Consider the following 72089-nt stretch of genomic DNA (forward strand, 5'->3'; position numbering starts at 1 on the left):
TTGGAAATATAAATTATCTATTTTTAGTATAAATTAAATTAAAAATTAAAATTTCGAGTTAATGAAATAAATTGAAATATAAATGTAATAAATTAAATTTTAATAATTTTATAATAGATATCTATCATCATTTCTATTATTATTTATAATGATTTATTTAAGGTATTATAATAATTGCTCTTCCAATTTCTCTCAATTTCTCCCATTTGCTAAGCTATGCATAGATTGTTAGTTAAACAATGCAGAGTGAAGCATAGTAAATTTGTATCACCACCATGTCATATCGTAACGATTTCGGTCATGTGGGTTATAAACTTGGTTAAACAATGGAAAGTGAAGCATAGTAACACCATTTCATATCGTAAAATGATCATATCGCAATGATCATTTTACGAGTAAATCTACAATATTCTAGACCTAGGGTACAAGGCATTGAATCTGCTATGGCTTCGCAAGCAGTTGTCTTAACAACGAAGGCATTCCAACCAAGAACAAACATAATTATAATTATTATTCATTGGGTGCCTCTTTTTATCCGGGACAAGAGTGAGGAAATTTGATTGCAGGGGCACGCAAGGAAGAAAAGCAAAAGAAAGAGAATGAACAGAGGCAGAGGCAGAGGTCGCAACAGAGGAATGTTATACCTGCTGGCAATGCAGGTCGCCTCTGAGTTTTATCAGATGGACTGGAAGCCCCCGGTCACAGCTGCCTTAATTGGAGCAAATACCTTGATTTATCTCAGGCCTGGTGTGCTCGATGATTTACTTCCCTCTCTCTCCGAGGTCTGTCTCAATCCCCATTTGGTTATCAAGGTAAGATACACACACCCAATTAATGAAACTTACGTACACTCAACTAGTTAAGTTTAAATATAAAATTTCTAATTTTATGTTTTTATAAAACCTTCTGCAGAAGAAATAAAATATGATATGGTGACGATGTTTTTAAGCCTAAATGGCACTTTTCCTACTAATGCCCAATTGAACTTGTTTTGGAATTTTATGAAATTTGTTGCGTTCTTAGGATATACAGTCGTTGTTTTTGTGTGGGGGATTCCTTCCATGTTCTGTTGTTCTGCTGTAGCTTGATCTGATTTGGGTGGGGTAGACCCTAGTTGCGAGAAATGGGACTTGACATCTGTTTTTCCCTATTTGCATTATTAAACTGGCTCGCAGAGACCAATTCTAGACATGTTTTCCTGTCTATCACTCTAGCAAATTAGAACACCCTTTGGGTTTCCGAACCATTGCCATTATGATCCCAGTTTTTTTTGACGTCTCTGATGTTTTAATTGTAAAAAATGTGCATGATTGGTTTCTGTGTATACATGTATTTGTGTATACGTATATGTAGCATCATGTTTTCTTTTCTTCCATTCATTCAGACTGGGGCAAATTTCGGGATGCTTTCTTCTGCTGGAGAGTTTCTCCACAATTGAGACCAGCATTCGAACCATGAGCCTAGCAAGCTCTTCTTTTCCCCCGCTAAATTTGGCACGCATGATCCTGGATGAGTCTAAAGATAGTTTGGCCCAGCTGTTTCTTGCAAAGATTGGATGGTTAGGTTGTAGTATTACTGTATTTGGCTGGTTAGGATGATAGTCAAATGCAGAATTGGTTAGCTTTAGTTAATCCTGGTAAGGGGGAGCTTGCTCTATTGCAGTGGTCTACTTTCGTTGCGATTCAGAGTATATCTCTTCAAAGTGGGGGAATGATAATATATTATCTTTTTTCTCTATTTTCTGTTGACATGTCAATTACTCACGGCCTAAGTTAAATTGGAGAACTTAAATTTTTAACATCTTATTAGAAATAGATGATTAATTAGGAACAAAAATTTGAGGCATGTGTCTTTTCATATACCCACCAAATAATGGAGGGGAGGTGTGGAAGTGACATTAGAACCAACATAAAAAAACACAAGGGAGAGAATTTTAGAAGAGAGGACTATAAGCTTTAAAATGTGAAAAGGAGGGAGTTAAGATATTGGGGAAAAGGTAAATCAAAGATTCCAGAATAAAAGAATTAAAAATGCAAAAATATATTTTAGAAAATCTGGGTCCACTTGAATAAAAGTGTATAGCTTTGTTTTAATATATTTGGAGACATGTTCATTCCCATGATATAATATATTCAAATAAAGCTATATATATTCAATATGTATAGGTTTATGGAATAGCAATGGATACGTTCTCTAATATATTTAAATAAAGTTATTCATTTAGATATATAATTATACTTACACATATATGAATATCAATTTTTTTTTTCAATTTTTTGTTTATGTACTTCTGTCCATATAGATTCAAATTGTCTATAATATACTTTTGCATTTCTTTCATCTTTCATCCTTTCGCTCTTGATTGTAGTTTTCCTTTTTCTTTACCAATTTCTTCACTTCTTTTCACATTTCAAGTTTTATTGTTATCTCTTCTAAACTTTTCCCACTTGTTTTTTTTTCTAGGTTTCTGTGTCATTTCCCCTCCATTCTTCTCTCCAATGTTAAAGTGGGTCTTGGTCTATTTTTCGCTTATATTTCTCCTCTAGCTCATTATCTTGACAATGGATTATAGAGCATGATCTCCATATTACTAGTAATGTATTCATTTTCTAATTTTTGAACGGGTAAATCTCACATTAATATTTGGCGCAAGGGATGGGGATTTTGACACTAGCAGTGTTAGTGAAATCTTTAAAACCACCAGAATGTCCATCAAATGAAGGATGTCAAAAGGTTTTATTTCTGCAAAATTGTTGATATAAAAGGGATGCATGCAGCCAAATCTAATGTATTTTGAAAACATCAAGTTTTTTAATGAAGGTTCTTTGTAAAAGATCTGAAGTTGAAATGAGGTTGCAAATGCCTTCCTGCTACGGCCCTTGGTTCTTTAGACTGCTTATCCTTGTGAACGTTATTAAAAACTTTTCATTCTATCATCAAAATTTACATAGATATGTGATTATCAGATCTTGGATTGTTGACTCAATCTCTTATGGATTTCTCAACCAAATATGCCCCTGCATGAAATTTTTGGATGACCCACTTTATGTATATCAACTATTGGACTTCAAATGACTATTCTTTATCCTGTGCATTGTGTATTTGTTAAACCTGTGAGGCTGTTAATCTTCTAACCACTCCGATATACTGATTACACCCTCCACAGTGAACAAATCTTCAAACTGTCATATTAACTGTTTTGCAGGTGTGGACCTTGAAACTGTATTTGGTTATTATATTCCCTGTTTTACATCTGAACCTCATTTGGTTTAGGGCTCTTGATGGTTGTCACTTTGACCTCAAATTTTGCACTTAGAGAGGGACCATTGAGAGACATCAAACATGGAGGGACATTGGCTACAAATGCACATCGGGGACAAAATGACTTTATAGTATTGTACCTAGAGGGATGTCTGCCGTGGAAGGCTGCCAACTATGGGGGAATGCCATTGACAGTGGATATTGGATGTTTGCATTTACGACGGCATCCCACTTGGGATTTGGATGCTGTTTATCTTGGCAGTCAACTTTATCACCGGCCAATTCTGATGTAGGCCAACTTATTAGTTTTCTGAATTGCAACCTTGTTCTCAAATGTAACTAATTCCAGCAAATTCTGAGAGTGCTTATTTCAAGCACATATTGATTGATTTTTTAGCTGTAGGAGCCCTATATGCCATGTACTCAAAGATTGCTCATTACATTGTCAAAACTTGAGCACTTGGTAAAAAAAAAACATCATGATCCATTTCATTTGCTTTATAACTTATAAGCATTAAGAGTAAATATTATGATTTATATGCACAACCATTTGCTAGAGACAATACCAAAATACTGCATTTTCCAGATGTCAGCTTATGCTTATATATTCTATTCCTGAAAATTTGGAAAGCAATTGCCTTGTTATTTCAGACAGAAACTGCAATAGTGCCATTGAACCAAGGTATTGGAGTAACAGTAGGGGCAAAGATGATTGTAAAATTGATTCAAGCTTCAAATTTTGGATTCAAATGGTTAGTTGATCCAGTTTTTGCTTGTACACAAAAGCAGGCTGATTGACCACATTAAGATTACCATCTGGGGAGGTTTGTTTAATATCTGAGAACTGCTCAGCAACAATTGGACAAGTAGGCAACATTAAATGGAAAAATAGAACTTTAAGTAAAGCTGGGTCAAAACGTTGGCAGAGTAAATGTCCTGAAGTAAGAGGAATAGTTATGAATGCTGTAGATAATCCTCATGGGGGTGGTGAAGGAAGAGCTCCAATTGGCAGAACAAAATCCCTGACCCCTTGGGGCTATAGTGCACTTGGAAGAAAGAGGCTATTGATGGCGGGGCCCTCTGCATGCATGCACCGGCCCACCCATAAAATTGCCCTCCATAATAGGAAATAGGGCGGGGGCACCAGCCCATAAAATTGTAGGGGCACGCACCGCCAACGGCCTGATATATATGTGGGCCTCTGCATGCACTGCAGAACCGGCTATTCACACCTACAGTATAGGAGAGAAGATTGAATGTGCCATTCTAGAGATGTAAATGCTTTTTAGGTGTTCTCGCTCAGGTGTGACTATGGCATACCATAGATGTTAGTTATGTATATTATGGTAGGAAGACAAAGTGGAATTCTTAAGGTATAAGAAACAGATTGCTTAAATTTTTAATGTTTATCAAATTCTCTAAACCTTTACCTTTCTTACAGGAATGTAATTGATTGTGAGAGCATAACTCCTGTAATGAGCAGTTTGATTTATGAGAAGAGAAGATGCTTGCAATTCAGTCACTGGGAGACATGGGATATAGGTATTGGGATTGGCATTTGGGTTGTCCAGGTTTGGATGAAAATGAATATGACTACGGCTTTATATGAAATTATATAGTGATATAGAGATATGAGTATGTGGATGCCCTGTCACTAAATCCAAGATCCTTGCCGGGGACGTAAGTTCATCCATATAGAAATTTTTCTTTAATGACACTGGCAGTTCTAACTACACTCAATATTGTCATGGAGAAAGGCACAAGACTAATATTGTAATATAAGTAAGCTGAAAGCTTTTTAAATGTGCAGTGATAATAGGGGACGATGCAAGCTTAAATACAAACATTTAAATTCTATTATGGCAATGCTCAAAAGGCATAAATAAATTTTTGGGTTCGAGAGATGGGTACAATTTTCTAGCATGGCTCCGTAGAAAATGTGGCATCACCTCTTGCACTAGATAACTTTCCTAAACTACAAAAGATTAGGGCAAGGCACGAAATATACCAATGATGCATGCAAATGAGATAAAATATTCTATTTCAAATGTCATGCCCCTGCCAAAGTAGGGTTAGCAGCTCTTAAGAGCAACAACAAAAAAAAAACAGAACAAATCTTATTAAAAAAAATTACGCATGGAATAATTTTTTCATACATAATAGCATTTTAATACGGGCAGATTGAAATTATTAGGCTGACCAAGGTTCATTGGCAATTTAGTATGTATACTAGAAATTCTCTTGGTATGTGTACTAGCATCAAGATCATGATGCCTACCAAAAGAATATGTTATATCCTAGAAGAATACGTGTTATCTGATCTCCAACACAATCCGGGACAACAACTGAATGTAGTCTACCAGATCACAATCATGATCTCAAGGACAACAACTTAATGTAGTCCCATCATGACAAGTATCATGATCTCCGACACATATTGGGACAACTACTTAATGTAGTCTATCATGATATGTTTGTTATCATGATCTCCGACACATTCCGAGACAACAACTTAATGTAGTCTTCATCATTATAACATGTCAAGCCATTGTTAAGATAAACATCGATGAAAGATTGCCACCTCTCATGATGTTTTCCAACGGAATCATGTAGCAAATCACATGATATCCAGCATGAATCAAGTTAGAGGTGGATCCACCGTAGCTGCTCCTAGAGGGTGGACCAAGGGTTTTCACCTCAAACTTCTCTCTCATAGAAATAATGTGTTACAAGGAATTTCACCTCAAACTTCTCCCTCTCAATTTGTTTTCTTTTTCAGTCCAAGGTTGCTTCTGATGTAATGTCAAACTCCCTTTGATATCAAACTTTTTGACCTCTTGGTACAAGGTTGCCTCTAATGAAGTGTCAAACTCCCTCCAAATTTGATATCATCCTTCTAACCTCCTGGCAGCAAGTCATGTCATGCTTCTCTAGTTCAACAAGTATCCTGATAGCATAAGGCCTTCGAGTCTACATACATGAACTTTATCCCATGAATCATATTCCTTTAACTGCTATAGTTTTTGAACACTCGAGAATCCATCTCGATATGGTCTACTCTGTCTGAATCAATATGATCAAGATCATCAAAAAGTTTTACTAAAGCATATCTTTTATCTGCTCCCTCTCAATCATCAAGGATATTCCTTTTAAGAGTCTCACTCTATCTAGCATGATCATTAGATGACTAATGAAATCTAGATCAAAACTTCGTAGAGTTCTGCACAATATTTGGTAGTATGTGTAAAGTACCAACCTTCTTTTCTTGCAAGAACATCCCTAGACATAAAGGAAAAGATCAAGGCAAATAACTCTTTATAGTATGTATAGAAATACTATTAAAATAACCTTCATGTTTCTTTTTAATGCTCACTATTATATCTTATTATATCTCTGTAAATATTAGAATGTTTCTAATATTTAGGTGTAGTCTAGAATAGAATGTTTCTATTCTATTCGACTCCCCTCTTTGTATATATAGATCAGTTTGATCTCTGATTAATTCATTGAAGTATTCCGCCATTTACATTTGTAACATGGTATCAGAGCTAGGGTTTAAACCCTCTGTGCAAATCGATTGAAAAATTGTGTCTTCAGCTATTGGCGTTCTTGGAAACCCGTGGCTTAGTTTGTAAGTCACAAATCTGAAGGTCGTTTTTTCAAATCTGGAGGTCGTTTTTTCAAATCTGTTCACATCCAGATCTCAAAAAGTGGGATTTTTTGGTTGTTTTTTTCAAAAACGGGTCTGTCTATCCCTGTTGGATATTCTGCTCGCGTTTCAGCTGCTGGGTTTTGTTGTTTTTTTTCACCTGCAAACATCTTTTTTCTGCCTTTTTGAACCTTTTGGCTGCCGACTGTTATTCTGCTCGAAACCCTAGTTTTTGACTTCGGAAAAATTTTCTGAGCACATATTCTTGGTGGGTTTTTTGAAATCTCAAATGGGTCTTCATCAGATTTTTGTGGGTGCCTCGTTTTTTGTGCCTCGATTTTCGAGCCAGCGGATCCGAATTTCGACAACATTTTATTTCTGGGTTTTTCGAGCTCTTTTCTGGGTACTTCTCCAATTTTTCTGGGTCTTTCATTTTCTCACCTCGAAGTTTGTGCCATTTGAAATATTCACATATTATAAGCATCTGTATCAGCAACATCAAAAGTTGGACTCAATTAAACAGCACGCCAATGCTGCCCAACACTCAGAGCAAAAAAAATCTATCTACCATGCCTTTATGGCCAGCATACCTGCAAATCATGTGAAATCTTCTGCTTGGTACATCGATTCTGGTGCCTCCCGACATTTCACTCATAGGCGTGATTGGTTTGTTGAATTCACTCCCTATTCTGACTCAGTAATCTTTGGAGGCGGTGAAGAATACAATATTGTCGGCAAGGGCAATGTTCAGATTCAGTCTGGAGGAAGAAAACTCATGTTTCTCAATGTATGTTATGTTCCTGGCATGAAACATAATCTTCTGTCTGTTAGTCAGATTATGAAGCACTCTCCTCAGTTGGATGTCGTTTTCAGTGGAAATAAGTGTTTGATTATTGATCGTGCTTCCCGCACTACCCTTGCTTTCGGTCTTGAGGATCATGGTATTTATAGGCTTGTAGATTCAGGCGATTCCCTTGAGCATGCCTTCATCGCCGAATCATCCGCTCTCAGTAGTCTCTGGCATCAGCGATACGGTCATCTGAACATTCAATATCTAGCACAACTTGCTCGAGATAATTTAGTCCATGACCTACCTAATATTCAGACCCAGAACCATCGCGTTTGCGGAGCTTGCCAAGCAGGGAAGCAACATAGGACATCATTTAAGAATGGTGAATCATGGCGGGCATACAGAGTACTCCAGCTAGTCCATGTTGATGTATGTGGTCCTATGAATACTCCTCCTATTACTGGGAACAGGTATTTTTTACTCTTTGTGGATGATTTCAGTCGCAAAATGTGGGTATATTTTCTTAAGCAAAAATCAGATGCCTTTCTTGTATTTCAGCAGTTTAAAGCTCTAGTAGAAAAAGAGTCTGGTTCCTCCATCCGTACTCTTAGGACCAATAATGGGGGGGAATTCTGTTCTTCTGCTTTCTCTGCCTTCTGTACTACTCATGGCATTAGACGTCAGTTCACCACACCTCACACCCCTCAGCAAAATGGTGTTGTAGAGCGTCGAAACCGTACCATCACAGAAATGGCTAGGACTATGCTAGAACATAGAAATGTTCCCAGAAAATATTGGGTAGAAGCAGTATCCACAACTGTCTACCTTCTTAACTAGTCACCCACCCTTGCAGTTAATCATAAGACTCCTGAGGAAGCCTGGTCTGGTCGCAAACCTAGGATCAACCATTTGAAAGTTTTTGGCTCTCTGGCATATGTATGGATTCCTGATGCCAAACGCACTAAGTTGGATTCCAAAAGCCAGAAACTTATGTTTACAGGATACAGTCACACACATAACGCCTACAGACTGATTGATGTAAATACTGATCGTTTAATCTTCAGTCGTGATGTTGTGTTTGATGAGGAATTTGGACCATTTCCGCTCTCTGACTCCCCACCACATTCCGAGATTCAGTCTTCAGCAATCTCTGACTTGGGTTCTTCTATTTTATATGAGTCATCTGATGCTACTGATACACCACCTCAGTCACTTCCAGATAATACAACTCCTGCTCCTGCTTCTCATCCAGCTATTCCGTCAGCATCTGATATTGGCTCCTCGACTCTTCGGCCAAAATGGTGGGCTCAAACGATTAGTGATCTTCGTCCTGATGAACTCATTGAAGGTAGAACCTCCAGAAATAAGAGCCTTCAGCACAACACAGTTAATATAGCTCTTATGGCCAACATCCACAGTATCCCCGAGCCCCAGATATATGCAGAGGCCAAAGGAATTCCAGAATGGGAACAAGTAATGGATTCTGAGCTTCAGAGTCTTCAAAAGAACCACACTTGGGTTCTTTCAGATCTCCCTCCTGGGAAGAAACCCATTAGCTGTAAATGGGTCTATAAGGTCAAGTACCATGCAGATGGTACCTTGGACAAATACAAAGCTAGACTTGTTGCTCGAGGATTCACCCAGCGCGAAGGCATTGATTATGAGGAGACATTTGCACCGACAACCAAGATGAGCACTATTCGCATTCTTCTTGCAATTGCAGCTCAGTATGGTTGGAAAGTTCATCAGATGGATGTGAAGAGCGCCTTTCTCAATGGAGAATTACAGGAAGAAGTCTACATGACGCAGCCCCCAGGTTTTAAGGTTGCCGGTTCAGAACACAAAGTATGTAGACTCCAGAAGGCCCTCTATGGTCTTAAACAGGCCCCTAGGGCTTGGTACATAAAGATTGATCATTACTTGGTTGCTCAAGGATTTCAGCGTAGTCCATCAGACAGTAATCTATATATTAAACACTCTGGTAATGATATTCTTTTTCTTGTTGTCTATGTGGATGATTTGATCATTACTGGAAATTCAGAACATTTGATTTCAGAAATCAAACAGGATCTATGCAAAACTTTTGATATGACAGATCTCGGATTGCTTCATTATTGTTTAGGTATTGAGGTTTGGCAGACTGACAATAGTATTTTTTTGTCTCAGTCCAAGTATGCCAGAAGTTTGCTTGATAGGTTTCGAATGCAGGATTGCAAATCTGCCTCCACTCCAATGGAGACTGGTCTGAAATTGTCCGCACAATCTGTTTCTCCTCCTGTAGATGAAACACTCTTCAGGCAGCTAGTAGGTAGTCTCATCTACCTTACTACTACTAGACCTGATCTCAGTTTTGCAGTCAGCTACATCTCATGGTTCATGACAAACCCCAAGACTGATCATTGGATTGCAGCGAAACGTGTGTTACGCTATGTACATGGTACTTTAGATTATGGTCTTCTTTACACAAGGAGTACTACTCCTCAGCTCAGTGGATTCACTGATTCCGATTGGGCCGGCTCAGTTGATGATAGGAAATCTACTTTTGGCTATGTGTTTAGTATCGGATCTGCAGCAGTTACTTGGACCAGTAAGAAGCAACAAGCACATGCACTCTCCTCTACAGAAGCAGAATATAGAGGAGCTGTCAAGGTAGCTTGTGAAGCAGTTTGGCTCCGGCAGATGCTTGTAGATATGCATATTCCTCAAGCAGGTTTGACTTCTTTGTTTTCAGACAATCAAGGCGTACTCAAACTTGCCAAGAACCCAGTGTTTCATGAACGAACCAAGCACATAGAGCTTCATTGCCATTACATCCGACAATTAGTAGAAGATGGATCTATTCAGTTACGCTATGTTCCTACCTCAGAGCAATCAGCAGATATTTTCACTAAACCCCTTGGTCCTGACAAGTTTGTTAAATTCAGGGGATCTATTGGTGTAGTAAATAGATTGAGCATTAAGGGGGGGTATTAAAATAACCTTCATGTTTCTTTTTAATGCTCACTATTATATCTTATTATATCTCTGTAAATATTAGAATGTTTCTAATATTTAGGTGTAGTCTAGAATAGAATGTTTCTATTCTATTCGACTCCCCTCTTTGTATATATAGATCAGTTTGATCTCTGATTAATTCATTGAAGTATTCTGCCATTTACATTTGTAACAAATACAAATAAGAGAGAGACTACAATAGGTAGATAAATTTAGTATTCAAGTATAAGAAATACTTGTCTACAGATGAAGGTCCATATACGTTAAATCGGAAGTTGCCTTCTTAGATTATTTGAGAATGGAACATCTCCCCTCTAAAGATGGTTCAAGTGGGAATGGAACATTGATTATTATTCCCCCCACAATGTAAAATTCCCATTCTTATATTGTTGACCCATAAGATCCACTTCAGTCTTGTGTCTCATCTGCACATATTCATGATAAGCTCATCAACATGCAACTTCAACTTTCCTTCCTTAAAGCTTGCAACATTATCTCCTCTAACTTTGTGCCAGGAAAGTATGCATCTTCAATATCCACAAAAAATGCACCATCATTCTTATATATGACTTTTTATTCTATAAGTTTTGTGCATGCATGACATATAGCTTATCCAAATATTCAGATAGATTGCAAAATAAGTTGTGTGCATGTATGACTTGTAACTTTATGGCTCAATTGGACCCATAACTTGATCAGAAAATTAAAATAAGTTCTTTACACTCCAATTACCACTGCCCAGGATTGCACTTTTCACTGAAAAGTATAGCATGCAGATGATGGACAACAATAAGTTCTTCATTTCTTCATTTTCCAATATAAGCCCAAATTTATGATATCCATAATATTGATTCAATTGACCTTGTTCGTAAGCTTAAAATTGATGACCCCATTATCATAGGAATATGGAGATTCAATCGTGATACATAGCAGCAATAGAATTCCTTCTGCAACAATTTAAGAACAACATGGCCCAAGTTTCCTTACCAATTGATATGAATAGTGATGATGTGTAGTATTCCTCGGTGCATGAGTATGGAATTCGCAACAGAAATGAATCATAAAATTACAACTGAAGATTCTATGAAAAGTTTCCAACAAAACTCATCTCTGAATTTTATTTACTATGATACTCCTTACACTGGACATGATAATCTTGTTTCTCCAAAAGTTTCAATACTAATAGTAACTTTTATACACCAAAGACTCCAAAATCCTTCTGCCATGCATGGACATCCTTTTTCAAATCAAGCCAATGCTTCATCACTTCATTTGGCTTCATTTTGTACTCATGGTGCATAGTATATTTTAATGTATCTTCTCTCATACTTGCCATGCTGGCAGTTGGTTGCTAAACCTGCAGGATGGAAATGCCAAGCATTACTATGTCCTTGTATAATCTTTAAATCTATCGGTGATGTAGCAGTACCACAGGTTATATATATGAGAATTACTTATTAAGTGGTGTCCCACACTCTCCGTACAAGTCTAGGCGCATCTGTTTCAGACCCTCGCTTTGGGGGTAATTATGTCTTTCTGCCACTTCTTAACTATTCCTTTCGTTCTATACCATATCTGTTGTTCATACTTGACTCTGGTAGCAGAGCAAGGTAATCCAACAACGGCTATGCAAACATCTTATTGAGAGTCTCATACTAATTTCACTCAAAGATTAAGAGGATGTTCAAACCCGCCAATGAAATGATGGAATGTTTAGAATTCTATCATGATAGAAATGTGCTTGGGACATTCAAAAAACATGTATGTGTGCTTCACCGATCTGCCATATCAATATACAAACTTATGTAAAATGCTCACTTTGATTCCCTCTGGGCTTTCTACCTTACCAGATACTTATCAGTTTCTGTGTGTTAATTATTAGCTAGTTTTGCTTGGCATGGCACATAATTATTGTTTAACTACAAATATTATCTAGCACATGGTGGCAAGGCAGTGAAATACCACTGAGATGTCCCCTACTGGATACTGCCATCTAACAAAACACACTTAGATGAATTATCTCTTTGTATAATAAGTAGATCATAATTACGTCTTCTAAAATATATTTTCTTCCGTATTCAATGAAATTTTAATCTTGATCACTCTATTTCATTTATGTGAACAAATTAATGCATGCTTCAATATAAATCCTATTTCCTTGTTCTGGTTACTATTTTAGATGTATTACAACTAGAATTGCTTTTACTAACACATCTTCTAGCTTATATAAATGCTTCTATTTATTATGGTCAGCCTGATTTAGGCAACGTTTGATAAATATTCAGTATTGGTATGTTACGTCGACCATAGTTTGGCAGAGGAGAATATTGTTGTGGCCATGAATTCACATGTTAATATTATTTAACTTATGATCAGACTGTAATGGCGATGGTTATTTGCAGATTTAGGGAACACTAATCTATATTTATCTTGAGAGGAATGTTTCTGGATTAGATTGTGTGTGTTTTTTGACCATCAACGTTTTGGATCATACTACATGATCCATCATCATAATTTCCATTCTGGCATTCTCTCATCCTGATGATGGATCATGTAGTATGAACCGAAACGTTGATGCTCAAAAAACACACACAATCTAATCCAGAAACATTGCTCTCATACTAAATGGATTGTGGAAATCTGATTATGTTCTATTTATCTTGCAAGTGATAATCAGAACAGAATGGATATGAATCAAATCAATATTAAAATCTGTGACTTAAGTCTGAATACAATTTGATGACTTGTCTTGATGTCCCAATCCACAGAGATAGAATCATTTGTCAATTTTGATGTCTTTACTCTTACAATCAGTCAATATAAATATAGTACTCAAGGGGCTTAATCATAAACAGACATGGCAGTTCAGTGAAGATTCTCATTGAAGAGGCACAATGTCTAAACTTAACTAATTCAAAATGACTCGATTATGATCGGGTGTGATCATACACTAAATGAAGTAGTAAGCCCTATGATTATCAGGCATGTTAATGTGCAATAAGATAATCATTTAGCCCCCCCAATCTGATGGGTAAATAGGATCAGTTGCTCCATCCATATAAATGCATTTAATATTGACATAATCAGGAATTTGGAATTTTAAGAGAAAGATAATCAAATATTGATACTTGATTTGATCAGATTAATCTCAAGGAAAAATCTCAGACAGTTTTTTAATAGAGTAGATCATATCAATGTGTATGTGTGTGAATGTATATAGTTCACCATGTGAATTATATACATTCACACACATACACATTGATATGATGCTAATTGATTTTCTTTGAATTCTGACCAAGGCTATTGTTTCTCAGCATCCCAACATGTGAACTATATACATTCACACACATATACATTGATATGATGCTAATTGATATTTCTTTGAATTCTGACCAACACTATTGTTTCTCAGCATCCCAACAAAAGTTCTGTCCATACGATAAGGTTAACACTACCTCTCATATGTAAAAGTCACTGGTTCATTCATTGGTCTCCATCAAATATTACAAGTCTGATTTGAATCCATATTATAAATGTTATACTTAGCCACAAGGTGAGTTTGTGGGTGTCTAATAATATTTACTGGACATTTCTGTGTATCACATCTGCCTTATTTAGTATTCCTGGTTGTATATGTAATGAAGATGGTGTATGTTACTAGCGGCCTGACAAGAATAATTCAAGATCTTCTTTAGAATTCTTCGCTGCTGTAATCTCTCTTGATGAGCATTGACTCAAGGATTGTATTGTGGCTGTTGTTGTCGCTGATAATACAATTGAGTCTGGCTTTTGGAGGGTTGGTTTTTCCCCGGAAGGGTTTTCCCATGTATATCTAGTTTTGTGAGTTCATTTGCTTAAATTTGATTTTGTATGTGTTTATCTAGTTTTCAATAGCTTAAGGGTTTGTAAGAAATTTCAGCATCCTCCTCCTATTAGATTTAGCATTTGGAAGTCCTATTCCACACTTGGCTTCCTTACAAAACAGGTCATTCCCATCCAATCAAATCAAAGGCCTTTGAGAATGCCTTCCTTTTTTCTATATATTTTTGGGAGATTAGGCTGTTCTCCATCATCATTAAGCTTTTAACAGGTACCTCTTTTTGCCTTCCATGTGTAACTCTTCTCGTGTGTCATGAACCCTAATTGGTATATGAACAATATAATATATGCTTTGAGTATGTATACTAAATTAAAGTATTGCTCCATTTGAGTCCCTATCATAATATATTGCTTAAACTATAAATTATGAATAATAATCAACATAGATATCAATAGTTTACTTCTAATCAATATTGATAAGTAGTACATTTATAATTAGTACAGACAACAACAAAATAGTTCATAGATAGATAAACAATATAGATTAATTATGTAACAACTAAAATTTCTAAACATTAAATACTCCTTATCAAATAAAGTAAGCTTGCTACCCATTTACATGAAAAGGAATAACAAATTATAATAGATTAAGTACATCCTCATGATAAGGCCTTAACTACCATCTGTTAGATTAACTAACTTTGGAAATCTGAAAAAATGATCAAAATAGACTAACCATTTATATCTCACATGATAAGTAAAAATATTATCTAACTGTATTATTATTCTAATTACCATTTCATATAAATAGAAAAGTAACTGCAATAAGATATTTATATGGAACTGAAATAAGATGCAACTAAAAGAGAAGAAAGACATACGAACAAGGTTCGGATCATGCCATGCCAAAGGAAGTAGTATCAGATCCGTTCTGTGCAAGTCTTGGCATTTGGAGGAGAGGAGAAGAATTTACAGTGGTTTAATCTCCCAACTCATTCTCTACTAAGAATGACCCAGCCCTGGTCGGGATAATGCACATGTACACCATCTTGTCCTGTCACCTGAGCATCCCAGTGTTAGAGTTGTCACCTACGTAGCTGGCTAGACTGCTAAACTCTCCTAACAGACTATCATCCGAGTACGAGTTATCCTGATCTCTGGTGATCATAGCAGCATCATTCGCCACTAAACCTACCATGGCCAGGGATTTCTCAAGGACATTGCATGCTTGATCACCCCACTGCTCTTGACAGACCAACTAATACTCGCTGACTAGCTTTAATAATTTTCAGTTATTCATTATTTCTTCATATTCTGATACAACTTCCTGACTTGCAGGTTTATCAAGCTGTTCATATCACATGGGCCACACCACTCATCTTAGCCATTCTTGGCTATCCTTGATGATCTTTGGTGTATCCGAAACTTTCAGCTTGCTTTATATGTATTCAGCTAGATGGGTAAATTTTTGCTATGTTCATATTATAAAGAAGGAAAAGAAATATAAAAATGACTGGTACCTTTCAGAATCTTGGGGACGTATTGCATTATTGTCACTGTATTTTGGAATACAAACTGTATGTTCCACCTATTTCCTTGTTATAGACATTGAAATATCAGAAGTAAACCATTGGAAAACAAAAGCCTTTATCAGCCTAAAATGCTTACGAAATAACTGATACAGCCTTCTAACTTAAATCATTTCTCATAGCAAAAGATACATGGCCCTATTGGAGTGCCCGATGAACTATGGCTATAAGCCTTTTGTCTGATTAGCTGGGAAATAACAGTAATCGATACAAGGAGAAAAGTTGAACTGATACAAGGTCTTCAAAATGTAAATCCTTTAGTGAAGTTGCTGATCAATAGCATAATTCAGAACTCTAATCTAGTATTTCAGTTCGGCATTTCTAGATAATATATGTTTCCAGACAACATGAAATTGTTGGCTGATATTAAAATTTGAAATGCTGCAATAGCAAGCAGAAAATGATCACTGTGATGGGAAGAACAAATAAAACGATGGTCAGCTATCGTAGGCAAGAAATGGCAAGGTAGAGTTACATTGCAAAAAGAAGAATAGGGTGGCATGAAATGTGTTAGCAATCTCGGCAACATATGAATAAGTGTAAAAGGCCGAAAATCAAAGGAAGTTATAATAGGCCGATAGACTTTCATGCATTAAGTTAATTTGACGTGAAAAAGAAAAATATAATCCTTTCCCTTAAATTATTATTAGTTAAGGTTCTATGAATGAAGTTACCATTGATGAGGACAGGACAACTACTGTAAGAGCATCATAGCAATCTTGAATTTCCTTAGGAGGTAAATCATCTCGAGTGAACACAATTTGAGGTGGGATAGGGGTAGCATTCATCCATTGTAAAAAGGCATTGATGTTGTATCTTGATTAGGAGTTGTAGTTAGAAGAGTGGTTAAAGCTTTTTGCAAGGCCGTACGATATGTAGGAGAGGTTTGAAGAAGTTCCCAAAGAGAAATCTTGGCTTGGGTATTACGTTATTGTGATAACAAATCATATTCCATCCCAAGATTTTGAGAAAGACGGGTTGGAGGAAGAACGGGTTCAGAAGGTTGGAGAGAAGTAGTAGTTGAAGATTATTTCTTGTACAATAGGTGTTAGGCACTGCATGATAATAGGAAGAATTGCTAGATTCCCCTTTAAGAGTTATTGAAGGACAACCTTTAAGGGTGGTAAGAGGTTTTGAGAGTGAGAATAGGTTGAGCAACATTAACTTGATTAAGACCTTGCTTCTCCACTGGAAGGGAGAGCATTAAGGAAATTGCCATTATCCTTTCCCCAAGGAATCCTTGGAATAGGGATTGTGGATTTCCTTTAATGCGTTATCTCTACTAGGTTCATAAAATGAAGGCAAGGTCACATTGATAAAATAATCTATAATGTTTTTCTTCTTACTCTTAAATATCACTAAGAGGAGGGTATGTGTTAGGAGATGAAGAAACATCAAGCTTGTCATGTTGAAGAGAAAAGTTATGAATCATCATGTTATCTTTTTCACGAGGAAGAGAATAGTCAACATCATTAGCTAGAGGTTCATTTCAAATAGTGACATTATCAATGGAAGGAACATCTCTATTAATAAAGCACACCATTGAAGAGGAATTGTCATGAGTTAAAATGAAGTCCATAATGGTAGGAGGATTGAAAGAAGATATAGCACTACCCTCAACCAATGTATCCCCATAGCCAAGACCTAAATTAAGAGAAAAGTCGATCCAACTTCTTTGGAAAGGTCTCGACGAGCATTTTCTAGATCTGTGTTTGCAATACCGATATCCTTTTGCTACACAAGAAAACTTGGTTTTTGTTTTGGCTTGATAAGGGCTTGCCTTTGTCAAGCCCTAGATTGATGAATCAATCTTTGAAATTGAGATGTAAAACTTGGAAGGAAGCAAGACAAATGTAAATATTGACCTTGCTTGAAAAATCCTTTGTCAATAAGGATTTTGCAATGCTTGTGTTGTAGATATTGAATTTGCAATGAAGGATGTAGGAAATCTCCACAACTGCAATGGATCTACCAAAATCACATCATGGAGCCATGGATGTAAATGTGCATCAATGAAGAAGAAGATGATAAATGCCACAATGTAGATCTCGTCTCTTGATGGATAGGAGGATCAAGAAGAGAACTTAGGTACATGTGAATAGAACATAAGCAGTATGGGTGAAAGAAGGGATCTAGGACAAGTGATTTCTGAACTTGTTGGATGCACTATTTCAAACACATCAAGAAGTACAACAAAGAGCTTAGCAACAAAACCAACAGTTAACTTTTTGACTTAGATAATGGCTCAACAAATGGGGTTGGTAGAATTGAAGGAAAGTTATTAAAGACAAAGTGAGAGTAGTCAAAATTATACAGTGTCGGGAAAATTCAAAGTCTTTTAATAAGCACATATGGTAGTTAAGATCCATTGTTAAAAAGAAAGTAGAAGTAATAAGAAAAATTCTTTTACTGCAGGAAACAATGAGAAACAAAAAAATTATAAAAGTTCATAACAGATCATTCGATTGGAGATAGTGCTTTGATACATAGAGCCCATTTTAGAGAGTTTCAAAAAGACCCTTAGGTCATGCATGCAACTATTGTTTGATGAGTTGTGCATGAAGGGAATGAAGAAACAACCTTGGAATTGAGTTCAGATAATTCCAGTGATGGCTCAAATGGATATAGGTTGGATGATTATACACAACCTTCGGAGAGGAGTGTTTATGAAGACAATACTAGTCATGAGGAGGACAACAAGCACTTTATTTCTTAACAAAGCAATCAACCTTTTGAAACATGGGATCCAAGTGTGTTGGCACGTAAGTATTATAGAAATCCTATACAAGATGACTTTCATTTTGATTGTGATGATGACCATAATGTAAGTATGGATGATAGCATAGTTGAAAAACTTAGACTTGGCAATAACTTAGCTGACACAGAATTTTCTAAAACCCAGGACTCCGAAAAACTTGGGGAAAAGAATTTGGCAAATAACTCAACAGATTTATTGGAAAATTTAAAAATATAATTCATTAAAAATATCCTAAAAAAATACACATGCACTGAAGTTGTAAATGAATTTAAGTTCTCAACCTTGTCTAGCTAATGTTTAAAATATAGACACATGCCAACCAAAAAAGAAACTATTTACAACCATAATATGAGTTTGTCATATTATTTTGTACTTTAGATTTCATGGTCTATAAACACAATGGTTAGTAAATATAAACAAAATTTGATGATATACTAGAAAAATGGATTTTATCAAAAAGAATATAAGAAATCAAAACACATTTGTATACTAGCTATTGTTCATGATATTGTCAATATACTTTCATTCCAAGTAATTATTTTTTCATGTGAGAGATGATAAGCTTCTGCATACTTCTTTTAGAAATGAAAGGTGCACCACTTATTGTTCATAAATTGTAAACTTTGGTTTAGTTTCATATCTTCCTTAATAATTATATTTTGTACTTCAGTTCAAGATGCTCATTTCTTAGTAATGCATTTTGCATATCAATAGTTCATTGAGAATTTTAAACTTGTTATAAGTGCCCTGCTTGTTTGAGAATTTTGTACTTGTTATGGAAACTTTCTTTTTCACTCAACAAGAATGTTTCTATTTCCTCTCTCGTGTTTGTTATAGAAATATTCTCGTATCTTGTATATAGAGATCATTCATGATCTTTTTTTAATAACACATTCATTATTTTACCATAATATGGTATTAGAGCAAATTCTTGGTCTCTTTGAAATTTTTTAATTTCTTATTGAAATTATTAGTTCAAATTTTTTGAAATATTTTCTCGAGTCTGAGTGTGTTCAAAATTTGCATCTTTTTTTTTCCTCCAGACCCAACTAGGGATTTGGTGTCCAATTTTGCAATTTTGTTAATGCTACATGGTCTAAAATCTACCTTTTTTTCAAATTTGTCCTTTGTTCAAGAACTTTGCAAAAAATTTCAAGTTTTTAAATCCAACTACGGTTTTTTTGAAAACCCTCGATTCCTTTGTTGGACTAACAAATATTTCACACAGTCTTGCTTGGTTTTTGTAGATCTCAATTGGGTTAGTCTCACTTTTTTTTTGGGTGTATTTTTTTTGTGCCTCGATTTTCAAGCCAGCAGATTCAAAATCTAATTTCAGATTCGTTGTGGGCTTTTCGAGCTCTTATCCGAGTGTCTTTCAATTTTTTTGGGTTTTCTGTCAATTTGTCTCGAAGTTCATTCCATCTCAGTTTGTAAAAAAATGTTTTTCATTGAAAAACGTGGAATGGCATCTCTCACTAGTCTCATGCTGGAAAGAACTCAACGTTTCAACGGAAATAACCACAGCACTTGGAAGCAGAGAATGATGACGATCTTTGAGTACCGTTGCCTTGAGGCACTTGTTCTGGGTACCAAGACTAGTCCTACCACAGTTGATGCTAGTCAAGAGAAGTTTGATGAGTTTAACTGTGAAGTGGTTATGCTTATTAAGCTTTCAATTATTGATGATCAACTGCCTCAAGTTCTGTATGGCAAGATAGTTGTAGAGATTTGGAAAATATTGAAGAATCTCCATGCAACATCAGATAAAAGCAGAGCTTTCTTTTTGAAGAATCAACTATTCTCTATTATTATGGATGGGCACATGTCCTTAAAGGAACATCTTCTAAAGATTAAGGACATTAGAGATCAGCTTGAGACCATTGGCCATACAATGGAGGAAGAGGACACGTGGTTATTACTCTAAAAAGCCTACCACCGTCCTATGAGCACTTTATTGAGATGCTCAACATTACTGCAACTAATGTTGACCTTCAGTTCTTAGATCTATCCACCAAACTTCTAAAGTAGGATCGTTGGAAACAACAGTTTGGTAGCAGTGCTCCTTCGTCCTCTAAACAAGCATTGTCAGTGCAATCCTTTCATAAGGATAAAGGTTCATCTTAGTCATCTACTCAATCTCATAATAGCTCCAAGAAGAAGCAAATCTGTGCAACTATTGCCACAAATTTGGTCACGTGATTGAAGATTGTAGGACTCACATTGCTTTTGACCAGCAGAAGTAGGGAGGGTCTCAGCCACAGGTCAGCATTGCAGAACATGTAGACCTCTCTGATCAACCCAAGGCTGCCTTTTACCTATTTTAAGGACATGCAAATTTCTGTTTTTTGAAGATAGATTGACCATTAAAGGAGGGTATTACGATATTAGATAGTTTCTATTTTCTCTCTGTCTTTTTCTAACGGTCACTCTTTTTGTAATCTTTCCATAAACTCTTTTTGTTTGTTACAAAAACTTTCTTTTTCACTCTACAAGTTTCTCTCTCGTGTTCGTTATAGAAACATTCTCTTGTATCTTGTATATATAGATTATTCATGATCTTTGTTTAATAACACATTCATTATTTTACCATAATATGATTGCTGCTATAATGAGGATTCATAGTGTATAAGAAGTAGCATAGGACTTCAATTTTATTTATTCAAATTCAGTGATTATTAAACTAAGTAAAAACTTGAAAGTAAAAGTCAAAAGTTAATGGTTGGTTAGGATGTGAGGAAGCAAGCCAAAAAAGATAAATTGTAAAGTTGAATCATTTTTTTTATTTTTTTGTTTTTTATTGTTTTTGATAGGCAATCGGCCGAAGCCTTGATTATTTATTATCCATTTATTATTATTGTTAAGATTAATTATTATTATGTGTTAATAGCGAGTAGATTCAAACCTAAGACCTCCTTGATGAGAGGCTCGCAATTTACCGATGCATTGTAGGCTCTTGCCTATGTTAATTTGAATCTTTACATTAAAATGACAATTTGCTATTTTCTACACTTTGGATTTGGATGATATTCTTAAATCTATAATTTAAGTATATTCATGCCTACATAATATGTATCATTCATATTCATGCCTATGTAATATATTATTCCCTTTGCATAGGATATTGGCATAGGAGCAAAAATCATTTGGGGAATTAACCAGCAAAACAGAAGTGTAAGATTTTTTGAAGAAATCAGGAAAATGGAAAAATTCAGATTTTCAAAAAGCAAAAACTATTATATAAAAAACTTATGGGCATTTTCATAGTAAAGAAATACAGAGAGCAAATAAAATAGAGTTTAACTCATGAATTGTAGAAAATAGATTATGTCATTTATATTCACGTTGCTGAATGCATAGGCAAATATTCAGTTAATATCTTAAGAGGTTAGCCACCAAATCGTTACCCAAGTTGATATCAAATATTAGCCTAGTCTATGAAGTAGGTGTGATCAATTGAGTAGTGGATATTGAGTTTTATAGCAGCGATAGAGATCTTTGCATCTGCGATTCTCTGGCATTGTCATTCAGCTCCTTCATGTCTACTTTTGTCCTCGTGCCTTTTCACTATGTCCTTTGGTGACTGGAACGGCTATGCTGACTAAGCATTGTGTGCCATTCCTTTGATGAGTTGGCATTGGGAGTTCATGTTTCGATTTGTTTGTGATGTGGTGTCAGTTACTCTTCATGCTTGTCGGTGATGTTTTATGGCTCACTGAAGGTTTTACTATTGTTGCTGCTTCATCTCCTTGTGATGGCTGTTACTTGAGTTGGTTGCATTGCCTCAGCCTTGCTCAAGGTTATGTGTTCTCTTGTGGCTTTGGATTATATCCTAGTGTGCTCCGTCTTTGTGTGGGGAATTCATCATGCTATATGAGGTGAGCTCGATTGCAGAGATAGAGTTAGTTCTGGACAGAGACTTATGTTTTGTGTTGAGCTCATTGCATTCATATGTTCGATCTGTATATGATCAATTCATAGAATTATATTTTGTAATTGGTTCTGCGAGAGAGTGTGTAATATCTGTGAGATGCCTAGAGCATTATGTGCTTTGTGTTCAAACTGTAATCACAGTATGTGTATGAATTGTGAATAAAGCTTATTGTTCAACCGTTAAAGAGTTACCAGTCATAAGCCTGATGTTGGCGTATTTTTTTTGAAGCATTCAATAAAGGAGGCTTTTTGGCATGGCTGGGTTTTTCCCTTGAGTGGGAGTGTTTTCCTAGGGTACCTCTGGTGTTGACTGTGTTTTGTTCTATATGTTATTTAATCATGCTATTTTGGTTCAAAACATTAACATGGTAGCAGACTGGGTCTAAGAAATGATCCAAACCAGATTAGAGCACTTGGATTCTTGAAGAGTTGTGATGTCTAATGGGTGTTGAATATGTTGTTCAAAATGAGGAATTCATATAAGAGGATGCTATCATGCTCACCCTTGCATACGTGTTTGGTATTCATGTCTATGAGGATATTAGATGTGCTGGTGTACGAATTTTTATTCTCTTCCTGCACTATAACTGTGTGATGGCGAAATATCTTTGCCGGATTGTGAGGAAGATTAGACAGTAAAGAGATAATTATTTTATGATTATACCTTTGAATGTTGATCACAAATTTTTGTGTACTTGATATGAATTCATGTTATAATGCTGTGAATAGTATATGATTCTATCATTGACCCGGATAATTTTCTTAAGGAATAGTTTGATTTTATGAACTATTGCTAATCTATCCAAAATGCTTCCTGGTCAGATCGAGAAACATCAGGATGATAAGAGATTACATAAGGAATTCAAGGAACTATGGGACTGAGTTGATGTCTCATAACTTCAGTTTCTTCGAATAGGAAAAAATGACATTTAGAGGGAGCTTGAGCGATAGAGGGAGAATGACAAAGTCTTTTGGTGAGAGTCAACAAGCTCATGTAGCAGTGTGATTGCTAAAGATCCTTGTTTGGTCAACACTAGAATCATATCTATTTTGTTATGATAATTAAAGCAATGAGAATGCTGCCCCTATTGAGAGGGAGTTTCCATTCAGAGGGTGTCTGTCTATTCATCACAGACAACCTTGGACAAGGAGGTTAGAAGGTTGATATTAGATTCAAAGGGAGTCTGATTTGGGAAGTCAAAAGTTTGATACCTGTTTTTGAGAAAGCCTTACCAACATGAAGACTTGTTAATCAGTTCTTCTTTGTGAGGGAGAAGAGTGAGGTGCAATCCCTTGTTAATGAGTTCTCTGTGAGAGAAGTTCGAGGTGCAATCCCTTTTGAATGAGTTCTTTGCGAGAGAAGTTCGAGGTGAAATCCCTTGTTAATGAGTTCTTCTCTGCGAGAGAAGTTCAAGGTGAAATCCCTTGTTCCACCCTTTGGGAGTAGCTACAGTGGATCCACCCTTGTTAGCATGAATGCTGATGACACTGCATTGGTGTAGTATCCTGAGCATTGGAGAACATTGATATGTTGCATTCATGACTGTGTTTGTCATTGATGACAACATAGTGTGGTTTTTGTGAAGATTGGAAGAATAGCAGTTAGAGATCTTATGTTGCTCAATAACTGAGGAAGGTTTAGGTAATGCGCAATTAAGGACATGTTCCAGAGGTTGCCCTGATGACGTGGTTAAATGCACAAAGTCTGAGTCGATGGCATACAAAAGTTACACCTGATTTACTGACAGCAATGCAGAAACAAAGTATTGGAAAACAGTGTTTTGATGAACAATTGTTATCTTTCATCTGAGATGTAATGAAGAGATGTGTAGTCACACAGTGATAGAGGACAGTCATGTGTCGACGTCAGAGATTGTGCAAGACTTGGTATCGTACATGTGAAGTTTTGTATAGACTGTGAGATGACAATGCTATTGTAATTGTGATTTAATTAATTATCTTATTTTAATTATTTGGGAAAGCCTCAAGGCCGACTCAAGAAATTATTATGAAGATGTGGTATAAAGAAAATATGTTTTCCTTGATTGCAAAGTGTAGAAGAATATCCAAGTGCGAATAAGTAGTGCAAAGTGCGAAAAAAAGCAGAGCATTTGGAGAATGCATGTAAGCGATCCAAGGGATCATTGGATGCGGCAGTATGAGATTTGGTTACAAGCTCTGAAGGAGCAGAAGTCTGGTTGACAAGATAGAGATAGAGGAAGAAAGTACATTTCAGTTATATTATTCTGCAAGGAATAATACAGAGATCATTTGGATAGTGGGTTCATTGATTTTAACCTTGAAGCTGTTTGGGCAGTGGGTCCAGCTGTCTTCCACAACTCTTAACAGGGTTGGCACAACTCCTAATAGGGATTCAAAGTCTCCTAACAGGGACTCATATGTACTGAATGTTGTAACAGACTCCTAATAGGGTCTATCCTCTAACAAGGAATATTTATATTAGTACATCATCTTGTGGGTACCATCCCCACTGGGGTTTTCCCTCTAATCAAGGGTTTCCCTAGTTAACATATCTGGTGTTAATTGTGCATGAGTATCTTGTTGTGGTTTCAGTTTATATTACTCACATGGTTAAGTTTGTTTAAGGTTAATGTTTGTGATAATAGTTGGATATCAGTGGGCTATATATTCTAACAACCCTGTGGGAGTAGCTATGGTGGAAGTCGTGTGCGACTTCATGACTTTATTTTCTGAGTTTTTGTTTTGCAATCTAGAATTGGCTACAGTGAATTTTGTTATGCTGAGATAATTATATTAAGAAAATCTGTGATGAGATTTCCATCAACATTTGTTTTGCAGCTATGTATATGTGTCATGTGATGGCACACTGAAGATCTCTATGTTGAGTTTTATTTTCTCTGGCATTGTCATTTAGCTCCATGTCTATTTTTGTCTGCATGCGACTTAAGTATTTCCTCTAGTGACTGGAGTGGCTATGCTGACTAAGCATTGCATGTCATTCCTTATGATGAGTTGGCATCAGGAGTTCATGTTTCTGTTTGATTGTGATGTGGAATCAGTTACTCTTCATGCCCGTCGGTGATTGTTTATGGCTCACTAAATATTTTATTATTGTTTCCGCTTCATCTCTTCTTGTAATGGCTGTCACTTGAGTTGGTTGCATTGCCTCAGCCTTGCTCAACGATATGCATTCTCTTGTGGCTTTGCGTTATATTCTAGTGCACTCTGTCTTCGTGTGGGGATTCATCATGCTATGTGAGGCAAGCCTGATTACAGAGATAGTTGTCTCAGGTCTGCATGTAGAGTTAGTTCTTGACAGAGCTTTATGTTTTGTGTTCAGCCCATTGCGTTAGTATGATCTATCTCTATATGATCTATTCATAGATATATATTTTGTAATTGATCCTGTGAGAGAGTGCGTAATATCTGTGTGATCCTTAGATAATTATATGCATTGTATTCAAATGTAAGCACAGTATGTGTATGAATTGTGAATAAGGCTTATTGTTCAACTGTTAACAGTCATAAGCCTGATGTCAGTGTAAGTTTTGTTGAAGCATTTGATAAAGGAGACTTTTTGGCGTGGCTGAGTTTTTCCTTCAAGTAGGAGGGTTTTCCCAGGGTCCTCTGGTGTTGACTGTGTTTGTTCTCTGTTATTTAATCATGCTATTTTGGTTCAAAAACTTGCAGTTCAACTATGAATTTCTTGTTTACATTAATATTACCAATTATATAGGCAAATATTCAGTTAATTTTCTAAGAGGGCAGTCACCAAATAACTGTCGAAGTCTTTGGTAAGATATTAGTTGTGTATGAAGTAACTGAAATCAAAATTATCAGATTTTTTAAGAGGGCAGTCACCAAATAATTGTCCAAGTCTGAGATCAAATGTTAGTGAAATCTATGGAGTTACTGAGATCTAAATTCATCAGACAGCAATCTAGCTTCTGTTAGGAATTTATTAAGAGTGGAAATCATTTTGAAGTGATCCAAGATTTGCATTGCAATTAAGATAAGGACCTTTATGTGAAAAAGCTTATCAAATCGTATTTGACAACTGCAGTGCTTTATATTCCATAATGGTAATTCATAAGTCCTTTATATGGGGTTGAATTCAGCAAGAGCCATTTGACACAGTTGATGTTAAAGATTAACAATCCACTAGTTTTGGCAACTACTATTTTAGGTAGAGCCCAATTTTGATGATAAAATTAAATATATAAATAATAATTTAAAAATCATGTATACATATTGCGTATATATTAAATGTTGAATATTCTAGTTATATGTTAAAAATAAATATAAACATTATAAACTTTACGTTATTTTTAATTTATAATCTATTATATGGGTTTTAATATATATTAATAGTTTCTGATAATTCAAATTTTGAAACTACTTCATAATATTAATAATAATTTATAAACAATAGCTAAAGGGCCATCTATAATAGTGCATAATAGATATAAGATTATAATAACATTAATTATATATTTGATGATTGATGGCATCAGAATCTATGGGGTGGGGTATGCAGAGAGCTGAGGTCATATTGAAATCAGGTGCTCGGGCACAATCTCACATGCCTCTCACAATTTAGGATGATTGAGGCCCTTTCAAATTTGGTTGATGACTGCCATTGCTCCTGCACCTCTATTTAGGGTTTTCTCAATGATTCCACAATTTTGTGAGTTCTCTCTCGGGTTTCCTATGTTTTTGCATCGATTTACTGTTTTTACCATTTCATAGGGATTTCGGTAATATTTTAATGTGCTTTAAATGAAAAATACTCATTGAAAATTGGGTCAATGATTTGCCAACAGTTTTTTCATGATTTGGGATTTCATAAACAAAAAAATGGCTGGCTCTAGGATTCAAGATTGATTCGGTATAATCAAATTGTTTTTGGCAGATGCTTACTTTTCTGAATTGGAAAATGCATGTTTACAGTATATTTTATTGCAGATCTCATAATATTTGCTAGTTTACTTGCCTCTTTACATATCATAGTAATTTCAAGAGTTTCTCATTGTCACCTTGGGGACTATAATTTGATGGAATTTTGAGTTGTAGCATGTGTCGACCTGGCAGGTTTACTCTAGTGGATTATCATTCGAAATTCTCTACCCTGTGTACGAATTTAATGAATAATATGGATTGTAGATAGTAGTTTTTTACAATCCATTAAAATTCTCTGCAACATTTTTGGATCACACTCTGATCCACATCAGGATGAGAGAGCTAAAGGAGAAATATGGTGAGATTGCAGACCAAGGGTGAATAGAAGGAGAAAGGAATGGGGTAGTAGGGGGGGGTGTGCACAACAATCAAGAAAAGTTTGAGGTCCAAGAAATTAGAAAAACATGAGATAAGGACCTCATGTTTTTCTAGTTTTTCCCCTCAAACTTTTCTTGATTTCTTTACTTGTTCCCCTTATGTCATGTTTTTCTCATTTCCTGGACCTCAAACTTATTTCGATTGTTGTGCCCCCCACAACACACACATATGTTCCTTTCCTTGTTTCCCTTTTCTCATGTTTTTCTAATTTCTTGAACCTCAAACTTTTCTTGATTGTTGTGCACCCACCCCATTCTTTTCTCCTTTTATTCACCCTTGGTCTGCAATCTTACCATATTTCTCCTTTAGCTCTCTCATTCTGACGATGGATCACACTCTGTGATCCGAAACATTGATGCAAAAATTAAAACACAATCTACCCAGATAATACAGCAAAGAATAATCTGGATACCAAATTTTATGAATTGCATTAACAATACTGTACATGCTATAAACTGAAGCATCTGACATGTTTTTATCTGCTGGATTTTTATGAAATCTGGACAGTAGATTCAGGGAAGTCTTCGAAATCATCACAAGCATGCATTTAAAGATGTCTTTAGTAAACATATTCTAGTTTACAAGTATTCTTGTGCTAAAATTTGTTTTGTGTAACAACAGCTTGCTGATCGAGTTGTTTTTTTTGGCATTTTGCAGAACAGGGATATTAAACGGCTATTTTTTTCAGCTTTTTATCATGTGGATGATTCTCATCTTGCATACAATATGCTCTCCTTGCTTTGGAAGGGAATTCAATTGGAAACGACGATGGGAAGCACAAAATTTGCTTCAGCAGTTGTTATGCTACTTGGTATGTCACACGGGATAGAGGTAGTCCTTGCAAAGATGCTTGCAACATTCTTCGATTACCCAGATTACTATTTGTCTGAATGCTCAGTTGGGTTTTCAGCCGTGCTGTTTGCTTTGAAAGTAATTCTCAGTTCAGATTCCCAGGGTTACACTAACGTGTATGGACTGGTTGTTCCAGCACGACATGCTGCATGGACAGAGTTAATACTTATACAAATGTTTGTTCCTGGTGTCTCTTTCCTAGGCCATCTCAGTGGTATCATTGCAGGACTTCTCTACCTCTGGGCAAGAAGATTCTCCTCTCGCAGTAATCCTTTTATTCCAATGCTGAGGAAATTTACTTGGTTTCTGGGTTTGCCCCGCAGAATGGTTCAACGTTACTTAAATCGTTACAGAAGGCAGACTTATGGTCAAGGCACTGTTGGTGGTGGTGTATATGCAGTTTGGCGATGCCCAGCTTGTACTTTTGACAACAATATACATTTAGAAGTGTGTGAAATTTGTGGTACAAGACGAGGAAATACCAATTTCAGTCCTTTGGCTCCACCATTGTCACAAGCAGAAACCAGAATCAGCTCTCGTGACTTGTCTTTAGATGAATTACGAAGACGGCGACTTGACCGTTTCAGTAGATGACAGGTGAAGACTGTTTTCAAGATTGTAATCTTTCTTATGTTGTAATTAGCAATAAAATGTGTATCAAGTAATATCTACCCATTCTTTTTGAATTAAGATCAAATACTTTTGAAGTGAGTTTGCACTGACATAATGTACAGTGGTGTGAGCTTTAATGATGCTTGAATCAAGCCATCTAGTTATTAGATTTTGTTTTCTCCATCTCTGATGAATACTGTGACTCGATGGAACTAAATTGGGGCTATGCTGATATTTGACTCCTCATTAGTAGGTGTTGTGTCCTTGAAGAGGTTGTCCATGCCCTCAATTTCTTTCTTGGACCGTTGAGGAACTTAATCCAATGCTTGACCTTCCAGTTGTTCTTGAGATTCGTGGGATTATGGATGACCAGGGTGCTGGAAGACAATATATGAGACCGGAACAATGTATACTGACACAAAGTAAGGATAGATAATTCCCTGGCAAGCCAAGAGGGAGAAACTATAGAAACTACTTTTGAAGCTTAAGATTGAAAACCAGCCGAAGGAATGTAAAATGATCTCTTTAACGAATACTATGAAAATGGCGTGACAAGACTACCATCTATTTTTTTTTAATATAATTGAAGTAATCTTACACTGCCGTAATGTTTATTTTCGTTTTTATTGGATGGTATCCCAGTTGTGGGGTTGGGAAATTAAACTAGTGATCTTGCGTTAAAGAATCTACAAGCTAATTGCCAAACCCCCTGGCATGGTTTGTTTGCTTAATTCCTAATCTAGGTAATTGAAAAATCATCTTTTCAAAGCAATTCTGAGTTTCCTGTAAGCTTCACTCTTGACCACCTTTAAATTTAGTTTACTTCACGGGTGACATTAACATTTAGAAGATCGTTGATTAATTCATTGTGATTACGTTTTGATATACTTTTATTTCTATGTTTTCATTAAATAGAGATGAAAGTGAATATGCGTGACTGAGTTAGTCGTAATGTAATAGTTTAGACTGGATGGTAGCTGATTTTTGTCTCTTTCGTGGCGATCTATTTGTTGCTCTTTTCTATGCTTCAATAATCGTAATTATTGTTTTAGTATATATTTTAAAAAACTCTACAAAATTATTATTAAGTTGAAGTTGTTAAATTAAGTCATTTCAATTTATCTACAATATTTCTGGTTATGAGATTCAAGCTGGTTATGAGATTAAGTCAGGAATTAAGTTAAATTTGCAAACGATTTAAAGTGTGGGTTAAGGGGACTTTGATTATAAAAAATGAAGGTGATTAAATTTGATTTAGGATTAATCAATTTGGTGTCTGAAGATTTAAAAAAAAAAAGTTTCTATATATGAAGGGGATGTATATCTATGAAAGTTATGAGGGGAATAATTTATTTGGTACTAATTGTACTAAGTAGACCTGTTTTCACTAAATTTATAATAGCTCTCAATCCATTACAATTATTGTTATTAATTTTACTTTATTATGCAAAATATTCTTGTCTATTTTCAATTTAGAAAATTGGATTTGTGTTAGTAAATATTATTAAAATAGTATTAAAATAATAATTTGAAGTGTGTTTTTTGGTAAAAGATATCTGATTATTAGTTTCAAAGTAATTTCTTATTAAAACAAAGGTAGAAATATAAAATCGTGTTCTAATTTAAAAGTTTGGATTGTAAATCATGTGAAAACAAGTTTAAAGGTCACAACAATAGTATAAAGAGGGAAGGAGGTGAACTTCAAGTGCTTGGTTTATCCCATACATTAGTGAGTTCCAAAATATAATTGGAAGAGTCTTAACTCTTGTCATCTTTTTATTTTTCTTTATTGACACACATTTATCAATTGGAAGGGCCATTCAAAGAAATTTGTTGGAATTAAATCAGCTAGAATTTATATTGTAAGGTCACTTAGAAGGAACTATTATGAGAGGTGAGAGTTATAGAGTGCCAATGAATTGTGCATTGCTTTTTGTTTGTCCTTTCTAGCAATTTTAGAAGTTATGTGAATATAGTCTCGCAAAGGCTCCCACAGAATAAAGGGTTTCCCTAATCGATTTCATGGTGGAAAGAAGCCCTCAAATCCTGCTCATTATAGTCCTCGGCCTCAACCCTCTTGATATTTGCTCAACCCCTTTATTACCAACTCCTAACTCTCCTCCCCTTGGCTTTGCCTCTACTAACTCTTTTCTTCCATCATATGTTAAATGGCCTAATTCGCTTCCTATTCTAAATCTGACCTTTTTGTCTTTCCCAAATAATATTCCTATTCAAGAATGTCCTCGTCCATCTACTCCTTACTGATTTACTCATGTTTGGCGGAAGAAAGATAATGACACTTCCAATCTTCAGTTGCCGATCTCTCCAACCAATTATTCAATTTTCTCTCTTTCTATGGATGAGGGTCTTTTAGCTCCCCAGGTGTCTTTTATGCAAGAAGTGGCCCTACTTGGTGAGATCTATTCATTTCTTTCGATCTCTGAGTTAGGATCTTGGGCTGAAATGTATTGGAATCGTCTAAGTGATTTATTTTATCTTGATCATGGTTCTATATTTTTTGTTACTATCTTTAAGTCATTTGTTGCCCGTTGTAATGTTCATCATGTTAAATATTGGTGTTGGGATAGTTTAGGCGTTTCTACGATGCTTTGGTTTCAAAATTTTAAAGCTGAGAAGTTTTTTGATCTTATTCCCTTTTGGATAGAGTTACATTCTTTACCTCTTGAACATAGAGAGTTGAATATTGTTGAAGCTATTTCTAATAAGGTTGGTGTGTTTATTCGGCATGATCTTGTACCATTTGAAGAACCACACAGATCTATCTAGGTCTAACTTTTATTGAGTCATTTTAAGCCGTTTACAAAGTCTATTACTCTTAATTCACGATGGGGTTCTTGGCATCAAGACATTATTATTCAGGGTGCACACTCTGTTGTTACGCTAATTTTTTGGGGCATTAGACAAACCAATGCAAGGATCCTAACTGCTAGAATTTGATTGTTTGTAAGAATCGAACTTCTTTTCCCTCTCAGTGCTTGTTGATTATTCATAATATGGAACATGGCAACTCAAACAATAAAAATTCTCCCTTTGAAGCTCGTGGTTCTGAAGAATGTAAAATCCTTCATTATTCTAAGGCATGTCCATAAGCCTCATGTGAGGTAATCCCTCAGGTGGTGTGTGACCACTTTCTTGCTCCCTCTAACCTATCACAACTGGCCTATATTGATAAATCTCATTTTCTCTTCTCTCCTAGCATGTTGGATGCTGTTGTCAAGTTGTTGAAGGTTTTTCTACCTGCCGTTAATTCCCTTCTCAAGGGTGTGGATTTTTCTCATGATGTTGCTATGACAATAAGGCCCTCTAAACTTTCTTCTAAAACAACCTCTTCTCTTCTGATGTTTGATTCTATCATTGACAAATTAATGCTTTCTGAAAGCTGAAGAATTAATATTATGGCAACAAAGATTATGTCTCTTGTTACTTCTCAGATGTATGATGATATTGAATTTGATGAATGACTTCATGCTTCAATTCCCCTTATTTCTTCTATTGATCACTCCTTGCAGAAGGATATATTTATGTGTAATGATCTTGCAAGTCAATCTCTTCCAATGACCTCTAATGCTAAGCATGTTTCCTGCTACAATAATGTTGCTGAGGGTGGTTTGCATTTTGATGCTTGATAAGTAGGAGATAATTTCCACAGCAAATGAAATTGTGATATTGCTATCAAGATTTAACTGTGTGATTTGTCAGCATCTTGTTCAGCCTTCTCAGAAGTCAGATTTTACTTCAAAGTTGTCTATTGTTCAAACTCCTATTTCTCCAAGACTAAAGGGAAGGTTCTGAAATCTAAAGGTAGGAAATCCAAAGTAACTAAAGCTATGGGGGTGATTGAGGCTGGCATCTAGTCAACCTTGGATGGAAATTTTTCCACTACTAGATGTTGTCTGACAAGGAGAACTAAATGTTATCTTTTTCTGAAATGAAGATCCTTTCTTGGAATATCAGAGGCATTAATGCCTCTAACAAAAGGCATAGAATCAAGAAACAACTGGACTCTTCTCAATGTGATGTTGTTCTTTTGCAAAAAAAAAAAAAAAAACTTCTAACAAAAGGCATAGAATCAAGAAACAACTGGACTCTTCTCAATGTGATGTTGTTCTTTTGCAAAAAAAAAAAAAAAAAAAACTCTCTTCTAGAAATTTTAATTCCATTATGGGTAAATGGAATGCTTGACATAGCTCTTGTATTCCAACAGTTGGTGCTTCCGGGGGTCTAGCTTTTTTATTGATTCCTAAAACAGTTATTGCTCATCCTTTGTAGTCTGGAGAGAACTGCGGTTAGTTAGTATTAGACATTTTAATCTTTCTTTTTTTTAAAATAAATTTTATGGGTTGACTTCTATTGTGGACAAATCTCTCTTCTGGCAAACTTTAACTAACTCTATTCTACAATTTCTTGGTTGTAAGTTTGTGGTAGTTGGTGATTTTAATGCTATTTTAGGGCCTAATAATAACAAAGAGGGTATTTGCCCTTCCTGCCAATACAATTTGTGTTTTCAATAACTTTATTCTTGATAATGATCTGTTTGATGCTTTACGACATAATGGGCTCTTTACTTGGTAAATCGCAAGTCTGGTTTTTCATAGATTGCTATTAGACGTGATAGATTCCTCTTCTCTCGAATATGGAAATTGGAAAACTTATCCTTATCTATGGATACCACACCTTTCTCTTATTTGGATCAGTTTCCCTTTCAACTCTCTATTGCTGTAGATAATAATATTGCACCTCTTCTCTAAAATCATCATTTAAATTTGAGTATGTTTGCTATCGCCACCCAATGTTCGATTTCCTTCTTAAGTAGTAGTGGAAATCAACCCCTCAGGAGGAGGGTGCTTCAATGTTTCAATTTTATAAAAAGATGCAATTGGTCAAGCGTTTGATTAAAGCTTGGAATGTTAATGTGCTTAAGAACATCTTTGATTAGAAATCTATAGTGGCATAGGATTTGGTTGAGGTTAACCAACATATCATTGCTCATGGTTTGGAACCCCAAACGTATGAGAGGAAGATTTTTCTTCAGGATGGGTGGGCTGAATTATGTGCTAGGAAGGAAGAGTATTGGAGACAAAAGTTTTGTGGGTTATTGTCAGAGCTTGGTGATCAAAACACTAAGTTTTTTCTATAAAGTTTTAATGAATATTCTTCTTCTTGGTATAAATTTCAATTTCAAAATAATAGATTTCAAGATTTCGAGTAATGAAGTGGACCTTTAAATATTTTATATAATATCTATATATTAATAATTGAAATTTCAATTTATTAATATAAGATAATGTTATATGTAATGACAATACACTTGAAAGTGAAATTAAATAAATATTAATGAAGTATTATGAGAGGACCAATGATTGCCTTGGTTATTGATCTTAGTATTACTCAAAACAGTTATATATCATAGCAAGGGGCAATGCTAAAAGGCATGTCCCATCGGTAATTAAAACATCGACTATCCTGTCGGTTTGTTAAGGATGTAATACTTGTTTTATACTGTCATTGGCGACAGACTTAAATAGTATGAAATGCTGATGACATAAATGGGATAAATGAAGATATATAAGGTATTTAAGCCAAAGATTAAATGCTCCTTAATTGCAATATATATATATATATATATATATATATATATATATATATATATATATATATATATATATATATATATATATATATATATATATATATATATATATATGATATCAATATAACAATGAATAAAATTATACATAATTTGATTTATTAGCAAGATGTTCTAAATTCAATTTTCACGAAGCTAATATATTTAACACTCCCTCTTTAGCAAGAGGGAAAATTTAAAGTAACTTAAAACATCTTTTGAATTAAGGAGTTTTCATAGAGTTTGGCAAGGTGTAATCCATAAAACAAAACACATTGGATTTTCATGGTGTCCGATAAAATTCGGCTTGAAGAACCATGAAGGTTATCAATGTGTCTGGCATAATACGACCTGAAGAACAAAGATAACCCTAACTTCAAAAATTTCTATTTGAAGATAGATCAACTATAATAAAGTCATCACTTTAAATAGGATCATAACACAAGAAAGGTCATCACCTTTCACAAGAAAAGTTGTCACTTCTCACAACACAAGCTTGCAGGAAAAAGTTTTATATTCATGAATATATTAATTAATAAATGCATTTACAACAATATCATACCAAGTTTTCCTCTAAAGTACACAATTTTCAACTTCACAAGAGGTTTGGTAAAAATATCAGCATTCTGCTCATTTGTACTAATGTAACTTAATTTAATAAGATCTCTGCCAACCATATCTCTTATATAGTGATAAGGGGTCTCGATATGTTTTGATCAGTTGTGAAAAACTGGATTTGCAGAAAGTTTGTTACAACTTTGATTATCACAATGAATCATTTTAGGTTTTATGGGTTTTCCAAACAACCCAAATAATAGTTTTTTGAGCCAAATTGCTTCACGTGCACCCATGGAGGTAGCTACATACTTAGCTTCAGTAGAACTTAAGGCAACAACTAGTTGTTTTCTACTTAACCAAGATATTATTGCTGACCCAAGACTGAAGTAACAACTTACAATACTTTTCCGATTTGTGGTGCAACTTGCCCAATTTGAGTCAGTATATCTTCAAGATTTATCTTAACATTTTTATATTTTAAACCAAAACCAATAGTTCCTTGTAAGTATCTTAGGACATGTTTTGCAGTCATTACACGAATCTTCTTAGGTTTACATATGAAATGGCTTAGGACATTGGTAGCATAACATATGTCTGGTCTGGTATTTACAAGATACATAAGCGATTCAATAATCTTTCTGAAGCGAGTAGGATTGATGTCTTCATAGTTTATAGCTTCTTCTTTTAATTTGTGCAAGTTTCTTTCCATTGAAGTGGGTAAAGGTTTACTATCCATCATTCCCAAACTTAGTCAGAATATCTTGAGTGTACTTTCCTTGATGTAAGAAGATATGGTCCTTTTTCTGAATAACTTTTAGTCCCAAAAAATAGTGTAGTAACCCTAGATCTTTCATCTCAAATTCAGCTATGAGGTCTTGCTTGCATTTTTTAATCAAATGATCATCTCTAGTTATTAGTAAGTCATCAACATATAAGACAAGTATTAACATCTCATCTTTTGAGGTTTTGAAGTATATGTTTGAATCAGCTTCATTCTTTGAGTATCCAAGTTTGGATAGGTAGTTTTCTATCCTTTCATACTAGGCTCGAGGGGCTTGTTTAAGACCATAGAGTGCTTTTTTGAGTTTACACACATACAACCTTTTATCCTTTACAATGAATCCTTCAGGTTGTTCTATGTATACTTCTTCATTAATGATCCCATTCAGGAATGCAGTTTTCACATCCATCTGATGAATCTTCCATTCTTTGGATGTTGCAATGGCAATGATTGTTCTTATAGATGTGTAACGAGCTATTGGTGCAAAAGATTCTTCATAGTCAATGCTAGCCTTTTGAGAAAAACCTCAAGCAACAAATCTAGCTTTGTGTTTCTCAATACTTCCATCTGCGATGTATTTGATTTTGTATAACCATTTTGAAGATACAATTGATTTGTCTTTAGGTCTAGGTACAATATCCCAAACATCGTTTTGAAGTATGGAATTGTAATCTTCCACCATAGCATCTTTCCACTCTTGAGAACTTAGAGCTTCTTCAATTGTTGATGGTTTGAGTTTATTTAGCTTAGTTATCAAGGCAGTGTAACATGATTGATTTTGAGTTCTCTTACTTTCTTTGGAGATCTCATCTAGTTCTACATTATTTTCTTCAATCATCTTTCTTGCCCACAATGGTCTATTCTTCTCATTAGTAATTTTCTCATTTGCTATATCTGATTCTCTTCCTTCAGATATGTTCTCCCTCAGAGTCTTAGCTTGTCTAGATCCTTCAACATTTGAGTTTGGTTCATCTTCTATACCAGTTGAGAGTTTTAGTGCAGAGTGCTCTTCAAAAATTACATCTCTACTTATTTCAACTGTTCTTTGTCCAGGGATGTAGATTCTACAGCCTTTGGAATTTTTACTGTATCCTATAAATATACCTCTCTTTCCAGAAGGTTTGGGTTTTTTCCCTTTTTCTTTGGGTATGTGAATGTAGATTGGACATCCAAATATTCAAAGATGAATTAAGTCAGGTTTAGTCCCTGAGAAAACTTCTTCCGATGTGGTATTTTTTAGGATCGAATGTGGACATCTGTTTTGAATGTATATTGCAGTTTTAGAAGTCTCTACCCAAAAAAGAAGCGTGCATATTTTGATCATGTAACATAGCTTTTGTGGCTTAAATGATTGTTCTATTTTGCCTTTCTACAACTCCATTTTGTTGAGGATTATAAGGTGCTATATACTCCCTCTTAATCCTAAAGATTTTAGATGTATATTCACCTCCATTCTAAAATCTTAATGTTTTGATTCTTTTAGCGGTTTGATTTTCCACTAAGGCTCTGAAGGTTTTGAATTTAGATAGTATTTCATTAGACTTTAACTTTCAAAAAATAGATCCAAGTCTTCCTAGAAAAATCATCAATGAAAGAAATATAGTAAAGGAATCCCCCTAGAGATGGTGTGGGCATGGGTCCACATAAGTCTGAAAGAACTAGTTCCAATACTGACTTGGACTTGTGTTCACTAGTAGGAAAAGTATTTTTTATGATTTTCCCGAGGACACACCCTTTGCAAGTTCCTAGATGGGTTGAGTCTAGTTTGGGGGTTCCTGAAGTGATCTTTTCTAAATTTGAAAGAGAGCTGAACCCAATATGCCCAAGTCAATATGCCCAAGTCTTCTATGCCATAATTCATTAACATTTGATGTTTCAAGACTAAGATATTTCTTTTTGAATGTTGCTCAATCTATATAATGTTCCAACTCTGAACCCTATGGTAATAACTCTTTTCATATTTGAGTTATTGGGCTAGTATAACACTTTGTCTTTGTTGAAGGTGACTTGATATCCATCCTCGGTTATACTTAAAATTGAAACTAGATTTCTCTTTATGCCAGGTACATATAAGACATCTTTTAGATTTAGTGTTACTCCATCTTTTAATTTGATGGAACATGTTCCAATTCCTTTTGACGGGATAGGCGTTGTCGTCTCTGGTTGTGACTCCTTTAGTAATATACGTCCCAAATGTATCAAACATATCTCTGAATCTAGAAATGTGCCAAGATGCACCACTGTCTATGATCCATGCTTCCTTATTTGAATTTACTTCACTTGAAAGTGCAGAATAGTATAGTTTATTTTCATCTTTGTTTGTCTTAGCTAAAGAGGCTAGAATTTTCCCTCTTTGGGTAGTTCTTGAAGGTATGCCCTATCTTTTCACACTTATAACACTTGACTTTGGAATAATCATTATTCTTAAAATTCCTTTTCTTATTATTAAATTTGCTTCTATTGAATTTCCCCTTCCTTTTAATTGAGATAGTGTGAAGAGCTTGATTTTCTCCTTGATTTGAATTTATTTCTCTTGAGATCAACTTTGACTCTTCTAAAATGTATTCAATCTTTAGCTAGTCAAATTTTGGAATTTAGGGTCTACTTACCAATTGAATGAAAGTATCCTAGGATGTTGGAAGTCCTTTGAGAGCTATTAATGAAAGCTCTTGATCTTCAATTTTGTTCCCAATGGATGACAATTGTTTCTCTATTTCAAAAAATTTCTCGAAATAAGATTGGATAGAATCTCCTTTATCCATTTTACTATTTAGTAGTTGAGTTTTTAAGGTGATCAGTCTACTTGAATTATTTATCTCAAATGTACTTTTTATGGTGTTAAATACTTGAAATGAATTATTGATATCTGATATAGAAGGAAGAATGTGATCTTTTACTGAGTCAACAATAATTTTCCTTGCTTTATTATTTCACCTTTTCCAAGTGAGTCGTTCTAATTCATTTTGAGGTATTGGAGTATCTTATTCAATGAATGTTTCTAATTCTAGTTCTTCAAGGATCATAATGATACAAGTTTTCTAAGAAAAATAGTTTGATATACCTTCAAGTCTATCTTCCACTCTGACATTGTTTGTTATGATGTCTTCCTTAACTAAAATTTGAGATTTCTCTACCAATTTGGCTCTGATACCATGTAAATTTTTAATGGATATTCTTCTTCTTGGTGTAAATCTCAATTTCAAAATAATAGATTTTAAGACTTCGAGTAATAAAGTGGATTTTTAAATAATTTATATAATATCTATATACTAATAATTGAAAATTGAATTTATTAATATAAGATAATGTTATATGTAATGATAATACACTGGAAAGTGAAATTAAATAAATATTAATGAAGTGTTATGAGAGGACCAATGATTGCCTTGGTTATTGATCTCAATCTTACTCAAAACACTTATATATCATAGCAAGTGGCAATGCCGAAAGTCATGTCCCATCGGTAATTAAAACACTGACCATCCCATCAGTTTGTTAAGGATGTAATACTCATTTCATACTGCCGTTGCTGATAGACTTAAATAATATGAAATGCTGATGACATAAATGGGATGAATGAAGATATATAAGGTATTTAAGCCAAAGATTAAATGCTCTTTAATTGTAATCTAATATTATATGTGTGTGTGTGTGTGTGCGCGTGCGCGCGCGTCTATATATATATATATATATATATATATATATATATATATATATATGATAATGAATAAAATTATACATAATTTAATTTATTAGCAAGTTGTTTTAAATTCAATTTTCACAAACCTAATATATTTAACATTTTCATGCCTCTGCGAAATAAAAAAAGGTGGTTAAGTCTATATTCTTTATAAAGGATGAAGTAGGTAATATCATCTTTGATGCTAAGAATATCCAACTTGAAGGGATTAATTTATTTTTGAAGCTCCTCTCTCTTCCTACTACCTCATTTTTGGATGTGCTTATGATGGATAAATTTCTTGATGTCATGCCTCAATTCATCACACCCTAAGATAATTTCACTTTAATGGCCCCATTCACTCTCTTAGAAGTCAGAACAATTATTTTTTTGATGCATCCAAATAGAGCTCTTGGCCCTGATGGTTTTATGACTCTTTTCTATCAAAAGTGTTAGGATGTGATCTATTTTTACCTTTTGGGCATGCTTGAAGAATCTAGAAATAATTCAGCCATGTTGAAGTGTTTTAATGCAACAAATATTGTTATTATCCTAAGAATAATGACTCTCAGAAATTTGTTGATTTTAGACCGATCTCTCTTTTTAATACTGTATATAAGATTATTACTAAAGCAATATACTTGTGTTTGCAATCCTTGATCCCTAGAATTGTTTCTTCTAAGCAAGGAGGTTTTATTTTTGGCTAGAAAATTACAGATGGTGCTTTGCTTGCTCATCAAACCATAAAATCCATTAAAGAACAATGCCATCTCTTATTTTTCTTAAAGTTGACCATGATGAAGGCTTATGAGAGACTTAATTGTTCCTTTCTTAACCAGGTCTTACTCAAATTTGGTTTCTTAAAGAAATGGTGTAAATGGATTAGATCCTATATAAATGGTGCTCATTTTTATGTTCTTATTAATGGTGCCCTGGTTGGTTTCTTTCCCTTATCTTAGTGAGTTAGGAAAGATGACTCCCTTTATCATTTCCTCTTTATCATCATGGTTGAAGCATTGAGTAGGTTTATTACTTTTTGTCATAATTTAGGGTTGTGGTAGGAATCCATATTGAAAATACATCCATTTTGGTCACCCATTCTTTGTTTTCTAATGATACCTTGTTATTTGGTAAGGCTTTTGTTCAACAGGTTAAGAAAATTAAAAAGGTTTTGGATTAATAGTTTTAGGGAAGAAAATTTGTGCTCAGAAATTGAAGATTTATATTATTAATACAACTCCTAGGGTCTGTGATAGGATAGTGAGCATCTTATGTTTCCCTTTAGATTTTTTAACCTCTTCTTATCTAAGCATTCCATTTTTTATGTGGGCTAATAAGCCTAGTTATTGACAGTCACTTATTGATCGTATTAAGATCAAAACTATTGCTTGGAAAATCGGGTGGCTTTCTCTTTCGGGGAGAATTCTCCTTAGTAAATAAATCCTTTCAACTATTCCCAATTATTACATCTCAATGTTACGAGCTCCTAAGTTTTTTTTACATCAAATTGATAAACTAATTTGGGAATTTTTGTGGAAGGCTAACATGATAGGAGAAAAAAATATTCCTCTTATTTCTCCCTCTGAAATGTCCCTTTCTCCAGCTTCTAGTGGTGTAAACCTTCATAATTTGACAAACTATAATTTGACTTTGATGGTAAACTTATTTGGAGAATGTACTATAACCTAAATATCAAATGGTGTAGGTTCATGCAAGAGCAATGTTTACAGAATATCAATCCATATAGAATTTTTTTTTCCCTTTGTCTTCGTGTTGGTTTGGCCATCTGCAACTTCATGGTTAATAGTATGCAAATTGTTAGTTTCTTTGTTTCCTAGGAGGTTCACAATGGTGAGCTAGTTAATTTTGGTTAGATTCTTGGAATGGGATACCTTGCGTATCTACTTTGAATGTCTTTCGTGATATTTAAGAAATTGCTGTCCTACATTGATGACATGTGCTTGTTGACTATGTCTATGCGGTTTAGATCCATTCTGGTATTGTTGTTGGAAGGATTTTCATGATCTCCCTATTAATACCCAATGTGTAGTTTGAGTGAATCAGTTTCTCTCTTCCAAGATATTTGTGCTTTCTAAATCTTTTGATAGACTCTTTTGGACCCCATGTCACAATGGGTTCTTTTCAAATAAGGCCAAGTATAAGGTAGCTCAATCACGACATGATAGCTTATCTAAGAAACATGCTTACATTTGTTGTTGGTATAGATTTGTCTTACTTAAAGCTGGTTTCTTTTCTTGGCTTATTTTGAGAAAAAGAGTTCTTACAATTGACAGGTTGGTTAGACTAAATATTATGGATGCATTTCACTTTGTGCTTTTTAATCAAGTATTGGAGTCCATTGATCATTTATCTTTTAAATTGTCCCTTTGCATAATTTTTTTGGACCTTTGTCATGCAGAAGTTGAATCTTTATATTCCTCTTCCTCAAACTATTTGGGATTCATTCCAATCATGGCCTAGTTTATTTTCTAAATCAATGTTTTCTTGTTTTTGGATTTGTATTCCTTCTTTGGTTTTGTGATGTTTTTGGTGGGAAAAGAATAAAAAAACTTTTTGTAATTGTTCCCCTTCTCTAGTTTATGCCCTAGGAAAATTAGAGAAGTTTGTTGTTGACATTTGTAATGCCTATACACAAACATTTAGGGGTAATTGTGCATTTTCATCTTGGGATAATCTTGTTTCTAAAAATTGGAAGGGCCTGATTATTCCTTCGCTCCCTTACCCTTTATGCTCGTAGGATAGATTGCTATCTAGATTTGACATCATATGGAACCCCCCTTTGGATGGTTTTAATTAGATGCACTAAAAGTGAATCATGCACTAAAATTTGACATGTTCTTTCCTCCATCAACCCTTTTTGAACCTATAAAAAATGTAAAATATTATGATATAAATATAAATATAAAGTTTTTCCAAAAATATATATAAATAATCATGTACTAACATGAGATAATATCTACGCATGATGACCTTGATTTTAAACACTTTAAAACTAAAATACTAAATGGTGGAACAAAAGTTTCAGACTCAAATAATAAAGTGTCAATCTTCATGCCAAGAAAATACTTGATGAGACCTTTAAGTCTTTCATCTCAAATTCATTCATCATAGGAATTTTGAATTTGTCTTTCATCTTAGAAAAACTACTCATATATAATAGTACATTAACATAAAAACACATAATAAAAATATCATTGCCCTCTTGTTTGTAGTAAAGGGTAGGTTTACTCTTCTTGAGAAGCCATTGTACAAAGCCTTCTTCAACTTGTAGACATGATCTTCTTTGCCTTGAACTTAAAAACCTTGTGGTTGTCCCACACATGGCTCCTCTTTTAAGAATCCATTCAAGAAGGCACTTTTCACATCCATGTGATGAATACTCCATTTATTTTGAGTTGCAAGAGAGATTAGAATTCTAATAGTTTCTCGTCTTGCTACTATTACTAAAGTTTCTTCATAATCAATGTCATATTTTTGAGTGAAACCTTTAGCAACCAATCTTTCCTTGTATCTTTCAACACTCCCATCACTATTATACTTGATCTTGTGGACCCATTTTGTGTCAATCTTCTTCTTCTCATGTGGAAGCTCTACAAAATTATATATCTCATTCCTATGAATGAAATCCATCTCTTCATTCATTGCTTGCATCCCAACCTCATTAGTACGGGAGTCTTTAAAATATGATGGTTCAAAATCAACTTTAGCAAGTAATGAAAAATTTACTATCTCACCTATTGGATCTTCTTCATGTGCTTGATTTTGACAACTCTAATAAATTTAAATTAATCTTCTTTCCTTTATTGTAGAACTTGGACTTGAGGATGTACTTGCACTTGAAATCGATGAGGGGCTCCTTGGTGGGCTTGAAGACCTTGAAATAGATCCATTAGCTAGAGCTTCTCATTATCATTATTAGCAATAATATCATCATCCAAAATAGATTTTCTCTTTTCAACATGGCCTTTGTTATGACCAAAAGCTCCCCTTTCATCAAAAATCACATCTCTTGAAACAAAAATCTTATTAGTAATAGAATTGAATAATCTAAAAGCTTTTATTTCTTCACTATAACCCAAAAAAATGCATGATTCACTTTTAGTGCATCTAATTTTTGTCTATTCTGATCAGGTACTCGAACATAAGCCAAACAATCAAAAACTTTAAAATGATTTACATTAGGTTTTTTCTCATACCATGCTTCATATGGAGTCATCTTTTCTAAGGCACTTATAAGACTCTTTTTGAGAATATACATTGGTGTAGTAACCACAATAGGCCAATAAGAATCAATCAAACCCTTAGTTTGTAACATGGTTCATTCCATTTCTACCACAGTACAATTATTCCATTCAGCTGCTCCATTTTGTTGAGGCATGTAGGAAGTTGTGAGTTGTCTCTTGATCCCATCCATCTCACAAAAAAAATAAAAATCTCTTGAGCAATACTCTCCTCCATGATATGTTCTTAAGCATTTGATTGTGATTCCTTTCTCATTCTCTACACAAGCTTTAAACTTCTTGAATGTATCAAGGGGTTCATCCCTACTCTTCAAAAATACACCCAACAATGAGTAATCATCAATAAAAGTGATACAATATGATGACTTACCCAAACTTTGTGTTTTCATAAAATTAAAAATATCTAAATGAACAAGCTAAAGTGGATGATGGGCCCTCCATGCATTCCCTTTTTCCCATCAAAAATCTATTTATGCTCTTCAACCTTAGGAAAACCAAGAATGAAGGAATTTCATGTTAGATGTTTCAAAATATTGAAATTCAAATGGCCATACCTAAGATGTCATAACCAACTTTTATCCTCATAAGCCATATTGAGAAGTTGATTGCCATTTTCACCAAATTTAAAAGGTAACACCCTATTCTTTGTCATAGGAATGATCGTAATCACTTTATTGCCATGATTCTTATCATAGATAGTGCACTTCATATTCTCAAATACCACTCTATAATTTTTCTCACATAGCTACCCAACATCTAATAAATTGTGCTTCAATTTTGGAGTATAATAGATATCTCAAACATTTTTTGTACCTTCCTATTGGAAATATAATAGGAGTAACTGAGAGGGGAGGGGTGAATCAGTTACTACTAAAATAAATCCTAGATCCCTTGGATGTCAAATAAAATTTAGACTAATAAAATTAATTACTATTGATACTCGGTAAGCATAGAGAAATTGTTGTAACTCGGTAAATGCAACGTGTGATTATCTTTAGCAACTCTTAAGATGTTATCAGTAATTACTTGCAAGCATGAAAGAAATAACATGAACACATGAGACACCAGGATTTAACGTGGAAACCCAATTTGGGAAAAACCACCAAATGTAACTAGTTACTATTTTTCACTCTTCTGTGAGCCCTGTTAGGAGCCAACCCTGTTAAAGGTTACAAAATAAACTATTAGATGTGACCCTTTTAAAGGATCTAATCACCCTATTAGGAGTGGCCTTATAAAAGGTCTTGAAACAGTTCAATGGAATTGTCACCTTGTTAGAGGATTTACAAATGGCTGTTAAACCAACTCTGTTAAGAGATTTTAGATCACTGCTACAATGGTTAGAGAGTAACAATGAAATGACCTGATTGTGATGCAACTGAATTGCTAATTACAGATCTTTTTTCTAGTTCATACTTGATCCTTCCTGATCGAATAACACTTTTTTGCTCCACAAGGATACCTGCTTATCCTTCAATTTCATTTCCTCTCTTCTTATCTCTTTCAACTCATTCAACTCGCATGTCACACTTTGAAATCACAACTTGACCTTTTACTTATACCTTTTAGATTGTCAAGTCAGTTCAAATAAAAATTAGAATAACCAATATTTATCACCATAGTCAGCTAGAATCAATAGGTAAAATAATTAAGCTTTACATGCCAAAATAAAAAAATCCTTTGGTAGCCGACCTAGCTCGGTAGAAACTGATTCTAAACCAATTTCCTATGTTAACCAATAGAAACTTGGTCAACATTGTGAACTTACAAAATCCCTTTGGTAACCGAGTGAACTCAATTAATACTAACTTAGTTCAACTTTCCCTTCATTAACCAAGTGAGCTTGGTTAACACTCTTTTCTGCATAACTTCCTTCGATGCCCGAGTGAGTTTGGTAGATACTGCCTTCTGTATAAAGTAAACTTAGGAATGCTTGGTAGACTAGGAAAACTATCTTCACTGACCAAGTGAAGATATGCACTAACCAAGGACAACACACAATACTGCCTTCTATACAAAGTAAACTTAGGAATGCTTGGTAGACTAGGAAAACTATCTTCACTGACCAAGTGAGCTCAACATGCACTAACTGTCAACTGATATGACATTTTTGTAACATCAAGGACAACACAAAATTAAGTTATTATATCCAACAATCTCCCTCTTTGGCATTGATGGCAACACAACATGTCATAGCACAATGAAATTTTCAGAACAAGGCTCCTTATGTCAGAAAGTTTCTCCCTTTTTGATTTTATATAGAAAATCTCTCCTACAAAATTTTAGAAAAATATGAAAATAAACTTCTCCCTCTTTGACAACACATGCCAAAGAAAATTCTAATTAGTGCCAGTGTACCTTGAGTACAGATTCATTTACAATATGTCCTTGTCAATACTGCATCAACTGATTGATCTTCAACTTAGTTCCTGTTGATGCATCACTAAACTTTATTTAGTGAGCTTCAGATAGGGGAATGACCCCTAGCTTACCTCTTAGATACAAAAATGCATCCTTAGGTAATGGATTTGTGAATATATCTACAATTTGTTCTTTTGTATGTACATATTCCAATTTGATTTCTTTTTCCTATACTAGTTCTCTTACAAAGTGATATTTTATAGAAATGTGCTTTGTTTTGGAATGCATCACTAAATTCTTTGATATGTTGATTGCATTGGTGTTATCACAATACATGACTATTGGCTCTTTGATTTCAACCTTCATTCCTTCCAACAACTATTTGAACCAAACAATGTTAGAGCAATTCACTACTACTACTCAATATTTTGCTTCTACTGTGGATTGAGATGTGCATTTTTGCTTCTTGCTTGTCCATGATACCAACCTTTTACCAAGAAAAAATGATCCACCACTAGTGCTTTTTTTGTCATCAAGATTTTCTACCCAATAACATTAGTAAATACTTTTGGGTTAAGGTTACCTCCAAGTTTGTACCATAAGCCATAGTCTTCAGTAACTTTAAGGTATCTTAAGATTCTTTTTATTGCCATCATGTGGTTTTCTCTGGGTTTAACTGAGAATCTTTCCACTATCCCAATTGCTAAGACAATATCAAGTCTTGTATATACCACATATTTTAATTTCCCAATCATTGATCTATATAAGGTCTAATCTACTTCTTTGGAGTCATCATCTTTGGTAAGCTTATGTCCAGTACACATGGGGTTCCAACTGGTTTTGAATCTTCCATTCCAAATTTCTTGATTATCTCTTTGATATACTTAGATTGAGTGATATAGATGCCATTTTTGTTCCGCTTTATCTACAATCCAACAAAGAATTTTATTTCACCAAACATGGACATTTCAAATTATTTATTCATTTGTTCTAAAAATGCTTTGCATAAGTCATCATTTACTGTGAATAGAGTATCATCCACAAATATTTCTGCCAACACAATCTTCTTATCTGGTCCTTTGATGTACAAACTACTGTTATAATTTGTTCTTTAAAAACCAATTTGTATCAAATCGTTATGTAGTCTTTCATACCAAGCTCTAGGAGCTTGTTTTAGACCATATAGGGCTTTGTGTAATTTGTAGACCATGTCCTTTTTGTCTAGATCAACAAAACCTTCTGGCTGTTCAATGTAGACTTCCTCATCAAGAATTCCATTCAAGAATGGAGATTTAACATCCATATGATATACTTTAAATCCTTTGTGAGTTGCATAAGCTAGTAAAGTCCTAACACCTTCTAATCTTGCAATAGGGGCAAAAGTTTCACCGTAATCAATACCTTCTTCTTGAGAATAGCCTTTACATACCAATCTTACTTTATTTCTTGATACTTTTCCATCTTCATTCAACTTATTTCTAAATACCCATTTTGTACCAATCATATTTTTATCTTTGGGCCTAGGTACAAGAGTCCAAGTTATATTCTTTTCTATCTATTTTATTTCTTCATTCATAGCCTCAATCCAACTTTCATTTTCCAATGCATCATTGACACTTCTAGGTTCAAATTCAGCAAGTAAACATGTACCTTTTAGTTTGCTTCTTGTCATTGTTCCATCTGATTTATCTCCAATGATCTGATCAAGTGCATGATGCCTTCTGAAATATTTAGCCAATATAGGTTCTTTTACTTTTGAATGAATTGTACTGTCTTCATTTTGAATCTCAACGTTAGAGTCGGGTCCTACTATCTATGGCTTGGGTTCTTCAGACATAGTATGCACTAGCTTGGTAGCCTTTGAATGTGACTCGGTCCTTGTGACTTGGTTTGTACTTCTTGCAACTCAGTAACTAATGGAGATTTGGATAGCTTGGGAGATGAAGTCTCCTTTTTGTCAAATGTGTTTGGCAATGTATCTAGTTCATAGTAGACAAATCTTCTGTAATCTTTTGGTTCCTTTTTGCTTTCTTCTTCAGTCTTTTCTACAAACTCATCAATTCTCACATGTGCACTTTCTATGATTTTATGAGTGGACAAATTTAGACTTTTTATACTTTACTTCTATAGAATATCCTAGAAATATACCTTCATCACCTTTTACATCAAATGTGCTTTTTCTAGATTCATTCAAGATATAACATTTTTTGCCAAATACTTTCAAGTAACTTACATTGGGTTTGTAGGGAGTTTTGTTTAAGTCCTTCTTCAATTGAACTTAGTTTAGAGTATGAACTACAGTGCTGATAGCTTCCCTCCAATATTTGATGGCAACATTCTTTTCAATCATTAGTGTCCTTGCACAATCCATGATGGATTTGTTTCTTATTTCAGCTATTTCATTCTACTCAAGAGTACCAAGGGCTGATACTTGTCTTTTGATTCCTCTTTCATTGCATAAATTGTTGAATTCATTTGAGATGAATTCACTACCTCTATCTAATCTTAAGCATTTTAATCTTTTTCTAGTTTCTTTTTCTACTTTAGCCAGATACCATTTGAATTTCTCAAAAGCTTCTGATTTTTATTTTGGATACATAACAATCATCATTCTAGAATGATCATCAACAAAAAACAATGAAAAAAATTTCTCCACTATAAATTTCTATTCTAATGGGTCCACATAAATCAGTATGCACAATTTTCAAGACGTCTTCTGACTGATAGTTTTTTCTTTTAAAACTAGTCTTTCCCATTGTACCAATTTGGTAATTTTTTGCATAATCCAACATCAGGTTTCTTCAAATTAGGAAGACTTCTTATTCTTTTGAGTTTTCTTATGTTGACCATATTATCAAAGTTTACATGACATAGCATTATGTTTCATAACCAACTTTCTTCTACTTGAGCAATCAAGCATGAACAATCACCACGATCAAGATAAAATAGGTTACCTTTTGTTTGCTTTCCTGATCCAATCAGATTTCTTTGATTATCCAGTAATCTTGCCTTGCCATTCATGAATTCTACCTTGAATACAATGTTGTTCAGCTATGCCACACTCAATAAATTATGTTTTAGTCCTTCAACCCAATAGGCATTGCCACATACAAGTTCATTAGTTAATGAGATACAATCTTTTCCTTTTATTCAACAAGGTTCATTATTTCCAAACCTTACACTACCTCCATCATAGTGTTCAAAATATTCAAACTTAGTTTTTTCTCCAGTCATATGGTGGGAACATCCACTATTTATGATCCATGTGTTAACACTCTTTTCTGTATAACTTCCTTCAATGCCCGAGTGAGCTTGGTAGATACTGCCTTCTGTATAGAGTAAACTAAGGAATGCTCGGCAAACTAGGAAAACTATCTTCACTGACCAAGTGAGCTCAACATGTACTGACTATCAACTGATATGACATTTGTGTAACATCAAAGACAACACACAATTAAGCAATTGTATCCAACACTTCCTTCATTTGAACATCCATGGATCCTGGCTGCAACCTCCACTATATTGTTATTACTAAGAGTAATATTGGATATGAAACCACCATAAAACTTTGAAAAATTCCCTTATTACTAGAAATGTGATTAGAGCACCTTGAATCCAAATGCCAAACATCATTCATGCATTATTTTCTACATTTTCATAAGACAAAAATAAATTACCCAAGAAGCAATCCTCATCTTGTCAATTATAATTTCTATTATTATAACCTAATTTCAATCTATATTCTTTCTCAAAATGCCCATTCCTATTGTAATTATAGCATTGGATATTCCTTTTATCAAATCTACCTTTTCTTCTTCCTCCTTGAGCACCTCCTCTTCCTCTGGTTCCTCTTGAATAGTTCTAATTTTGAGCCCTTCTTGAGTCTTTGTTTTTGTTATTTCTATTGTTAGTACCTTCATTCTTTGAAATTTGCAATTGGAAAGAAAAGACTTTCTCAATAATACTGGTAGAAGTACCCCTCAATCTATCTTCATGTGACATGAGAGATCCAACCACTTCATCATACTCTAGGGTGGCTAATTTTTTTCTTTCTTCCATAATAATAGCAATGTATTCCATCTTGGGGTTAGAGATCTCAATAACTTCTATATCACATGATCTTGGCTTATAGGTTCACCCAAAATGACCATTTTATGGACCACATCCTTGAATCTTACACAACAATCTCCCACATTCTCAATTTCTTTCATTTTCAAACTCTCATATTCTCTTTTAAAGGGTTGTAGCTTCACAACCTTAATCTAATGATTGCCATGGTAAGCATCTTTTAGAGTCTTCTAGACCTCCTTTTCTATTTGGGCATAACAATCCTAGGAAACAAGCTCTTTTCAAGAGCCATCTGAATGTGAAAAAAAGCCATTGCATTCTTATTTTTACCTTCCTTCTTTAATTTCCTTTCATTAGCTTGGAGAATATCCCATTTCTCAAGCTCCTCATATCTGAATTCAATTATCTGCCAAAAATATTTTCCAATAAAAAAATGTCTTTAACTTAATTGACCAATATTGGTAATCAACTCCATTAAACTCCAGAATTTGCAAATTATATGCCATACTAAGGCTTCCAAGAACCTTACCCTCTGATATTGAATGTGGAAAAAATAGAGCAACAAAAAAAATGGACAACAAAAAATAAAATAAAATAAAATAATAAAAGATAAACTCTATTTTGAACAAAGATAAAATTCTTTTTTTTTGGGGCTGAAAGTAATAATCTTTATTGATGATTTCTCAGAAAAACTACATTGTGCATTCACCATATCAACTCTTTATTACATTCTAAACTATTTTATACTTGCTACTCCTTAGTTGTTAACATAATTAAACTTGGAGCGAAAAAAAGGTCTTCCAATGGAGAAACTTAGACTAAACTACCTATAACAACAATCATCTCTTGTACACAATAGTGTCTAAAATTATATGCAACTTGAGTACTAAAAACTATTTTATTAAAGTATATGAAGCTACCAATAATCATGCACTAACATGAGATAATATCTATGCATGATGATCTTGATTTTAAATTACTTGAAAACTGAAATTCTAAATGGTGGAACTCAAGTTTTAGACTCAAACAACAAAGCATTGATTTTAAATTACTTGAAAACTGAAATTCTAAATGTACTATAGTCACCAAAGTAATTTTTCTTCGCCACTTCAAAGGTCTAAACATTCTAAATTGCACAACATTTGTACACAAGCTAAACTAGTAGTTGCACATTTTTGTATGTGCAACGAGAAGCCAATAGAAGTAATATTTTATTGTAACACATTTTTAAATTTTAGAATGATAACAAATGTTAACATGAATAGTTGTATGGAAGTTGTTTCCATTGTAGATGTTATTGCAACTAGTGGTGTTGCCATTACAGATATTAGTATGGATGCATGCATAGCAAAAAAAAAAATTTCCTTCCCACAATTTGGATCATATATGAAGAGGTAATGTGGTACAAGCTCATTAATAGGAGCATTTGTAGGTTTCTATACAAGTGGTGTGGCATTGCGTCTTCTTGGTGCTCAGGCTCTAGTTTACATAAATTTCCTATTCTTATAAGTAGACTGTGATTATAACACCTTTAATAAGCTGACACTGGGTGTGAGAAAGTTAAAAATAGCTTTTTTTTTGTTTAAAAATTCCATATGAGGTTGAAAATACTCCAAACCACCAGCTTTAGAAGTTGATCATGGGGGCTAAAATACTAAATTATTGGGCTTGCTTTTATCAGATGTATGTTTATCAATATTGAATAGTTGTGCATGTTCATGATAGGGAGCATTAGGATTAGCCTTAGTAAGTACTATAACACACATACCATGAGAATAGTTTCATTCCATTTACCAAAAAAAATGCTACTATTACAAATCTTAATTTTTACCTTTCATTTTGGAGAGGGCCCTATTCATAATACATTTTGCAACACATTCATGTTTTTCTCATGATGCTAGAGTTGAATTGTAAACCTATAATGGTCAGATTTAAATATAAGAAAATTGAATTCATATCTTAGAATACAACTGGTGACAAGGCAATGCCTCTTCTTAAATAATAAATGTTAAAGATAAATCAAATGGTTATATTCCCCCAAGGCTTTCTTCCTTTACCAAGAAAGACATTTTTGGGATGAAATCAACTTATTGTTGGTGAAACAAAAATAAATTTGAATCCAAATTACTGATTTGGAGGAACTTTGAAGCCATATGTGGAGCAACTAGAGGTACCAAAAGCAGTGAGATAGGTATATATATGTGCATAATAGATGGTTGGAATGGAGACGGCTATTGGACCATGCGCAGTCAAAGATGTTGATAGAATTGGGAGCTAGAGCTACAAAGAGATCAATTTCAAATGTTCATGTAAAAATGGTTTCAATATATAGCATTTCAAAGCATAAATCAAACTCAACATCTTCTAGAACTTTTAAACATTCAAACCTAGTGTATACTGAAAAAACACATGTTGAAAGGAAAATAACATTGTCTAATTCTATAGATATTTATGTTACATAGCCTGGAGGATGACACTCATTTTCATCCAATCAAATGAAATGATTATCTCTTCAAAGCCTAAACATTTATTAGAATAAAAAATTATCTACTAAGCGCAGTCAATAGATAAATAATTTATCTTCTTGTACAAATTTCAATTTTGTGACAATGGTAGCATGCAACTACTGTAGAAATCTTGTCTTCAATCATTTGAAGTATTCCCCATGATTTTTGGGCAACCAATAGAGAGATATAAGAAAGTATTTTTCTGTGGATTATTTTCTATGGAAAAAAAATTCATACTGTGAGAAATTAGAAGGAAGATTGAATTGTTAGATGTAGAATGACACAACAGAAGAATCATATGTTTTGATGCACAAAAAATAAAGGATTTGTAAGTGTCTTAGCCATTTAATTAAAGGCCTTAGTAATGGTGCATGAAGGAGTTCAAAATGGTATGGGCCATTCAAGACATAAAAGTATACTCTACCAAGAGTAACCTACCATTGATCATTCCCATGCAAAACTTTAGAGATGAGGCCAACACCAATGAGCAAAACTTTAAGTAATTAAATAGAGGTTTTCTTTAAAGTAATCATTGAATCTCATGAAATATGAAAACCTAATATAAATCATATGACTTCTTTTAATAGATTTTTCTCACTGCTATTCTCAATTGTTGGGAAATGGTAGAGGATTTGATTTCTAGAATAATAATCATACATTTTAGAGAAAAAATCACCACATAAAGTAATGATGCAGAGTGAGTTGAAGCCTACAAACCATAGCGATTTAGAATTGGCAAATGAAAAACTTGGAAACTCCAAACAACTATGCTAGTTTTTAAACATGGGAAGCTAAAATGTTTAGACACAAAAAAGGAAACAATGATAAAACCTATGAAGGGGGAAAAATAATCTAAAAATTTCATCGAATTTGGGTGAGAGAGAATTTGTTACCAGAAATTTGCAAAATTGACAGGGCTAACAATTTACTAGCGAAAATAAAATGGATTGCCAAACATTTTTTTATTAATACAAGATTATCTAATCAAAATCACAAAGAAAATGATTCAAAGGGTTATCCGGTGTCCCATGCTTAATAGACCTAAAATGAAAAAAACCCTAAGTCAAGTTTAGTTGGTGAAGAAGACTCTTACTAAGTGGGATGACAGAGGAATGAATCTAAATGGTGTCACTGACATGGAGATCAAGTTTAGAATTCATGTAATTGCAAAAAAGATATACTATTCTAGTCAACTAAATAGTGTCCCATGTGAAGCTATGAACTTGACTTTCAAGGTAGCCAAGAACAATCTTTCTTTTGACCTCTCCAAGTTACAGTTGAACCAATTGAGAAAGAACATGGAGAGAATTTGAGCATCCAAGAAAAATCTATGTAAGTTTGGATCACTTCTAGAATTTTTATTACTTTATATTCAATTTTTTTTTCCTTCCAAGAGTAATTTAATATGGAAAAAGGACAGACCCATTGTACATTAGATCAATGAATTTATAGCTGAAATGGGAGACAATTTTGAGGGCACCATGGATGCATATTTTGAAACTTTCAAGGAAAGGATGTAGTGTACGTTTAGACCTAAGCAACCAATGGATGATTATGAACAAGACATATGTTTCATTCTAGACTATGACAAGGTACATATTCAGATAGTTAGGCCTTGAGTTGCATGGGTAAGATCTCTTGGCTATGAGTTAAATATTGATGATATTAAGGAAATCATTGAGGCTCTTGTCAATGAGCTTGTGTACCCTAAAGAACCTTATTTTGGAACCTATGAAGAGGAAAAAACTAGGATTTCTCTTTAAATCAAGATTCCTCAAATTATGAAGAGAGGAAGGAAGAAGGTAGAAAAGATTTAGAAGAAGAATGTGAAATATGGTTCCTCTCTTCTTCCCACAGAAGGTAAGGGTGATGACATTGAGGAGGAAGAAGAAGTAGAGGAACATGGAGAAGAGCTCCAAAGAAAAATGGGAAAGCAAAAATAACAAAAAGAGCTACAAGGTCCTCACCTACCTTTTTCACCAGAAGAGCCACCAAGTCAAGGAAGAAGCTCAGACTTCAAGACAAAGAAGAAGATGAATAAGAAGAGAAACATGTATCTTTTCAAAAGTTTGCTCCTACCTTTGAAGAAAGACTAAGAAGACTCATAGAAGGTGGAAGTATAGAATATTTCAAATCTCTTTAAGTATGAAATAAGAAATAAGGAAGAACAAAAGTAGATTGAAGAAGCCTTAGTGATGAAGATGGAAAAATGGAAATACTCTCCAAGTGAATTAAAAAGTCAAGTTCTAGATATTATACTCAAGGAAGTAGCACATCATTGGGATAATGGCATAATGGTTTCCAAGGATATCCAGGAACAAACCTTGAGGAAGGTTATGCCAAATCTTCTAGACAAGAAAGTGAAGGAAGCATTGACCAAGCATGAACAAAAGCCAACTTCTAAGTTCAATACATTATTGATTTTGTCAAATGATATTAAATCTTTTGTATAATCCAATACAACTACATGGAAAAATATTTATGGATTGCATGTTATAAAGCTCACTGAGGAAGTTGTGCAAGTAGATGATGTGGATGATGATCACATAGTTAGTGAGGATCTACCTGATATTTAGAATATTCAAGATTTAGATCCTAAAAAGATTACAAAAGAGGTAATGGCCTCCCTCCCTAACTCTTTGAGAAAGGAAATAGTCACATCAATCTTAGTTGAGACTACAACCGAGTCATAGGCTATTGGGTTAAACATTGTTCAACCTAACATTCAATTGGCTATTGGAGCTATCTTACCGAGTTTAGTGATGAGTACTGTTACCACCACTCCATCTACTGAGAAACATGCTCCACTCATCACAACACCAAGCTAGACCGAGTTACAATAAGGCATTGTAAGTACTCCTACTATTGTTGCTATTTCTCCAATCAATAATCTTATTTTTGTTGTGAATGATTCCACAATAAGTGGAATGACAGTTGAGGTCAAGCCTCAATCGAGCACTAAGGATTTGAGTAAAGGTAGAAGTTTCTAATGAGGAAATTGATCTAGAAGAAGACATAGTAATTCCATATCAGGATTTTTCCAATCTCACTCTTGATAAGATGAACACTCTTGGAGAACTTTGGAGGAAAAGGGCCAGATAATAGAAACTGAGAGTAAAGAAGAAGAAAAGAAATCAAGTGCTAGAAGATATCAAAGGTATATTCTTTAATGCACTTAGTATTGAAATTTATGATAAGAAATCTATTTTGGATCAACTTGTTGAGGGTGTGTGTAGGATTATGGTCAATCAAACTATTACCTTAAGTGGCAGTGAAAAATCAACAAATTAGGGTTATGTCAACTTGACATGTAATTTTAAAGTGGTTCTAGACTTTATATCAAAACTTTGTAAGAAAAGAATCTATAGGAAATTGAATGTGGTTTCTAAGCTACCAGGTTTTATCTAGAGAAAAAATTATTTGATTGGTCAAAATTTTGGATTTTAATGTAGTACAACAAAAAATTTAGGGTGAAAATAAAAAGTAGGTGTATGGCTAATTACCATAATCAAAACCAAATGATAATATTTTTAAATATAATTGTAGATATAAAAATTAGACTCATGCGTGGATGTGACACATATTTTTAGGTATTTTTATTCCAAATAAATAAATAATTTTGTTTTACTATACTATGTTCAAAATTTAAAAACTCCCATGTCTGACCACCTTAACTAGTTCAAAAAAACTCAAAACTAGAATTTTCTTTTTCTTTTTCCCCTTATAATAGTCGAAACATAGAATGTGATGCATCTTTTCGATATCAAAAATCTTATACGGTTCGAAAGTTATAACAATTTTTCAATCAGTATGTCAATCAACACTTTGTAGATAAATCCATTAGAAAATAAGTAATAATTACTTACTAAACTCATAATTTGATAGACATTATATCAATGGAAAGCTGAGAACATTCTCAAGAAACCCTTTTCATTTCATCAAATTTAGATGAAAAAAAGTTGTCAACTACATTGTCGAAGTCAGAAACACACAACAATAGGCCAAAAATACATTTGTTGGGAAGTTTTTGGTGTTGACCATGGAGGTTTGGCATCCAGAGAAAAACCAAGTTAAACAGGTACCTATTTCCAAATCGGATACCCATTCTCAAATTGGATATCCACTTTTTTAAAAAATAAATTTAAATTTTAAAAAAATATAGATTTTTTCAATTTCTTTTATACAAGCATGACCCCTTTTAAGGATCCTTATTATGCTTTACTACAGGCTTTAGGACCCTTAACAATACATATAATGGTTCCAAAGGATCACAAGGGGTCATGGGGTACCCTTTGGCACTCTTTGACACATTCAATCACAATATGTGTGCTTATGGGTCATAGGACCCCTAACCACATAAATGATGTGATCTAATGGCTCAAAATGGGCTTTAGAATACCCTACGACACCTTTTGACCCATTCAATGATATTAAGTGTGCTTTGGGGTCATAGGATACTCTATTACCCATTTCAACTCATTCAAATACATAATATATGTTCCTAGGATCCCTAAGAATGTATTTTCTTGTTTAATGGGTCAAAAGGGGTCATAGGGGGCTTTATGACACCATTTGAACCATTCAAACACATAATGTATGTCCCTAGGGGTACTAGGACCCCTAGGAACATATGTTGTCATATAATTTATTGAAATGGGTCATATGGTACTCTATGACCCCTTTTGACTCATTCAAACGCATGATACATGTACGAAAGGATCTTAAGACCCCTAGGAACATATGTTCTCATTTAATGGGTCAAAAAGGGTCAAAGGGTGACCCCATTAGATCAATTTAGGAACATGTTATATGTCACTAGGGGTCCTAGTACCCTAGGAATATATGTTGACACATAATACATTGAAAGAGGTCATAGGGTATTCTATGACCCCTTTCAACTCATTCGAACACATTATATATGTTGGGGGTTCTAGGACCCCTAGGAATATATGATATCACTTAATGGGTCAAAAGGGGTCATAGGGCACACTATGATCACATTCAACCCATTCAAACACATGATGTATCTCCTTAGGGGTCCAAGGACTCCTAAGAGCATACATTGTCATATAATGGGTTGAGAGAGGTCAAAATGTACCCTATGACCCATTTTGATCCATTCAAACACATGATGTATGTCCTTAGGGGTTTTAGTACTATAGGAACATACATTTTCATATAATGGGTCAAAAGGGATCATAGCGTACCTTATGGTCCCTTTGAATTCATTCAAGCACATGATGTATGTTCCTAGGGGTCCTAGTACACCTATGAACATATTTTGTCATATAAATGGACTAAAAGGGGTCATAGGGTACTCTTTGGCCCTTTCGACTCATTTGAACACATGATATATGTTCCTCGATGTCCTAGGAACCCATGGAACATATGTTATCATTTAATGGGTCAAAAAGGCTCATAGGGTACCATATGACCAATTTTGACCCATTCAAATACATAATGTATGTTCCTAGGGGTCCTAGGAACCCTAAGAACATATGTTATCATATAATGGGTTAAAAGAGGTTATAGGGTACTCCATGACCCCTTTTGACTCATTAAAACACATGAAATATCTTCTTAGGGGTCATAAGACCCTTAGGAATATATGTTATCATTTAATGGGTCAAAAGGGATCACAGGGAAACCGATGAACTCATTCAACCCATTCAAACACATGATGTATGTCCCTAGGGATCCTATGACCCCTAAGAAGATATGTTATCATATAATGGGTTGAGAGGGGTCAAAGAATACCATATGACCCCTTTGGATCCATTAAAAAACATGATGTATGTCCCTAGGGGTAATATGTGTTATCATATAATGGGTTGAAAGGGGTCCTAGGGTACTCTACAATCCTTTTTGACTTATTTAAACATGTGATATATGTTCTTAGGGATATATGTTCTCATTTAATGGGTCAAAAGGGGTCATAGAGCACCTTATAACCCGATTCAACCCATTCAAACACATGATACATGTCCCTAGGGGTCATAGGAGTCCTAGGAATATATGTTGTCATATAATCAGTTGAAATGGGTTATAGGGTACTCTTTGACCGCTTTCAACTCACTTGAACACATGATATATGTTGCAAGAGGTCCTAGGACCCTTAGGAACATATGTTCTCATTTAATGGGCCAAAAGGGGTTATAGGGCACTCTATGACCCCATTCAACCCATTCAAACACATGATGTATGGTCCTAGAGGTCCTGGGACTCCTAAGAACATATGTTGTCATATAATAGGTCAAGAGGGGTCATAGTGTACCCTATGACCCTTTTTTCAATCCATTAAAACACATTATGTATGTCTTTAGGGGTCCTAGTACCCCTAGGAAGATATGTTGTCATATAATGGGTCAAAAGGGTCCTAGAGTACTCTATGACCCCTTTTGACTCATTTGAACACATGATATATGTTCTTAGGAGCCCTAGGTACATATGTTCTCATTGAATGGTTGAAAAGGGGTCTTAGAGTACTTTATGACCCCTTTCAACTCATGAATAAAATATGTCCCTAATGGTCCTTGGACCTGTAGGGTTATATTTTATCATAAAAATGTGTCCAAAGGGGTCATAGTTTATCCTATGACCCCTTTTGACCCATTGGATCAAATAAAATAGGTCCCTTAGAGTTTTAGGACCCCCACAGACATATGTTGTAATGAAATGTGTTGAAAGGGGTCATAGATTATCATATCACCCCTTTGACCCATACGAACAATTATCATATTTTCCTAGGGGTCTTAAGGTCATAGGTTATCATGAAATGTATGGAAGAAGGTCCTAGGTTATCCTATGACCCCCTTTTGACCTAATTGAAACAAATAAAATAGCTCCCTAGGGGTGCATATGTTATCATGAAATTTGTTGAAAATAGTCATAGGTTATCCTATGATCCATTTCAACCCATATGAACAATTACAATATGTCCCTAACAATCCCTAGACCCTTGAGGACATATGTTGTAATGAAATGTGTTGAAAGGGGTCATAGGTTATCCTATCACCCCTTTTGACCCATTTGAACAATTGAAATAGATCCCTAGCAGTCCTAGGACCCCTAGGGACATATCGTGTCATGAGATATGTTGAAAAGGGTCATAGGATTTCAACCCATATTAATGATTATAATATGTCGTTAGGGGTCCGAGGACCCCTAGGGGCATATGTTGTCATTACATGTCAAAATGAGTCATAAATGATCCTATGACCCCTTTTGATCCATTTAAACAAATAAAATAGGTCCACAAGGGTCCTAGGACCCCTAGAGACATATGTTATCATGAAATGTGTCAAAAGAGGTTATGGGTTATCTTATGGCCTCTTTCGACCCATTCAAACAAATGAATTAGGCCCCTAGCGGTCCTAGGACCCCCAGGGACATATGTTATCATGAAATATGTCGAAAGTGACCATAGGTTATCCTATGACCCCTTTTGATCCATTTGAACAAATTTAATAGGTCCTTAGGGGTCCTAGGACCTCTAGGGATATATGTTAGAATGAAATGCATCAAAAGGGGTCATAGGTTATCCTATGATCTCTTTTGACCTATTCGAACAAATGGAATAGGTCCCTAGGGGTCCTAGGGTCCCTAATGAAATATGTTGACATAAAATACATTGAAAGGGGTCATAGAATATCCTATGACTCCTTTCATCCCATTAAAAAAAAAAAAAGGTCCCTAGGGGTCTTAGGACCTTGAAAGACATATGTTGTTATGAAATATGTCGAAAGGATTCATAGGGTACTCTATGACCCCTTTCGACTCATTTGAATACATGATATATGTTCTTAGTGGTCCTAGGACCCTTAAGAACATATGTTATCATTTAATGGGTCAAAAGAGGTCATAGGTTACCCTATGATCCCTTTCAACCCATTTAAACACATGATTTATGTCCCTAGGGGTCCTAGGACCCCTAGGAACATATATTGTCATATAATGTATTGAAAAGGGTCATGGGGTACTCTATGACCCCTTTCGACTCATTTGAACACATGCTATATTTTCTTAGGGGTTCTAGGGCCCTTATGAACATATGTTATCATTTAATGGGTCAAATGGGGTTAGAGGGAATCCTATAACCCCTTTCGGCCCATTCAAACACATGATGTATGTCCCTAGGGGACCTAGGACCCCTAGGGACATACATGATGTGTTGTAATAGATAAAAATGGGTCATACGGCATGCCATGACATATTTCAACCTATTACATGACAAAATACGTTCATAGGGTTTCAAGGACCCCTAGGGACATACATGTTGTGTTCCAATGGGTCGGATGGGGCTAAAGGATATCCCATGACCCCTTTTGACCTATTACATAAAAAAACATGTTTTTATGGGTCCTAAGACTCCTAGGGACAAATATTTTGTGTTGAAATGGGTTGAAAATCAATACATGACAACTAATGGTCCTAGGGACATGCATTTGTGTTCCAATGGGTAGAAAGGGGTCATAGAGTATCCTATGATTCCTAGGGACATACCTCTTATATTCCAATGGTAGAAAGGGGTCATAGGGTATTCTATGACTCCTTTCAACATATTACACAAGAACATATGTTCCTAGGGGTTCTAGGACCCTTATCATCATGTTTTTTGTGCTCCAATGGGTTGAATTTTGACCCATTACATGATAAAATATGTTCCTAAGGGTCCTAAGACCCTTGGGCTATACATGTTGTGTTCTAATGGGTCAACAGGGGTCATCGGATACCCTATGACCCTTTTCAGCCCATTACATGACAACATATGTTCCTAGGGGACCCCTAGGAATGTATGTTGCCATATAATGGGTCGAAAGGGTCATAAGATACTTCATAACTCCTTTTGACCCATTAGAACACAACATATATGTCTATAAGGGTCCTAGGACCCCTAGGAACATATGTTATCATGTAATAGGTTGAAAGGGGTCATAGGATACTCCATAACCTATTTCTACCTATTGAAACACAAGATGTATGTCTCTAAGCATCCTTTGACCCTTAGGAAGATATGTTGTCATATAATGAGTCAAAAGGAGTCATAGGGAGTCCCATGACGCATTTGGACTCATTAGAACACATGTATGTCCCTAGGGGTACCCTTTGGAACACACATCATCATATAATCTATTAACTTAGATTACTAATATATATAATATTTAATAATAATATATAAGATATATAATTAGGGTATCCCATGACCCAATTGGACTCATGGAACACATGTATATCCCTAGGGGAACCCCTAGGAACATACGTCATCATGTAGTTTATTAACTTAGGTTACTAATATATATAATATATAATAATAATATATATGATATATAATAATAATATATATGATATATAATAATAATATATATGATATATAATAATATAATAATATATAATAAGTAATAAATATATATAAAATAATTATATAATAAATAATAATAATAATTTAATACTATATAATAGATTTTAGTTATTATATATAATAATTGTTCCCCCTCCCAATTATGCTATAACTATATTATATTAGGAATTGATATAACTTAAAAATTGGTCCCTAGTCCCTTCACATTTGAATTTGGCACCATGATTGGGGAACATTGATTGGGTATCCATTATGAAATTAGGTACCCATTCTCAAATCAGGTACCCGATCAGGCAAGGTACTACATTTTTGATTTGGTATCACGATGGGTGGGAAAAAAGTCAAAGAACATTTTGAAACACTTTTAGATATTTCAAAACTACATATTTTTCACATCGCACCACTTTTTGGGATACTATGATCTTGCACATACTCTTGACATAGCTCACAAGTTTGATGAAGATTTGAATGGATAAGAGAAACTACTACAAAGGGAAGAAAGAAAATTTGATAACAAGGTGGCACATAATATTGCTATTGATCAAGTTGAACTATCTACTATTCTTATTTATTTTGAGAGCACTATTAATAATGTTGTTTCCTTGTTTATAAAACTAAGTAATACTACTACATTTACTAAGGAAATCAAGGACAAGTTGTCAAAGATTGATACTGATCTAAAGGAAAGTGTACACTAGTTGTCACTGACCCTAGCACAAATTCAACACATTTCATCAAGATCAAATATTTGATAGACTTGTGGGCAAAATTATTGAGAGAAGAAGCAAGAATCAGGGCTACATTGGTAGAGATACAAAATATGATAATTCCAAACATGGATGTAATGCAGCAACACATTATTCATGCAAAGATATTAATCCATGATAATACATTTTAGATCGATGATCATATGATGGAGTTATCAGCTAAAGTTTAGATAGATTTGCATACTTCTAAAGTGTTTCAAGAAAATTGGGACAAAACCATGTCTCTAGTTTTGAAGGTACATAGTGATTTCCTCTCACATTTTGGTGTTACCTTGTAATTATGTATTTTTGGCATTTATGTCAAAAACAAGGGGGAAATATGATACATGTAAAAAAGAGGGAAACATAGCTATAATGGGGAAATATAGTTGTACAATAGGAATCTATGTTTATAGAAAAGTATCAGAGTCAGTTTCAGCTGAGTATCAACACAATAATCAAAATTGAGCTATAGATTAAAGTACATTGATAGGGGGAGTTTTGACTTATCTTTTTAAGTATTCATAATTTTGGTATGATAAGTGTTCTTGTCACTAATGCTAAAGGGGGAGATTGTTGACCTTATGGTCAAACTATTTGTCAATTAGTGCCAGAACACTTAATGATTTGGTTGGTTACATTGCTACTGAGCATCGTAGTATAAACCAAGCTATTGAAATATCAACCAAGTAGAAAACAAGTGTTAACTAAGTAGAGCAAAACACTAGTGTTAACCAACCAGAGTAGAAAGATAGTGTCAACCAAACTAGCCGTGTTAGTCGAGCAGAGCTTTAAAGTAGTGTTAATCAAGTTGCAATATGAATCGAGATTTATAGTGTCAACCATGTTTTATAGTATTTTTCAAGTCATTAGTGTTAGCCGAGTTCACACCTACTCCTAAGTGATCAATGTGGACCGAGCACCAATGTCAACTGAGTGCCAATGTTTTTCAAATTCACTGTGTTGCCAAGTGTTAGTATATCACTCGAGTGGTCTTTGAAACTTGAGTATCAACAATGAGCCAACTTCGTGAAGATTTTGAATATGGCATTGTAGCCAACTTCAAAAGGTAATTAATTGGATTGGTATATATGTAAGATATCTTGTCATGTCCAAATGAGAGTGTGTAACAAGCAAGCATAAGTATAAATGTGAACTAGAAGACTAAAGGCTACAAGCAGTATAAAAAAAAGAAGAGTCTCATCCATCACATTAAGGTGATCATTCTACATCAAAGGAATTTCATTCAACAAACTTAGTTGCAGATCAGAGATAAACTACTGGTTCGTCTTAACAAATGCATCAATCAAATCCTCTAACAAGGTGGATTTAACAGTCGTATGCAGAATCTCCCAACTGAGTGCATACTTCATTGTATTGTATAAATCCTTTTACAATGTGGACCTAACAATCCTTATTACTTCTAGTAGGGTAGAGCACTAGAAGTGATCAATTGTAATCCTTAACATGGCAACTTTATACTGTAGTACTAAAGCTTGTGGGTATCATCCCCACCCTAGTTTTACTTTCTATTTGGAAATTTTCTCGGTTACCAATTATTGTGTCAAGTGTTATAAGTGTTTTATTTATTTTAGTCTTTCATGCATGAAATTAGATCAAATTAGTTTGTGAAGGGTTGATTGGTGAATTGAAGTAAAAGTTTTATTAGTTCCTGATCCACCCCCCCACCCTGTCAACCACCTAATCTATTCTACATTTCCAAAATAAATATCAAACACGATCATGTTGCACTCCATGATGTGATCGACTGACACAAGATCTTGAACCTTGTGTCCAATATAAGAACAAATATATCATGATCATGTGTATATATTCAATAAATGATAACATATGTACAATCAAATTTGTCTACGAGTTAGGATGACTAGGGTCAATAGGCATCTCTCCATCTCCATCCTTAGGAGCTGCAAATGTAGTTTGTATACAATAGAAGAAATGAATATGTCACAAGTTATGCTTAACTAAATTGAATTTAATATTATATTTAAAAATAAATAGAAGATCTACAAACAATTAAATATACATATTTGTAAAATTTTACCTATGTTTCATGCTGCATATGATGCGTAGGTGTCTGCAAGTCCCCATATGACATTGTCATCACAAATATATGTCTACCTACCTCATTCAGGTCTATATAACTAAAGGTCATATCTCTGATGTCAAGCATGGGATCAATGAGCATATCTATGAACAATGAATGTTGTGGTGGGTAAGAACCTACCTCGGTAAGGGGGGCTATATCCTCTAGAACTGTGGTCTACAATGGAGCTGTAGCTGCAACATGTATGTACTCCTAGCCATGACAACCATATGCCTCTAATGTACCTCTAATGATACCACTCACATATGATGGCACCACACTAAGAGGTTATCCAGTCAACAACTAAATAGCTCAATAGGTTGAAAGTAGATCAATAGTCAAACACGTATTGATATCCCTCAAATGATCTAATAGAAACTCCACAAAGATGTCTACTAGAGATGGGATGTCAATCTCATGATACATATCATCAGTTGAAGATGATGTAGCACTGTGACCACCTATAGATGCAAATCGTGAGCATGTCATGTAGTTTTGCACTCGATCAGAAGATATCTCATGCATCTGGGTAGCAATAGTGATAAATCTTTTATACACATCTCTACATGTATCATCTGTCACTCTATCTCTAGCCTAAAAGGTGACACAGATCTATGCTTTCATCCTCAAGAAATTGTCGAAAGGAATGAATGAAAAGATCATTGAAGTTGTTGTTATATTTTTGTGACACCAGAAGTGCTATAAACATATCTAAGGATCAAGTGATGCATACCAAGACAAAGCACATTGCTATCAAGTATCATTACTTGAGAGATTTGGTACAAGACAAAGAAATAAGATTAGAGTATGTGAATACAAAGGAACAAATAGATGATATATTCACTAAATATTTACCTAAGGATGCTCATGAATATCTATGAGGTAAACTAGGGGTGATTCCCCTAATGGAGGCTACTTAAGATAAGATGGATCTTTAGATCAAATATTCTAATCAAAATATCTTACAAATTGATGCACAATGTCACACTTAAGGATATGCCTAAAATTGTGTGGAGACATGAAAAATATATTGAGTAAGTTATAAGCAAGATGACAAATAGAGAATCCATAATGACAAGAGATATATGGGTAAGTGCACCAAGTTGTGGTGCCAAAAGGGGGGTATAAGTGGACACCTTTTTCCTAAAATCTGCAATTTTTGAACTTCAACAAGAATTTGAAGATATTTATGCTCAAAATTTTAAGATATGACAAAAATAAAAGTTGTAGTCCTTTGAATCTAGTTTCTAAACTACCTTTTTTTTCTTTTTCAAAATGGTTTAGTTTTAGGTCCTCAAAAAAGGGGGCCACAAAAAGTGGTACTATTTATTCCAAAAAAAACATAACATAGTACAAAGTGTGGCCCCCCTAAAATTTTAACTTAAAAAAAAAAAAATTCTTTAATCACTCTGGAGAAAAGTTACTTAACACTATGTAGTTTATCCTAGATTTTTTTGGGTAATTTTATAATGCGTATTTTTTTTTAAATGAATTTTTTAACTAGACACATCCCAAAGACATGAAATATCTATGTACTCCCCCTAGAAATAATTGAAAACTAATCTAAAATCAAATTTTTTTTTTTCAAAGTGTGTAGAATGGAGTCTAGTTTCTAAAAAACTAAGTTGTTGCAAAATTCGATGAAAGAGCTAAAATCTATAGCCCAATTAGTACATGGTGGTTTTTGACAAAAAATGAACATACATTCAAAAGAAATTATAGATGAAAGACTTGAAATAGTTCAAATTAAAAATAAATTATATGGTTAGATAGCTAACACAGAGACCTATAATGCTATGTAACCTGATCTTATCAATACCCAACCACGAGGAATCTTAAAGGGGAGCACAAAAGAAAAATTAATCATTTTTTGTATGTTTATTGGAAAACACATCTTAGACTTGTTTATAAACTCCAAACCTTTGGGTTGGATCTCCAAGGAAAAACCAAGCCTTAGGCTTGGTTTTAATGTAAAGCTTTCAATAGAATGTGCACCCTATAACGTGCATGCTCTATTAAAAGCATTTGAATTCTCAATAGTGCACACACACTATTGAGAGCTAAATTGCAAACCAAGAGCAAGAGAGAGCTAGGGGGTAGGGTGGGGGAATGGCTATGTGTGTGTGAGACAGAGATAAAGAGATAGAGAGAAAGTAGGGGATGGGAGAGGGGACAAAGTACAAGATGAGAGAGAGGAAGTGAGAAAGAGTAAGAGTGGTAGAGAGAGTATAGGATGGGAGAGAGAGGAAGTGTGAGAGAGTAGGGGTGGAAGAGAGAGTATAGGATGTGAGAGAGTAGGGGTGGCAAAGAGAGAGTACAGGATGAGGGAGAGAGATTGAAAGTAGGGGATGGGAGAGAGAGGAAGTGTGTGAGAGAGTACAGGTTGGGAGAGAGAGATTGAGAGTAGGGGATGGGGGAGAGAGAGAGTAGGCAGTGGGAGATAGAGTGGGAGAGGAAGAATGAGAGAAAGGAGGATGGGAGTGCATGTGTGTGAAAGAGAGAGAGTAGGGAATGGGAGAGGGGGAAGACATAGTAGCTTGAGAGAGAGTAGGGGATGGGAGAGGGAGTGGGAGAGGGAGAGAGAGAGTAGGGAATAGGAGAGAGTGTGAAAATGTGAGAGAGTAGGGATAGCAAGAGAGAGAGAGAGAGAGAGAGAGAGAGAGAGAGAGAGAGAGAGAGAGAGAGAGAGAGAAGGCAGTGGGAGAAGGAGAGCGAGCGAGAGAAAAAATAGGGGATGGGAGAGGAGAAAGGGGGGATGTGTGTGTGTGTGTGAAAGAGAGAGAGTAAGGAATGAGAGAGGGGAGAGAGAGATAGAGAGAGTAGGGGATGGGAGAGAAAGAGAGTAGGCAATGGAAAAGGGAGTGGGAGAGGGAGAGAGAGGGGGGATGGGAGTGTGTGTAAGAGAGAAAGTAGGGGATGTGAGAGAGTGTGAGAGTGTGAGAGACAGTAGGGGTGGTAGAGAGAGTGAGAGTAGAGGATGGGAGAGAGAGGGAGAGAGTGAGTGAGAGAGAGAGATAGTAGGTGATGGGAGAGGTAGTGGGAGGAAGAGAGAGGGGGAATGGAAGTATGTAAGAGAGATAGAGTAGGGGATGGGAGAGAGTAGGTAGTGGGAGAGGGAGTGCGAGAGAGAGAGAGGGCGAATGGGAATGTGTATAAGAGAGATAGAGTAGGGGATAGGAGAGAGTGTGAGAGTTTGAGAGAGAGTAAGGGGTGGTAGAGAGAGCTCATACAGAGAGAGAGAGTGAGTAGGGGATGAAAGAGAGTCTGAGAGAGAGTAGGGGATGGAAGAGAGTCTGAGAGAGAGTAGGGGATGGAAGCGAGTCTGAGAGAGAGTAGGGGATGGAAGAGAGAGAGTGAGAGTAGGGGATGGGAGAGAGAAAGTAGAGAGGGGGAGAGAGAGAGTAGGCAGTGCAAGAGGGAGTGGGAGAGGGAGAGAGAGGGGGGATGGGAGTGTGTGTGACAAATCTAGAGAATAGGGGATGGGAGAGGAGAGAGAGAGGGGGGATGGGAGTGTGTGTGTCTATGAAAGAGAGAGAGTAGGGGATGGGGGAGAGAAAGTAGGTGGTGGGAGAGGGAGTGGGAGAGGGAGAGAGAGAGGGGAAATGAGAATGTGTGTAAGAGAGATAGAGTAGGGTATGGGAGAGAGTGTGAGAGTGTGAGAGAGAGTAGGTGGTGGCAGAGAGAGCTCATACAAGATGGGAGAGAGAGAGTGAGATTAGGGGATAGGAGAGTGTGAGAGAGAGTAGGGGATGGGAGAGAGAGAGTGAGAGTAAGGGATAAGAGAGAGAGAGTAGAGAGGGAGAGAGAGAACTTGAGAGAGAGATAGTAGGTGGTAGGAGAGAGAGTGGGAGAGGGAGAGGGAAAGAGATAGGGGGGATGGGAGTGTGTGTGACAAATGTAGAGAGTAGGGGATGGGAGAGAAGAGAGTGGGGGGTAAGAGTGTGTGCATGTCTATAAAAGAGAGAGAGTAGGGGATGGGAGAGAGTGTGAGAGTGTGAGAGAGAGTAGGGGGTGGTAGAGAGAGAGAGAGTATAGGATGGGAGAGACATAGTGAAAGGATGAGAGAGAGTGAGAGAGATAGTAGGGGTTGACAAAGAGAAAGTATGAGATGGGAGAGATAGAGTGAAAGGATGGGAGAGAGTGAGAGAGAGAGTAGGGGGTGGCAGAGAGAGAGTACAGGATGGGAGAGATAGAGTGAAAGGATGGGAGAGAGTATGAGAGAGAGTAGGGGATGGGAGAGAGTTTGAGAGAGAGTTGGGAATGGGAGATAGAGAGTAAGAGTAGGGGATGGGAGAGAGAGAGAGAGTAGAGAGGGAGAGAGAGAACTTGAGAGAGAGAGATAGTAGGTGGTGGGAGAGGGAGTGGGAGAGGAGGAGAGAGAGGGATGTGAGAGATCTAGAGAGTAAGTGATGGGAGAGTGGAGATAGAGAGGGGGATGGAAGTGTGTATTTGCAAAAGAGAGAGTTTAGGGGATGGGATAGGGGAGAGAGAGAGTAGCGGATGGGAGAGAGAGACTAGGTGGTGGGAGAGGGAGAGAGGGGTGGATTGGAGTGTGTGTAAGAGAGAGTAGGGGATGGGAGAGAGTGAGAGAGAGAGAGAGTAGGAGGTGGCAGAAAGAGAGAGAATGGGATGAGAGAGAGAGTGAGAGTAGGGGATGGGAGAGAGTGAGAGAGAGAGTAGGGGATGGAAGAGAGAGAGTAGGGAGAGGGAGATAGAGAGAGGGAGATGGGATTGTCTGTGACAGATCTAGATAGTAGGGGATGGGAGAGAAGAGAGAGGGGGTATGGAAGTGTGTGTGTGTCTATGAAATAGAGAGAGTAGGGGGTGGTAGAGAGAGAGTGCAGCATGGGAGAGAAAGAGAAAAAGGATGGGAAAGAGTGTGAGAGAGTAGGAGGTGGCACAGAGAGAGAAAGTACAGGATGCGAGAGACAGAGTGAAAGGATGAGAGAGTAGGGGATGGGAGAGGGTGTGAGAGAGAGTTGGGGATTAGAGAGAGAGAGTAAGAGTAGGGGATTGGAAAGAGAGAGAGAGTAGAGAGGGAGAGAGAGAACTTGAGAGAGAGATAGTAGGTGGTAGGAGAGAGAGTGGGAGGGGGGGAGAGAAAGGGGGGATGAGAGTGTGTGTGAGAGATCTAGAGAGTAGGGAATGGGAGAGGAGAGAGAGAGAGAGGGGGATGAGAGTGTGTATCTCTAAAAGAGAGAGTTTAGGGGATGGGAGAGGGGAGAGAGAGAGAGTAGCATATATGAGAGAGAGTAGGGGATGGGAGAGAGTAGGGGGACAGGGGAGAGAGAGAGAGAGATATTAGGCAGTGGGAGAGGGAGGATGGGAGTGTGTGTGAGAGATCTAAAGAGTAGGGGATGGGAGAAGAAAGAGGGTGAGAGTAGGTGGTGGGAGAGGGAGAGTGAGAGAGAGAGAGAGTAAAGGATGGGAGAGGGGAGAGAGAGAGTGGAGGGGATGGGAGAGGGGAGATAGAGTAGGAAGAGAGAGAGAGTAGGGGATGGGAGAGAGAGTAGGGAGGATAGAGAGTAGGGAGGATGGAGAGTGATGTGTTTTCACATAGTGCACACGTGCTCTAGTGCATACACACTATGTGAAATCACCTAAAAATGGTCAAAAAGCAACTTTGGGGCCAATTTCATCCATTCTCTGCTTTTGGTCTATTGTGCACTTTGTTATTCCGATAGAAATCATGAATTTCAACATAGAAAACACTATTTCAACACTTTTGGAAGCTAGCAAACACCAAATTCAATAATTGGATACGCGATTTGAAGAATTTTTGAATACTCCTTGTATAGAAAAGGTTAGTGCAATCTATTTTAAATATTTTTTGTTGATATATATATACAAATTTGATTATAATTTGACATGTTGTTTAATAAATAGTGAATTCATTGAAATTTGTATGTTTGAATGAAATATTATTTCAAAATGGTTAGAAATTTGACAAGGCATTTGATATATATTGTGTATTCATTCAAATAATTATAATTTTTATATGTATTTCAATAATTTGCAATTTACACATTTTAAGTGATTTAGATGTTTGAATAATTTGACATGTAGAAATCATCATCATGCCAAGGAAGAAACCAAAAACTCAAACAAATGAAAATAGGGAGAGAGATTTGGAAATTAAAAGAGATAAAATGAAATTACTACATGAGCAAAGAAAATTACAAAGAAATAATGAAGAATTGACTTTCAAAGAGGATCAAGAACCACCAGTACAAAGAAACAAAGAGGAAGAATTGGAAAGACAAATAGCACGAATGAGAATATTACGCTCAAGAAGATAATTGAATTGTGAAGTTACACCATCTTCCAATATTGGAGTCATATCGTCTGGTACACCATCTTCCAATGTTGAAGTCATATCGTCTTCTCATGTTGAAGAGAAATTGATTTGTAGATCCGACGATATACACACTCCATCATGTCATGT

General features: G+C 35.2%; 1 protein-coding gene across 2 annotated transcripts; it reads left to right on the plus strand.

Annotated features, from left to right (window-relative positions):
• The first annotated feature begins 391 nt into the window (after positions 1–391).
• LOC149560036 (rhomboid-like protein 14, mitochondrial) lies at positions 392–30176 on the plus strand. Of its 2 annotated transcripts, none has more exons than XM_089824419.1 (3): positions 392–812; positions 28767–29558; positions 29827–30176. In XM_089824419.1, the coding sequence occupies exons 1-2, from the start codon at positions 600–602 to the stop codon at positions 29553–29555; spliced, it is 1002 nt and encodes a 333-aa protein (XP_089680545.1). In that variant the 5' UTR covers positions 392–599; the 3' UTR covers positions 29556–29558; positions 29827–30176. The 2 variants fall into 2 exon arrangements, with proteins under 2 accessions (XP_089680545.1, XP_089680546.1); XM_089824420.1 differs by having other exon boundaries at positions 461–812; positions 29824–30176.
• The last annotated feature ends 41913 nt before the right edge of the window (positions 30177–72089 follow it).

The sequence above is a fragment of the Cupressus sempervirens genome, chromosome 4 (assembly GCF_028749045.1).
Source record: "Cupressus sempervirens isolate cs-2001-9-10 chromosome 4, ASM2874904v1, whole genome shotgun sequence".
NCBI lineage: Eukaryota > Viridiplantae > Streptophyta > Pinopsida > Cupressales > Cupressaceae > Cupressus > Cupressus sempervirens.

Excerpts from the sequence above, each read along its gene's own strand:
- LOC149560036 (XM_089824419.1), top strand. The coding sequence starts at position 600 with ATGAACAGAGGCAGAGGCAGAGGTCGCAACAGAGGAATGTTATACCTG. Across the intron at positions 813-28,766 it reads ATCCCCATTTGGTTATCAAG|AACAGGGATATTAAACGGCT; the intron begins GTAAGATACACA and ends GGCATTTTGCAG.